At 39.9% G+C, this 72,089-nt stretch overlaps 2 protein-coding genes across 10 annotated transcripts in view; one reads left to right on the top strand and one right to left on the bottom strand.

Moving 5' to 3' along the window:
* KLHL7 (kelch like family member 7) overlaps positions 1-15,660 on the bottom strand; it is a 17,470-nt gene extending 1,810 nt beyond the window's left edge. Inside the window, exons 1-9 of the mRNA XM_053359744.1 lie at positions 15,138-15,660; positions 12,568-12,670; positions 10,622-10,715; positions 10,251-10,375; positions 9,367-9,542; positions 8,014-8,188; positions 4,811-4,953; positions 2,059-2,299; positions 342-543 (exon numbers count right to left, since the gene is read on the bottom strand). Of these exons, the coding sequence (XP_053215719.1) occupies positions 342-543; positions 2,059-2,299; positions 4,811-4,953; positions 8,014-8,188; positions 9,367-9,542; positions 10,251-10,375; positions 10,622-10,715; positions 12,568-12,670; positions 15,138-15,257 (1,379 nt within the window). The 5' untranslated portion in view covers positions 15,258-15,660. The remainder of the gene's footprint in view (positions 1-341; positions 544-2,058; positions 2,300-4,810; positions 4,954-8,013; positions 8,189-9,366; positions 9,543-10,250; positions 10,376-10,621; positions 10,716-12,567; positions 12,671-15,137) is intronic.
* An 8,668-nt stretch (positions 15,661-24,328) lies between these two features.
* Positions 24,329-63,898, top strand: HYCC1 (hyccin PI4KA lipid kinase complex subunit 1). 9 transcript variants are annotated; one of them, XR_008332994.1, is made up of 12 exons: positions 35,170-35,284; positions 47,029-47,108; positions 48,384-48,485; positions 49,090-49,269; positions 50,997-51,077; positions 52,406-52,521; positions 52,736-52,831; positions 53,600-53,716; positions 54,404-54,491; positions 55,796-55,955; positions 57,365-57,530; positions 61,674-61,778. XR_008332994.1 is itself a non-coding variant. In XM_053410441.1 (12 exons), exons 2-11 carry the CDS (start codon positions 47,058-47,060, stop codon positions 61,940-61,942), a joined length of 1,260 nt encoding a protein of 419 aa, XP_053266416.1. In that variant the 5' UTR covers positions 35,170-35,284; positions 47,029-47,057; the 3' UTR covers positions 61,943-61,970; positions 62,840-63,019. The 9 variants fall into 9 exon arrangements, 8 of the variants coding, with proteins under 8 accessions (XP_053266414.1, XP_053266412.1, XP_053266416.1 ...); XM_053410441.1 differs by lacking the exon at positions 57,365-57,530 and adding an exon at positions 62,840-63,019 and having other exon boundaries at positions 61,674-61,970; XM_053410443.1 differs by lacking the exon at positions 61,674-61,778 and adding an exon at positions 62,840-63,019 and having other exon boundaries at positions 57,365-57,440.
* The last annotated feature ends 8,191 nt before the right edge of the window (positions 63,899-72,089 follow it).

Here is a 72,089-nt window from a genome sequence, read left to right as displayed (position 1 = left end):
TGATTTAGTTCCACTATTGCGAAAGCATGCCAGAGGAACTGTCAGTTAAAATGGAGCACAGATCTAAGCTAATTTTGGTTGCTTAAAAGCTCTTGCTCCTTATAAAAATACGTGACATAATAAACGGTAGAACAATATTAACAACAAACAAAATTCACAGCATCTGAAATATCTAAAAGGCTTTAAAACCTGATTTAAAAGTTTTAACTGCCCTCCTAATGCAAGCAGTGAAACAGCCTCACAAATCTGCCAGGGACAGGCACTCCAGAAGAAGTTGCATTTGTGTAATTGGCCTGTAGATGGTTAAACACACAATAAAATTGATTGAAATCAATACATACGTTTCTGTTGCTGGATCATAAACTTCACAGGAATTCAAGACTCTTCCAGAAACATTGTTTCCTAAACTTCCTCCACATACGTATATGAGACCATTTGCCTCTACCATCCCATGACTGCATCGCTGAGTCAGCATACTGGGCTTTGTGTGCCAACTTTCTGTTCTGGTATCATAGCATTCAAACAAATATAATGCAGAGTTTCCTTTAAATAAAGAGACAAGCAAACTGATTTAGAGAATATATGGAGATTCTATGAATTACATGCAACATTGCAATAAGGTCACTGTTGTAATTTGTCTTCTAGTGCAGCAGTTGAATGCTTCACATGACACTTCAAGCTGTACGGTTTTAAGGTTATGTTTTCCAAAACAAGGTACGTGATCCTATATACAAGCAACCTTCCTGTGATACTGATAAGCCTTTTAAAAAAATTCTTTTCTATGCCATCTGCATCCAAAATATATACAATTCAGGAAACAAAGTCTTCCTTTGCAGCAATAGCATAATCCACATGGAACTGCCCATTTGCTGATATCACTACTTGCAGTCCTGCTCTGAATGCCCTGGTATCAGAGATTAAGATAGGTGGATATCTGGTATACTCCTCTCTCAGTGCTGGTGCTCAGACTTTGCAACACCCTTTCCAGAGATGGTGACTTGGCATTCTCTGTCTTATCCTTTCAGCTCCAAGCCAGTTTTTTTCAGGCAAGCACTTAAGGAATGGAAGGAAGAGAATGAAGCAGCTCCTGCTTTACTGTTTAGCAGATGTTAAATCTATGAATGTGTTCTGTTTGGTATTTTAGATTTTGGCTATTCTATTTTTGTTGTTTGAATCTTTGTTACCTGCTCTGGCTTTCTTAGATAGAAAGACGCCACATAACAGAGCACTGGTGTTTTCCGTTTTGAACGTGAATAAATACCAAAAAGGTTGGAGACCTTCTCTCACAATCCTCTCAACATGGCAGCAAAGATAGAACCACAGAAGGAAGACAAACTCCCCATAGTGAGTGCAAACTGGCAAAACCATTAGGAAAGGTGGACTGAGCTTCACTTGCTGCAACAGTCCAATAGATCTGTACTAGAGATACACGTTATGAAGCAAGTTTGCCTCACAAAGCTAATGTGGGAAATGAATTTGCAGGGGAGAACTAGTGGGTATTTAATCTATCCCACACATGTTCATTATCCCCTGCAAATGCTCACTATCTACGATGTCCCAACTGTAGTATTTTCTGAGCTGTCCCACAAAAATACAAGTGGGAATAGGGTTGCAGCCTGGGGGTGAGGTAAACCATGAACTCTTGCTATCTGTACCAGTTGTACTGTAAGTTACAGATAAATGTCAGATATATACAGTACATTCATTTCCAGATTTAGGAGGCTAAATGAAGCTGATATGACAAATATCCCTTCTAAAAATACACTGTTGTATCCAATACCAGTCATATTAAGACTAGTCCTATTGAAATTCAGGGGCATGACTAACTTAGGTCCATTAATTTCAAAGAGTGTATTCAGAGTAGAACTTAGTTGGATACAGTTCACTGATTTTTTTGTTTTTTGCTCTATGTTTTAAGGCCCACATTGGATAAGATGGCTTCTGAGTTTTGTCAGTGAGTGCCATTTCTTTTCTAAAGTAAAATTCAATGACAACATTAGGGTGCCACACACAACTTCTACTTTACAGACCCACCAGCAGACCCTTCAAGTGTCTTACCTACTTCAGAACCACCAGATGTATATATTTTACCCTCTGCTGCACAAGCTGCAAGGCTATCCCGAGGTGTTGGAGGTCCCAGCTTGGAATACCAGCTGTCTTTCACAACATTGTAACAGTCCATTCGCTTTATAGGAAAAAGTTGGGAGCCGCCCAAAATATAAACCACGTTGTCCCAGAAAACACAAGCTGCATCCCTCCGCTTTTCAAAGGGACATCGGATGTCTGTCCAGCTGTAATCCTGTATGAGAAAAGATAGATGTTTGGGAGAGAATACTGCGCTGTGTAAATTCTTCAGAATTCTGAGACCATTGTTATTTATTTATTTGTCCAATGAAGCTGGTGTGGCATACATGGTTCTTCCCCCTGTCCATTTTACCCTCAAAATTACGTTGTGGGATAATTTAGGCTGACAGATAGTGACTCTCAAAGTCATAGAAGCTTTATAAAGAAGTAAGAACTTCAACTTGCATGCCCCTCGTCTTAGTCCAACACTCAAACCACTATGCTTTTATAAAAATAGACAGTACCTTGATAATAGTAGTACACCACATTTGTACGTTGGGAAGCGATGTGGAGAAGAGCCTGGAAAGCTGTCTGCTATCTAGCTCCTGGTATTCTCCGAGTGGCCTTTCCCAACCGTCACTACAAGGCTGATTCAGGAACCATTTTGCTCTGACAGGAGTTTTAGTTTTCACAATTTTTTTTCTCCCCTTGTAGCATGCCTTTGCTATTTCACTGCATAGCTTTCATTGATTTTAATGTTTTATGCAAACTGCTTTATGATGTCTGCCTGAAAAGTGGTGTACGGTATCTTAAATAAATAAATAAATGTGAGTTTACGGAACGGTGGAAAACTCGTTTGCATGTATTACAGTGGGTGTTGAAAAAAATGGGGCTTAGATCTAATAGGCCACTGTTACAGTCTTTACCACTGTTTTATTATAGGTGGAATCCTGTCTGCAGCGCACACACTGCTCAGACAACATCGTAATTATTGAAAACTTCCTTCACACCCGTTTGCAGAGATTAATTATGTTAATGTGTTATCTTCACATCTTCCTTACATTTGGGGCATCAACAATAATTAACTGGAGGATAGGGGTGGAGAGGAGGGCAAAAGTAACCAACTGAGAATCTGTTTTGAGAAACTCCTGGCTGTTATTAGTTGGCTTGATTTTAAAATTCAATAGATAAATGGAGTCAAGAAAGAGAACAGAACAATACAAAAAAGTGTTTAGAAGAAAATAGCAGATCTTAAGGAATAGAATCAGATAAAATAGAACTGGGGGAAATTTGTTGTCATGGCAACCAAGACTCATTCTCCATGCTACAAATGATATATAATGTACCTTCAATTGGTTTACCTGTAATAAACTACAAATGGTGCTGCAAAAAACACCAGCAGAGTCATCAGTAGGGTTGAAAATGTATACAAACACAGCCAAATTTGAGCAACTGGGATAAATTAATGGAAATTAATGCACATTCCAAGAACCAGATAGTTACAAAAAGCAGCAAAAAGCAGTAAGATCCTAGCTATATCACAGTCAAAGTACAACACAACACTACATTCTTTAAAACTGCTTTTTAATTGTAATTTTTTATTTTTAAAATTGTTTTTAACTGTTTTATGGGGTTATTCAGCTGTTTATGTTTATATTTTGTTTATGTATTTTGTGTTTTTATATTGTAATCTTGTGAACCGTGAGACCTGTGGGTATAGGGCGGTATATAAATTTAATTAATAATCATAATAATATTGCCTGAGCCGGCATACCTGTGTATCCCCTGTTGTATCAAAAACCTCAGGTATAAATAAGATGATCATCTAAACAAGATTCTATTTACCTGCACTATCTCAATGGGATGTTCATTCATGTGCTTTTCTCAATCTGGGTGCAATTAGTCACATGAAAATATATTTTAAAACAACTGATAGAGCATTTATCTGCCAATATGTTGAATTGCAGTGAGTAGGAAAAAACTGACATTTAAAAATATAGTCAATAATCATTATAGCTTTCTAGTCCAGCAACATCTTGCACTAGCAGAGGCTGACAGAACATCTTCAAAAGATAGCAAGCATAAGATGACAATTCAGTAACTCCCACCCCAATAGACATTGCTGAGGCACCACAGCAAGGATTCTGAAAGCCATGAAACAAGTAACTAATGCTCACTTTTAGGTTGTTCAAATAAGGGGGGCCTTCACTCCCACAAAGCATCCTTCTGACAGACTACTCCATTTGCTGAAATGATCACAAGAGGGGGATTTATTGGACTTGGAGGACATACTTCCTCTCAGACCAGTTTCCCCCATTTCCCCATGTGAGTTTTCATAGGATTCAAATTTGTTACTTTAATAATGATCAACTATTTGGGGATTTTAATTTATAAACGACTATACAAAATAGAAATCTATTTCTAGCAACAATGAAAGTCCATACGTAAGTGTAAGAAACATTAAAGTTGCCATAGAAACCTCAAAAACCTCAAAATAGCTCTGCACTACAGAAAGTTCCCTGTATCATCTTGCTATCCCTTATTACATTGTTCCTTACAACCTGTCCTCCCACAATTTAACAACAAAAACACTAGTTTTGTGAAATCTCACAAGTGCAAGAACAAACTAATTTTATATCTATTCTCATATCTATATCTGTAGTGATGAAACTGGTTATATAATGAAAGAGATGGTGATTTTTTTGGCTACACACTATCTGTTGAAATTCTGAAAGATCAGAGCTACCTTTGGATTAAAATACCGACATGACTGTGGCTGTGAACCACCAAACAAGGCAATGCGGTAATCGTGCTTTTTTCTTCGCGGGCGGGTGCCATCCACCAACTCTTCTCTGTCCTCTGGAGAAAGCAGATGGTATCTCATGCCACCTAAACCAGAAGGCATACACAATGATTCCATGTAATTCTAAGAGAAATCTCTGTTTCCAAAGCAAGGATAGACAAAAATTAAAGAGGAGGGGAAAAATAAAAGTCTGTTTTTAACCATTTTTCAAAAATCACATGCAACCTCTGAAATACAGAAAGGCTGCCACAAAAAAAATGATGAAGTGTCTTTAAAACATGTTTCTATAGTCACTGATATATATAAAGTACCTGTACAGTGAGACAAAATGATTACCATGGAATAAACCTATCGGAATATTATGCCACTGAGTATGTCATCAAATACACTGGGAAGAAACATCAACATCCAATATGTTTTAAATAATTAAAGCTTAGTATCTATAAAATATTTCTCACTACACCTAAACAAGAACACAGCTTAAAGGTTTTATACAATCTTTCCTTCTTTTTCTTTGTTTCTACTTAGCATATACTTGAGAAGCAGCCCAGATCTGCATTGAAGACACAGATGGTGGTGCGTAGGTTTACTGTTCTTCAACAGCTGAGAGAAATGTCATTACTCAGGCTATTTTTGTATAGATATTAATGTTCTTACCAATTATATCTGAAGCCTAAGAAATCTGAAACATACGAGCTGGTTTTAAAGGCATACTGATCCTTCCAATAACTATTCTTTTCAGGTATTAAGGTGGCCTTTGGTAATGAATAATCTGGTATCTTCTATTTTGCATCTTAAAGTGGGGCCCAGTTTATTGAAATAAGTTACTTTAGCGAAGAGGAGGGTGGGATGATTTGGTGGGCATGTTTTCCTGGGGTTAGGTGAAAGGTGGATGGATGCTGGCTAGCCACCAACCCATGGCTGCAGTAATCAACAGAAGGAAAGGGGGAAGGAAGATGTTGATTATACTTGTCTTTGTACAGGATTCCCAGGATCATTGCTGCCATCCCCCCACTCATCCAAATAGGACATGCGGGTCACAGAAAAATCCTAGAGCACTTTCTTCAACTTCACAACAACTATCAGACTTTTAGAAGACATTTGAAGGCAGCCCTATTTACGGAAGCTTTTAATGTTTGATGTATTAGAGGATTTTAATATTTTTTTGGAAGCCGCCCAGAGTGGCTGGGGAAGCCCAGCCAGATGGGCGGGGCACAAATAATAATAAATAACAACAACAACAACAACAATAATAATAATAATTATTATTATTACTCCAGCTGGAACAAAAAGTGCGCAAGGGCACAAAGACAAGCAAATGAACTTGAACTTGTAGCTGAGGGAATTCTACAACCAAGGTGCCAACACATAGACGGCCTTCTACTATTATTCAGTGGTTGGGAAAACTAGTCAGACCTTGGGAAATCTAAATTGATATAATGGGGAAAATGTGGTCCTCCAGATTCCCTGGTCCCAGACCATTTAGGGTTTAAAGGGCAAACAAAAGAATTCAATTACGCTCAAAAGCAAACTGAAAGATAGGTGAAGCCCTTTAAACACTGGAGGACTATGTTCACCGTAGTTGTTGGCATCTATCTCAGGAGACAATGGAGGAGTGTGCCCTTAGGGGTGAAGTCAAACCGTTGGAGAGGTACGATGTGTGCTGTGGCTGTAGAGACTGATGCAGGAGAGACATGTTTTGTTGCTGACTGACTGTCTCTGGGTACTCGATCATCTCCAAGGGATTTCCATGCTGGGGGATTGATATTGCCATCATTCATGTCATGTTTGCATACCACTTCATAACACAAGAGTTGGTCTGCCAATGGGCCTGGTGTCTGAAGCCAGCTCCCTGTAGAGCACGTCTTTGGGGATCCTGCCATCTTCCATTCTGTGGACATGACCAAGCCACTGAAGACTTTGAGACAGGAGTGCTGGGAATGTAGGCTTGGGAGAGCACATCCTTGTTTGAGATTCTGTCCTGTCATGTGATGCCCAAAATCTTCCTTATATAGCAAATGTGGAAGGCTTCTGGTGATTGTAAGCTGCCCACGACTCACTTCCATAAAGCAGTGTGCTCAACATGCAAGCTGGGCTGCCTGCTTCAATGGGTGCTTAGAGTTCAGAGTATCACTCGACAAGCACCAGGAAAACTACTGCGCCAGCAGAACTACTGTTATACAAATCAATGGTGCAATTGCACTCAGAAAAGGGCAACCGTGATCAAGGGGATAGAGCAACTCCCCTGGGAGCAGAGGTTGCAGCATTGGGGCCTCTTTAGTTTAGAGAGAAAGCAAGTAAAAGGTGACATAGAAGTGTATAAGATGAACCATGGTATGGGAAAAGTGGATGCAAATAAGTCCGTCCGTCCCCATCTCATAACACAAACTCATGGACAACCAATGAAGCTAAATACTGAGGATTCAGGACAGACAATAGTAGTTCTTTACACAGTACACTGTTATGCTATGGACTTCACTCCCACAGGAGGCAGTGATGGTGACCAATTTGGATGGCTTTAAATGATGGTTATTTATGGAGGATAAGGCTATCACTAACCACAAAGGCTATGGTCTGCCTCCACAATTGGAGGCAGTATGCTACTAGTTGCTGGAAACTGCAGGAGGGGACACTGCTCTTGTGCTCAGCTCCTGCTGTTAGGCTTCCCATAGGCATCTGGTTGGCCACTGTGAGAACAGGATGCTTGACTAGATGGGCAACTGGTCTGATCCAGCAGGCTCTTACAATTTTATGAAACTCTGAAGTGACCCATAACTGCTCGAAGCTGTCCCGTAACGACAAGGCATTTCCTTATTTTGGTATCCACTGTTCAAGGCTGTGACACACAAATGAGATTTTTGAAGGTGGAAGACTCTGAACCATGAAGCTCATATAGTCTGCAATTTATTAGACATAGTTCTAACTGCAGGAAATAGAATGCAGATATTAAGGGCTACTAGTCGGCTTTGATTCAGCTTCCTGGCACAGAGAGAACAGGGTTAATCCTACCTTTCTTTTGTATTTACATGCTAAAATGCATTTAAATGCATTTAAATTTAAAATGCATTTAAATGGATTTAAATTTAAATTTTCTTCTTAAAGAAAAACTTTACAAAGAGTTGAGACAACTTGGAAGATAAACTTACTTATAACCATTTTGAGGCACTCAGGGTTGTCCTGGATAAGTGGCTCAGCTTGTACTGTTTTACTGAGGAAATTCTTTGAAATTAAAGGAAACCTGACTTTAGCAAGAATGTCAACCATGTAAGGCTGACGGTTTGGCTCGTCATACTTCAGCCACCTGACGGCAGCATCATAAACCTAGAAATAAGAAAGAAAAATACATCTGTGTACTTATAGTAGCAGCCATCTATAGAACCAGGAAATTGATAGCTCAGCTGTTACAAAAAGGAAGTCTAACTTAGGATCTTCAAAGGGCTTTTAAAAATAATTACTTGCTATACCTTATATTGCCAGTTAGATGGGTTTAAGTCCCTCATTCAGGAATGGCTAAGAAGAAATCCCAAATTTAAAAGCTGCTTCTGATCTCCTGAGATAAAAAAATTCAAAGCCATGACTATTCAGAGTTGTGAAACAGCTGAACTAAGATAGACCAAGTTATTTTATGATAATTATTAAAAAGTGAACATGCATGTGTAAATTGGGAGTAAAATAACTCAGGGCTGTCACTTACCTGGAAAATAAAATTTTACTTCTAGCATATTTAAACCACTGAAACAATTTTTATGTCCCTGCACACTAAATGGGGATCCACCACACTGAAAGGATCTAACTTTGTTTCAGTGAAAAGTTTACACTTTCTTGAAGCACTTAGATAACGTGGAAAAATCCCAGATATAGTAGTAGCTATGCTATTACCTTTTGGTCCTTCATAGTAACTACTCTTAATGTTTTTAGAAAGAGTCGCTTCAACTGTCAAACATTACACCATGATATCCAAGAATGAGATAGAAAACCAACTACAAAACTGAGAAAACGCCACAAACAGCAAAAAGGAGGAAAAAATACCAGATGCCAGAAAGTCTCAATCTGTTTTGGAACAAATCTTTCCTTGAGGACACTTTTTAAACAGCTTTTCTCATAAAAAATATAGGATACTATAGTGACACCTACTTCAAGCACCTGATGTTCCAGCTTTTTTTCCTGCCAATAATTAATCAAATACTGATCCTTTAGTTTTGATGCAGTTAAACACTCCTATATTTGAGGCCCTTCTGTTTTTCACATGACAACTCCCCATGCCACTTTGAAGGCTACTCCATTACGTCATTTGACTTTGTGGGGAGATGAGACCTGAAAAGCTGGAGAATCTGGTTGGAAACTCATACAGGCACTAAAAGTTCTGCCAGCAATTATTTGCACTCCACTTTTGACAGGAAATGTTTCCACACAGATTGCATATTTACAGCAAGATAGCTAAAAACACAAACCCTTATTTCAGATTCAAGACTAAGATAGCTATGAAACTGGACCCTCACCTGATCTTCTGCTCTTACAGTTAGTGTGTCTTGATTCAGGAGATGTGTTACACGTTTAACATCTAGCTGCAGAAACTCGTCTGTCTTGTAAACCTCTGTGAAATGCTGGTGGATAAAGTCATCTGCAGTAGCCTTGAGCTCTGGGCAGTCAAGACACTCTGCTAACACACTTATACCTAGTGCAAGATAGTAAAAAATTATGAAAAGATGTTTAAAATTCATGAAAAAGCATATTGGTTGGAATTAAACTTTGTGCTCTTACGAATGTTACATCTGCACAAGTATTTCAGCTTGATAGATGGAACGCTCACTCTTGCCCCCGCCCTTTTGCTGTTCTGGGGGTTATCCCAATTCCCTCCAGCCTGTTTCAGGGCGGGTGTGGGAGAAGTAGAGGGGGGAAGCCCCCTTGCGCAGAGTTTCTGTTGACAGAGCAGAATGCTGCTCATTTCTTTTTTATGTGAAATATGTTATTAATAATTTAATATGTTTTTTTTCTCTTCAGTGGCAAAGGTAATGACCCAAATAGTTATCTTGAGAAGTAACATAATTGATGAAATCTATGAATTTGTTATGCACTAAGTACTAGAGAGAAAATGATGTCATGTTAGCAACTTGGAAGAAAGTCTTTAACAGTAGTCACATTCTACAGAAGACAATAGTTCAGTCTGGCTTATCTGAAAGCTAATCAGAGGTGGCAGGCACTGTAGCAGTACTATACGCATGACAAATACATTTTCAAACCATAAAACTTGTTTTCCAATAGAATAATACATGAAATGTATCATTAGCAAGACTGTCCTAAAAATGAAATAATAAGGACCCAAAGTGCCAATTCTGAAAAATATCAAGAGTTCTTAGAAACAATATAGAGTGAGCCATCTTACCAAGACAATTTGAAGCATCAACTTGCTCTTTTAAGAAGTCCACACACATTTTTTTCACAGGTTCAATTTGATATTGATTTGCAGCATCTAACAATGATTGGACATTGTTGCTGTTTACGGAAATTCTGAAAAAAGTAGCAACATTACTATGACCAAAACATTTTCAACAAGAACTGGGAACATGATAATACACATAGCTAGATTAAATTAGGATTTTCAACCACTAGAACAGCAACACAGTATGTTACAGGCAGATACAGTAGTACCTGTTGAACAAATAATTAAAATAGCATTAATTCACTTAACAGCTTTTCTGGGCTTCACATGAAGCTATCTGATGGGCAGATATTAAGAGTTATAAATAAACCTACCTTGCAGTATAAGCAAACTCCACAAGCTGCTCAATAATATCTGGCTCTGCATCTTTTAACTCCACTTCGTAAGACTTTGATTCAATCATATTTGCTGCAATTAGATACATAACACCATCATCTAACCTGAACAACAATTCCACCCCTGCACCCACATCTCAAAGGACCTGCTGCTCTAATTTAAGGGGGGGGGGACAGTTGCAATGGAAGTTGTTAAGCGAACTTCAAGACAATTGCAGAGATCAGTTACAAAATGAGCAACAGAACCTAGAATTGACAAGCTGGTATCTAGATTTAAATGTATTAACAATTGTTTTCCTAATTACGTATTACTTATAGAAATCTTATTTACAGAAAAACAAGTACACTAAGAATAGGTGTATCAAGAACTTCTGGTCTCACAAAACTACATCCCAGTCTTACATACATTTCAACCCAGCTCAAGGTAGGAATGGGAACCTGTGGTCTTCCTGCTGGACAACTCCCATCATCCTTTTTACTATTGGCTGTGCCAGCTGAGGCTGATGGGAGACAGTCCAAGAACATCTGGAGGACTACAGGTTTCCCTATCCTTGATGTAAAAATTAAAAAAGAAAAAACAGACTAATCCTAGTCAAACTTTAGTTGCATTGCACTTAAGTCGCTACCATGGTATTCTCAAAGGAGACCAAGCTGTAGAACTCTACCTCTCTACAGGAAAATTCTCCAAAACATTTAATTAGAAAAGATGAATTAGTGTGGTATGAACGAGTTCTGACCTTAGAAACATTTGCACCTAAAGTCAGATAAAAAGAGGACACCTTTTCCTCTAGAGCCCATTTTTAAAGACATTTAAATATTAAGCTTGGAGGTCACAAATATGCCAGTCTCTCTGAAGCAGGTGTGTTTTTGGCAAGTCTTATTATATACTGACTGCAGGTGAGAAAGAGTTTTAGGAAGACAAGTGGAAAATCAGTGGCTCCACTGGTTCACAGGTAAGACATGGTAAGTCAGTGTGTGGCCTACTGTGACCACACATACATACTGGCTCCCACCAAGACCATGGGTGCTTTACTCCTCCCTAGACATTTTAGGTCAGTGCGGTGGCAGCTAAGCCATGTTCTTGCTAAGTGTGTTGTCTGATTCTGGGGCTGTTGTTAGCACCTGTCCTCAACCATCATGCGTGGTCAAAGCTTGTCCTTTGGCTACAAGTCATGATTGAGGAGAGACCTGAACTATGATCCAGGGGTTGGATGACACACTAAGCCAAATCTTGGTTTAGCTGCTGTACCAACATAAAAAGCCTAGGAAGAAGCAAAGTGGCTGCAATCGTCTTCTTGGGAGACAGTATATTCATGCTAAGCCATGGTTTGGCTTAAAGCTGTTCTCCTGCATGGTGCTACTAAACTGCACTTGGGCTGACAGTTGGTCCAGCAACAGAGATGAAAGACAAGGAAGAAATATCACTGTAAAGATAACTGGACAAGATTCAAGAGTTTCTACTTATATGTTATTAAACCAAATCTGCCTTTCTTTGCAGGCCTGCAATGTTATCAACTCAGTACATAAGCTTGTTGCCAAATGGTACCTTGAATCTACTGCAGGTTGCCGTTACCACAATGGAATGTCTTATCTGCCATGGGGTTGGACTAAATGACCCTCGGGGTCCCTTCCAACACTACAGTTCTATGATTTCAACTAATTGCTTGGCTGTAGCTTGCTCTTACAACAATACACTTGTCCCAGTATGCAAGAAGGAGAAACACACACAGTGGAAATTGTATTAATTATGGACTAAGGTAGAGGTTTTTTAATTGCGGTCGCCAACTTGGAGCCCAGAAATCTCCACATAGTCGCAATTGAACCTGTGCCCATAGCAAAATGCGTCTGGCTAATTTTGAACACTGTGGGTCAGTAGATGATGATGATGATTTAAACCAGTAGAAGTTCAGTAGCTGAAGACTTACTGGTAAACATCAAGTTAAAGAAGTGACTTGCTGAAGCAAGTACAACACGATGAGCTGGGATCTTCCTTTCCTGGACCATGAGAATGACATCACAGAGTGTTTTCTAGCACAAAAAAAGTCAAAATGATGACAAAACATGTAATATTTCACAATTTCAGAGAAATGTGTAGAAAGTCTTATTTTTTTGCTAAATTAGTTACCTACAGAAATGTACAACAAACACTATGGAAGACAAAATCACCATTTTTCAAAGGAGCTCAAGGCAGTGTATGCGATTCTTCCTCTCCTCATTTAATCCTCACAACAACCCTGTGAAGTAGGTGAGGCTGAGAGGCAATGACTGGCCCAAGTTCATCCATTGAGCTTCATAGTGGCGGGAATTCAAACTCTGGTCTTGTAACTGAATTACATTTACAATATGAACAATTACAATTTTGCTGCTCTTCAGCTCCAAGTATGTGAGATTTTTGCATACAGTTTGGCAAACCCTACATTGTAAAGCTATGCCTATCTACTCAGAAATAATTCTTAGTTAGTTTAATAGGGCTTACTTACAGGTAAGCATGTAGAAGATTGCAGGCTTAATACTGTAGCCAGCAACACATACTTAAAATAGCATTCGTTGTCCCAAATGCTTATGGGAGGTCTAAATAGAAACAACTTGAACATTTGCTTCTTTCTTTATTGTCATTTCCACAATAGACCAAAATAGCAGAGTGACTAATGTGTTAGTTAAGTAGCTTTTAAATGAGACCAGGTTCCTAAAAAGTACTCTCTGCGTATACTTTAATGGATGCACTCATTATTCTGTCCTAATTTAAAAGCTGCTGAACTAATTTCTAAAGGTAGAAAAAGTAGAAAAAGAAAGGCATTGACAATTATTTTTCTCTGTTGTGGAAATGATAATGAAGGAAACTTAATATTTTCCAGTTGTCTCCATTTAGACCTCCAACTATTTTGGAGAAAGACTACCATTTAAGTGTTTATAGTTGCTAGAATATTAGCCAATGTGTGTAGCATTTTTAACTCAAAATATAGATAAGCACCTCAAGGTGACTGAACAAGAGCAAAGCTGTTACTGAGCTAAAATATGTTAATGATTTTAAAATTGGTACAGTGGCAGTTCTAGCAAGTAATGACAATACAAATCATCACTAAAGCAGATTATGAAGAAAATTGGTTGCATTCAACTCAGTTTAGACCCATTGAAATTAATGTCCATTACTTAGGATTAATTGTAATAGGTCTACTCTGAGCAAAAGGTGAATACAAGCCACAGGTTAGCAAGGCAAATATTAAGCCTCATAGATCAGTAGACTGGTACTACCCAAACACATCTGTTAAGTACACGATTGAACTAGCAGTTTTCACCCCAGTTTCATAAGTCATACACTAGTCATCTTCACTGAGCACACGACTAACTTGTACCTTCTGGAAGGGGGCTGATGGTGAAGGTGTTACCTCCAACCACTATTTCCACTACAGCTTGCCAGCTGCAACCCCTACAGCCTGTTAACAATTGTTCTGGTAATAGCTTTCCTGCACAAAAAGATAGCTATTAACTCCTATGCCAGGCATAGGCAAACTCGGCCCTCCAGATGTTTTGGGACTACAACTCCCATCATCCCTGGCCACTGGTCCTGTTAGCTAGGGATGATGGGAGTTGTAGTCCCAAAACATCTGGAGGGTTGAGTTTGCCTATGCCTGTCCTATGCTGTGGTGATCACCTTTCTGTATCTCTAGAATACTATCCACTTGGGTGACATATGCTAGAGATAAAGGAAGATGAATCTGAATTAGGTTTACACATTTGCCAGGGAACAGAAGTTGGGAATATTCTCATTTTTCCCCAGTGCATCCTTGTGGGTGGAACAACAAAGAATTACACCAGATAAATGAGCAAAGAATGCAACCAGATGGTCTTGGCTTCACATCAACTCCTCTGTGTACCAGAGATCCATTGCAGCATGGTAGTGCCCAAATATAAGGGACTGCACTACAAAACCCGATGCTGCTCGTTCAAATCTTGCCTCTGACAGGAACTCATCAAGTAGTCAAGTTACAAGAAAGGAGATTCTTTCTAAACACACGGGAAAACTTTCCCGAGAGTAAGATCTGTCAGTGAAAGTCTCCCTCTGGAGGTTGTGGGCTTTCCTTGGAGAGGCTGGATGCCCATCTGTAACAGATGCTTTAGCTGAGATTCCTGCATTGCAGGGGGTGGGAGTAGATGATCCTTGGGGTCCCTTCCAACTCTACAATTCTAATTCTTAGGCAAGGCGTCATCCGTGAGCCTCGTCAGCCATCCCCCACCTGCAATATGGGAGTCCTTACTGGCCTACTTTACAGGGCTGTAGTAAATAGCAACAAAACAATGCCAAGCACTTTGTGTTAGCCGTGTGCCCCCTGCCATGGGTTTCTTCTCCTACAACAACTCCGGGTTCACAAATGCCCAGGTGCCAGGCTCGTGGTCAACACCATGGGGGGGGGGGGGGAGAGATAGAAACATGTTCCTATTGGACCCCACAGGTCAAGGAGCCCTAGGAGGCCGGTCACCCCACACCCCGCCTTACTTGCTTCCTCATGGTGTTCATGACCCCCATGAAGCTGGCCAGCAATTTGGCTTCTTCCCGGGCGGCGAGTTTCTTCTCCGTCTTCTTCTTGTTGCTCTTCTCCGACGCCGAGGCCGCCATGCTACCTTCCCCTTCCCTCGCCTCCCTCTCGCCGGCGACGAACCGAAGGCTTCCCCAACCGACGCCCGGTCATAAACGGCAGTCAGCCAGGCTCCAACGGCCAACGCGAAGCGGCAGCCCCGGCCTCGCTCTGCGGGAAAAAAAAGGGTCTCCCTCCGCCCAGCAGTTGCAGGCCCTCTTCCTACACCCCCAAATATAGGCTCCCCTGGCCAATCAGGAGGCAGCTCGCGGACTCGCTGTCCGCCAACACAAGTCCGCCCCTTCTCGGGAGCCGGCGAAGATTCAGCGGGTGGGAGAGGTAAACAAAGAAGGAGCCGGCGCGCCGTGACGTCACGCCGAAGCGCACGACCTGCCCGAGACAATGAGAGCGGGGGACGTGAGGAGGTGGAGAGTTGTGGGTAGGCGCCAGGTGCGCATGTGTGGATGTGGGCAGGTTGGTCCCTGAATCGTGTCAAAGCAGCTCGAGTCTTCCCGAGGAGGGTGGGTGGCTCAGTCGCCCGGTATAGAAACAGGATTGTAGAGATACGCCTCTTTCGTAAAGGAGGTGGCTCGGCAGAACACAGGAAAAGCACTGGCCCGTCTGTGGTGTGCGCTGCCTGCCTCAGGCTCCGCTCCGTTGTCCCCGTAGATGGTGCTGTGGGTTAAACCACAGAGCCTAGGACTTGCAGATCAGAAGGTCGGCAGTTCGAATCCCCGTGATGGGGTGAGCTCCCGTTGTTCGGTCCCTGCTCCTGCCAACCTAGCAGTTCGAAAGCACGTCAAAGTGCAAGTAGATAAATAGGTACCGCTCTGGCGGGAAGGTAAGTAGCGTTTCCGTGTGCTGCTCTGGTTCGCCAGAAGCGGCTTAGTCATGCTGGCCACATGACCCGGAAGCTGTATGCCGGCTCCCTTGGTCAATAAAGCGAGATGCGTGCCGCAACCCCAGAGTCAGCCACGACTGGACCTAATCGTCAGGGATCCCTTTACCTTTGCCTTAGATGGGAATGGCAGGGGTTGGAACCAGGACCATCTTCTTCAGCATGAGAAGTATGTGCAGATCATCTGAACGCATACAGTGATCCAGAAGTGGAGGAGGAGGAGGAAGGGCAACATCTATCCCCAGTAGGGGCTGAGCTGGGAGCAGAGGTTTAAAACTCCAACCACCCCAGCACCCTACTTTTATTCTTGGAGGGAGCAGGTGGCACTGTGGTCTAAACCACTGAGCCTCTTGGGCTTACCGATCAGATGGTCGGCGGTTTGAATCCACTTGACGGTGGTGACCTCCTGTTGCTCTGTCCCAGCTCCTGCCAACCTAGCAGTTTTAAAGCATGCCAGTGCAAGTAGATAAATAGGAACCACTGTGGCGGGAAGGTAAACGGCATTTCCGTGTGCTCTGGTTTCCGTCACGGTGTTCCATTGCGCCAGAAGCGGTTTAGTCATGCTGGCCACATGATCCGGAAAGCTGTCTGTGGAAAGCTCCCTTGACCTGAAGCAAGATGAGCGCTGCACCCCATAGTTGCCTTTGACTGGACTTAACTGTCCAGGGGTCTTTTATCTACAGTGGTACCTCAGGATGCGAACGGGATGCATTCAGGAGCCCCGTTCGCATACCGAACGGGATCCGTTCCAGAGCCCCGTTTGCATCCCGAATGGAACGCAAGACGCGACGGTGCGTCTGTGCGTGCGGCATTTCGCTGCTTCCGCACATGCACGTGACGTCATTTTGAGCGCATGCGTGAGCGGCGAAAACCGGAAGTAACATGCTCTGTTACTTCCAGGTTGCCGCAGAGCGCAACCTCGAATGCGCTCAACCCGAAGCACATTCAACTCGAGGTATGACTGCATTTTTATTCTTCCTTCTTTCTGCTGCTGCTGCCAAAACCAGTGGGGTCTTGGGCCCCTCAGAAAAATATTGTTACAGCCAGTGCTATTTTTCTAGAAAAAGAGGTGCCAGAACTTACCACGAACACCTCCCTTGTTCTCTTATAATGGCAATGGTTCCCACCTGAGAGGTAGGTGCAGGAACTGAGTTCAAGTGAGTTTTGGCCGCAGAAAAGCCCTGGTTAAAGCCACCCCAATCTCCAGCCAGTGGTGCAAGATTCCATGGATTGCAGGTGCGCTTACCAGCATCTGTGTTCCCTTTTGGGACAATGGGGCACAATAGAGATGTGGTCCCTTTATCACATACACAGGCCAACAAGACCAATTCTCCCCCCCCCCCGCCCAACAACATACGAATCAATCTGGCTAACTTAACTCAATTCCTTGGGCCCTCTGATCTCTCGCTCCGCCATAAAAATAAAAAAAAAACACCACACCAGTCATGCCAACTTGGATTACATAGTTGGTATAGAGTCAGAGATAGGTGGGACTAGTGGCCCGTTTGTTCTGGTTGATACGGATACCTTTTAGCTTCTACAACTTGAAAATATGGACTAGATGTTACGAAAAAGGAGCAATGCAGAAGCGAGCTCCAGGTGGCTGGAATGCAAAACAGGATGTTGATGTTATGGGACTGTACCATGGGAACAAGGGACAGTCTATTCAGTGCACTGAGCACCGGATGTTAGCTCAGAGTGTCACATGACCCTGTACTGGAAGTACATGGGTGGAGTTATTCTCTCTCTGCAGTTGGTGATGAGAGTGTACAGACATGATTTCTCTGTACTGCTGGAAAGACAGGAATAAAAGCATGTAAATATATTTATGTCTGTCTTTTTCCCCTCCCTGGCAATGGGAGGGGGAGAAGTGGTGTGTTCTTCTCACGTTAGAGGAGGATCGCCGATTGAAGACCTCCCCTGGTCTTGCCGGGAGTCGCTGACAGGGAGGTCAACAAGAATTCAAGCCGGGCACCTGGAGGGTGGCCAATTCCTCTGAACTTCGCTGGCTTGAATTCAACATCTGGTAGCATTGCCCATGCAGTTCTTCCTGGGTGCTTGTGCATCTTGGCTGGTGATGTCTGCCCGAGCTGGGCTGGGTATGTGATCTCAGAAGTCCTCCTGGATCTCTCAGAGGCTTTCAATATCATAGATTCTGAATCAGCTGACTGGGTTGGGCCACAGGTTCTGCTACGATTTGGAGTCTTCTGTCACGGAGCCAGATCTGATTGCTACTCCAAGACATTCAACAGATGGCTTGGCATCAGTGCTAGGAACTCACCCACCCTCTCTACGAGGGACGCAGCCATTGCTATTGAAGCTGCTGTGCCGGAAAATACCACCTGCCCATGGGCATAGCCAGGGAGGGGCACCTGCCCCCCTAAATCAATAAAAATACATAGCAAACTAAGGTTATTCTGCCCCCAACAAAAGGCCTGCCACCCCTAACAAAAATCCTGGCTATGCCCATGCACCTGCCCCATGCAAAACGGTTGTGTAAAGTACTTGATTGGAGTACACCTTGGAGAGCTGACCACATCTTCCTAGCACACCTGCACAGAGCTGTAGTAGTAATCAGCTTGAAGGGATTTTGGGATGTTGTTTTACCTGTTGTGTGATACAAATCTCTGCTTGCATCATAAAAGCTAAACTTAGAGCTGATGGTATCATTAAACAAAATTTATCTCTTTGAGATCTTCTCCAGTGGCATCTTTTACAAGGTTGAATGCACAGTTACTCCTCAGATGGCTGCAAGGTATTTATTTAATATATTTCTACCTCTCTTTTAGGGTGACCATCACACGGTGATTTTTTAAAAATGTTAAAAACAAAACAATTGAACAAGATTCAGACAGTAGAGGATCAGGAGCATGCAAGAGGATCAATAGAATGCTGGGTGAATTTATAGTTTAAAAAAAGTATTCTAGGACTGCATAAAGACCACAAGAGAAAGGGTCCAGGCAAAGAGAGCCAAGTGGAGTTGCATAAACTACTGTTCCAGTTATAGAAAGGTAGCCGTGTTGGTCTGCCATAGTCAAAACAAAAAAATTTTTTCCTTCCAGTAGCACCTTAAAGACCAACTAAGTTAGTTCTTGGTATGAGCTTTCGTGTGCATGCACACTTCTTCAGATACCCATTATCTGAAGAAGTGTGCATGCACACGAAAGCTCATACCAAGAACTAACTTAGTTGATCTTTAAGGTGCTACTGGAAGGAATTTTTTTTTTTGTATAAACTACTGTGTGTACACATTGCTAGCAGTAAAAGGCAGGGTGGTTTTTCCCTCATCTGAAGTCAAAACCTGCTTTCACCAGTAGATGTCATTATAGCAGTGGTAATAGAGATATAACTCTTATACGATAGCCTGGTGAAATAATGAACTTAGCCAAATAAATTAAAAAACCAAAAAAGTTTTTGTTACAAACCTGTTGCTGGATTAATTGAGATCACTCTTTTTTTTAATTGAGCAAAACATTTGTACTCAGATAGGCTAACAAATTAATCGACCAAATGTTGCAGCCCTGATTCTTTATATGAGTGTTGTACATGCAAACTGTTCAGTGGCACAACGGGTCAGTGTGCCTGGCTGTTAACCAGAAGGTTGGTGGTTCGAGCCCACCGAGGGACAGCTGGATTCCTGCATTGCAGGGAACTGGCCTGGATGACCCTCGGGGTCCCTTCCAACTCTACAGTTCTATAATTCTGTGCAAGACTCCATTCCCTGCACTAGTGTGTGACAGGTAAAGGACTGGAGGAGGTGCTGGTAAATTGACTTATCTCCTGGAATTCTACCAACACACAAAGAGCAACACAAGGCCTTTGGAGAAGCCAGTAAGGCAGGTGTGAGGAACTTTTGAGCATCTAGATGTTGCTGAACTACAACTCCCATCACCCCTGACCATTGGCCATGCTTGCTGGGTCCTGTGAGGAGTTGTAGTTCAGTAAGTAACACCTGGAGAGCCAAGGTTTCACCACACCTGCAGTAAGGCAGCAACTACAATGCAACAGCACTATGACAATTTTGTAATAAGCTTGTTTGTCTCCACTCCATAAGCCCTTACATTTGATCTATCCATTACCCCGCCCACCGCGAGAATCCATAATAATAAAGGACTCCTGGATGGTTAAGTCCAGTCAAAGGTGACTATGGGGCTGTGACGCTCCTCTTGCTTTCAGGCTGAGGGAGCTGGCGTTTGTCCACAGGCAGCTTCCCAGGACTAAACTGCTTCTGGTGCAACAGAACAATGAAACCAGAGCACATGGAAACGCCGTTTACCTTCCCACCGCAGCAGTACCTATTTATCTACTTGCACTGGCATGCTTTCGAACTGCTTGGTTGGCAGGAGATCCACGGTGCAACAGTGGACAACTGATGTGTGCAATCAGACCATTTGATTGCAATCTTAAGTAGTTTCAGGCGGGAATAAATCCCATTAATGACAGTGAGGATGTATTTCTGAGTAAATTTCATAGTATGTAACTGCACACACCCACACACTCTGTTGTAAATCTCATTTGTGTTAGCATGTGTATTGTTTTCCCAAGGTGCCCTTCTATGTTCTGTCGTGTAAGACTCCATTTGAAAACGCTGAGGAAATCCTCCTACCATTGTCTCTTCATAAACAAGCTCCCACACCCTCTTTTCATCTGAATTGATGAGTCACATTAATCAGAATTGAGGGAGCATTTTTACTATGATTATTAAGTGTTACCTGCAGCTTTGGCACTGTAAAGCTGTTCAGTAATCACCTTAATGCATTAAGTGAAGAGAAAATCTGTAGAGAACATCAGTAAAGCAGCAGGTTAGCTGGTATATATAGGCAACACAAGCATTGACATTTGGATGCCCACAGGGATTTATTTTGTAACACAGAAGTATTTCAAAATAAGCCATGGCTATCTAGCTGTTGTAAGACAGAATGGATGATAACCTGATCTTCTCTGCAACTGATGTCTAACATAGATTCAGTATGATTTCTACTCACCCTCCTCATCTTCAAAAGCTGCATCTAATGTTTTTCAATATTAGGATTACACTTTTAACAGTGTACTCTTGTCTATATTTACTTGGAAGTAAATCCCACTGTGTGCAGTAGGACTTGCTCTTAGGTGCATGTACGTAATCATAGCCCATAGTCGAATGTTTAGGTCAAAAAAGCAGAGCATTTAAAGTTAAAGGCATTTTACTCTGGAAACAGACCCCCATTCAATTGTTTGTTTTATCAATAACCACTGCTTTTTTCTGGGGGGACGAAGGGTTCGCATACCCCTAAACATTTTGTAAATCTTTGTACTTTTGTCCATTTACTGTATTTATTTCCCCCGATTTGAACTATAAAACGGTGATTTTATTGAGTCAAAATGGGAGTACCCCTAAACATTTTTTTAGAAAAAAGCACTAACAAATCACAAACACGCATATACCAATGACCAGGGTAATGCCTTTGGATGGAAATTAGTTGGCAGCTCTCTCCTCTTGGCTCTGTTCAGTCTCAAGCTGGTCACACAGGCCTTCACACATGTGCAAGGTCTTAGAGACAAATATTCTTCAAGCTAAAAATAGTGAGGGAGAAAAGGTTGGGGCAGGATTGCCCTTCAATAAGCAGCACAGGGCCGATGGTGGTGGGGAAAATAGTATTCTGACAAAAGTGGCTAGATTCTGTAAGAAGGAAATAATGGAGATAGCTCTGTGATTATACCATACATTTAAAGCACTCATACACCGCTTCAACTGTCATGAATGGCTTCCCCCAAAGAAACATGGGATATGATAAGGGTACTGACCTCACAGAGCTACAACCACTAGTACCTTTAGTAAACAAACTATACGACTGGAAGAAATTTAAGGACTATCTTAAGAAACATTGCAAAATTAATGAATGTTAGTATGACGCTGGTTTAGTACTTATGTGGTTTTCAGCTGTAACGGATAAGTAAAAAGAAAAGAAAGCTAAAAAATTAATTGAAACTTAGGGAAAGGATTTGCTGAATTAACAAATTGGAAATTGGAATACAGAAAGGGGAGGTATGAGGAAGTCGGGGAAGTAAGTTATAAGAAAATAAGGGATAGAAAGTATACTTGTTTTATTTTTGTGTTTTCGACTTTATCTTTGTCTGTTTCTATTTTTGTATTTTTGTATTTTTGTTTTGTTATGTTTTTATATAATTTTTGAAATTTTAATAAAAAGTTTTATTAAAAAAAAAAAGTAAACAAACTATACTTCTCAGGACCTCCAAGTGATATAAAACGATTTCATATGTATAGCGCGAATGAGACCTTTATCACTACATTAGTTAATCATTAGCATATAGTGGCTAAATTGAATCATTAGTTAGTCACTATCGTATGGTGGCTGTGTTCAGGGATTTCCCTGAATGTAAGATGTGGGAAACCCAGAATTGAGGCAGCGGCGTGCATGCAACCCTCACTCCCAGTGTCCCTGGGTACAAATAGTGTGAAGGACTGAAGAGGGTTTTTATGCGCATTCGACGTGCTTTTTAAAACCCTTCAGATCTTCATGCTAATGACGCAAAGCACTGAAGAACAGATGTTTGAGGCATCGCTTGCTTGTATGCCCCTAGATTCATCCCCAGTCTTCCACGTCCTGAAATAAGTTGCGTTCAGTAAAGCTTACACCCAGGGGTAGGACAATTGATACAGGACATGCATTTATGATTAGCTTAGAGCTGATCTATATACACACAACAGATCATATAGTAAATCTGGGGAGAGAGCACTGCTTGTTGAAATTTTTCATTCTGGGGGCAGTCCTCAAAGTGTTGGTTAGGACCTTTAAAGCACTAAATGATCCAGGATAGTTTAAGGACTTCATCCTTTCATAGGAACTCTGCTCTTCCTCTGGTCTTCAGCTGAATTTCTGTTTCCTGAACATTAGAGTTTAAGATGAGTTTGCCCAGACAGGGTTTTTATATGTCTGGGTTTTTATATCACCTCTAGGTTTCAGAAGCATGTCTGTTCTCTTGTTCCTTGCCTTCCAACTCTGAAGAAATGCTTGTGTTCTGGAAGGGATTTTTGCCGGGGCTCCCAATGCTGCCCTGTTTTCTCTTTGCGCTTTTAGTTGATTTTATTGCTGACATTCCACTGCTTGTTTAAATCATTTCACCTGTTTTATTACTTGGTGTTATGTACAAGTTGTTGTGAAGGGATTCTGATAGATGCTGGCACTCCCCACTTGATGCAACATGTTGACAGATAAGGAAGCTTCGGGAGATGAAAGGTTAGCGTCTGAGAGCATTCTTGCTGGGTCCCAGCAGGAAGGAGGAGGAGGGATAATGGAGCTACCAAGGAGAAATACAAAGGATGCCAGAGTGTTTCAGAGACTAAGGGGATAGATTTATACAGGGAGGAGAAAGTAAGGGAAAAGAGGTGAGCTGCAAAACGAAATCTGGGCTGGCTCAGCAGGGGCAAGAAGAGGAGAAAGAGTCTATCTAGGGTTGTCATCCCTAGTGGTGAGTCAGAGAGAGAGGTGGAAAAGCAGGCAGGAGAGGACACAGTACCAAAAGAGCCAGGATAGGAACTGAGTAAGAGAAGGCAGGACAGAATACAGTGCATAAAAACCGAAGCAGAGTGGAGTGCTGTGACAATGGCGCTCTTTGAGTCAGTTCCCCACCAGAGGGTGCTCTGAGTACAAGAGACCACCTGGGATCCTGAGCGTTCCTAGAACCAGAAGTGGGACCAGAAGCCGAGCTGACAATTATTTATATCTTTGTTAACCATTTTCAGCATAAGGCAAAACAGAAAGGCAGAATGTAAGCAACTTTTGAATTCTGCTCCTGCTTCCTAGTGTTCTGTGGTGATCAACTGAGGATGAAGGGGTTTTGTGGCTTTCTTCTCTCTTGTGGTACACTGGGTGTAGAGGGTTAAACTTTCTCACCCAACACACTGCAAGGGGTGAAGGTCAGGCCCTCCCGCCTCCTCAGCTGTTCTGTGCACATCATCGGAGGACCGGGAAGGGTGTGGCTGGGTGTGTGTGGCTTTGGCAAGGACTGAGGGACAGACCAGAGGCCAAGGAATCGGCCAGATTAGGCCTATGGGAGTTCCTCATGCCTGGTTTTGGTAAACATTGTCTGTATTTTTATTCAACAAATGAATTCTTTATTTCCTTTGAGGTGCAGTTGTTTCTTTCATTGAGTTTCAAAAACACAGGAAGATTTGGAAAACCAACAATTCAAGGGTCAGACTGGAACAGGAATGAATGTTGTGTAATGCTCATGTAGGTAGGAGATGTATTAATTTATTCATAGGCATGGAAATGACAGAATGGAATAATCCTGTGCCTTTCAAGTGTTAGTTGCACATCTTAGGTTAGAACTATGTGTTGCATTAAATGCGCTGCTGTCACCAGCAATGGCAAGTGTGCATATAATTTTCTCCTCTGTAATATTTAGGGTGGCTTACTGGATACTTCTGGTGGCGAATGGAGAAATATAAAATGCCCTGTTCAGGTAAATTAGGAGGGAGATAGAAAGAAGTAAGAAAACCAGGAGTCTAAACAAACACACAGCAAAGCGAGGGCTTCAGACTGTCAGTATTGTATGGGAGGGATCTGGGCACATACTGGGAACTGTAGGTTTGCACAGTTAAAGTGGATTAAATCACAGTCGCCCTGGTACAGCAAATCCACTTTTAAGTGGCCTGGAAACACACTGAAAAGTGTGGAATGAACAAATGCTTAACAGTAAGTCATATAAACAGCCTGCTAGTGAATCAGGATGAACACTCATTGTTGCATAACCTGGCTGCAAATAAATCTCAATGAATGCTCAATAAAGACCAGATATAATCTAACCTCTGTGTAAGTTTTGTGCAAGCAAATCAGGATGAACGCTCAATAAATAACAAGCTTATCTGGATAAGCCCTGTATAAAAAATCTGGGACACTAAGACAAGTGTGAACAAACCTGACTTGGTCCATTGCATTATAAAGTCCAGCTCTTCCCCCCACAAACTCTCCCTCCCTCATCTGAAAGAAACAGAATTGCCAAACATCTCATGCAACAATGCTAACATGCCTCCGATGCTATCATGTATATGCAACACCATAACTGAAATCTTCTACCTAAATTGAAAGTGGCCAAGTGATTGCCTGTAGATTGCTTGTTTCCCGCTTCCATTTTCTCTAACATTCTCTGCCCATTCTTTGCACCGAGTAGGATATGCAAAGTGCTGCTTCTTGCAAAACCTCCTGAACAGGAAGTGGGAAGCAAGGATGCCATCCAACTGAAACATGGCATTCCTGCTATGCTTTTGGCCAACCCTGCACTGCAGTACTGGGTTACCCAAAAGGAGCACATATGAGTCAGTCTCTATTTCTCCTCTAGCTCCACAGGGACCCCAACCAATCTGCAGATATCACCATAGCTTTTTTTTCAGTGCTTCCCCCCTGGGGGTACTCAAGGGTACGCAGTATCGGCACCTTTTTTTTCTAGAAGAAAACCACTGGTTACAGTCAACAAAAAAGAAGCACAACTGTAAACAACAACTAAAGATGGGTGTTTGCAGGCTTTTTCAATGGTGTTTCAAATATACTCACTTAAACGTGCAGTGTTTTGGAACGTAACCCACGGATAAATTGGGAGTTGCCTGTATACATCTTGGCAAAGTACCAGTTTCTATGCCACACCCTGCTCATCTATTGCAAGAAACATAATAGGTAGTTCTCAGGTTCAAGTTAAGGGATATTTACCATTTACTATGTATTGTGAATTCCAAAAAGATGGTGGTGCAAGCACTTGCTGCCTGCCTGTAGTGTTTGTGCATGCAATAAAGTTCTGCCATATTCCATTTTAAAATGTCTGGTATAATCTTTGCTTCTTTTTTTAAAAAGATTTTCTTGATTTATGAAAGTGTGTGCAATGTCTCTCTCTTGTATATTTTTTCCCATGTAACATATTTAGAAGTCAGTTTCATTTGTTGAGACATTGGGAAGAAAAGGGGGAGAGAGGTGGAGGGGGGAAAAGATGAGTCGGGGTGGGGTCGGGTGGCGATGTTTCTATTTTACTTACTATATGTAGGGTTTGGTGTCAGTGTTGCATCATCTTTGCTTTTGAAGCTAGATGTCCTGTACCTGTGTCTTCCTTTATACAACTATTTCTTCCTGTTGTTGACCCGGCTTTGTAAAAGTATTTGCTTTTGAGCAACGCTTTGACACAGTTATATTCAGTTTCATGGTGTATTTTTTCACTTGCCATATAATATTAGAGCAGTAACATTTATAGCACTGGAATAAATAGACTTTGCTAGTATCAGATGCCTTGCAGCAGATTTCCTACAACGTTCCATTAATCTGAGGACAGCTATTGTTTCTGTTCTCTAGTGTTGCAAACATTATCCTTTAATTATATAAGATTCTGGCATAGGTTTGGTTTTTGGGGTTTTATTTTAAAGTGTCGTTTAAATTACCCTGCCAGATTTGACTTGATCATAAATTTGAGGTTTTGCAAAGCAGAATTTGGCAAACATCCAGGCTGATAGTTATTTCAGAATTTTTGTTTGTCTGTCTTGTTAGGTTCAATGAACTAATACAGTATAAACATATAAGCATGTTTTAAATAGCTGGCAACGTAAGTGGCATTGTGACATCCCATGAGACCTGCCAATGTAAACCAATTAGAAATATATGCAAGCTAACTGTTAGGATATAAATGTAATAATAACTAAATAAACTACCTGTCCTCCAAGGAGCTCAAGGTGGCACAAGTGAGTCTCCCCTTCCCCATTTTATCCTCACAACAACCCTGTAAATAAGTAGGTTAGGCTGAAATATAGTGACTGGCCCAAAGTCTTTGGTCAGTTTCGTAAATGACTGGGGATTTAAACCCTGATAGCCCAGGTCCTAGTCCAACACACAAACCATATACAGTATACTACATCACTGGCATGATGTTAAAGATCTCAGTATTTGTTATGATAATTTTTCCATAAGCTTTGATGACATGTTTTCTGTAAACTAGCCATGATATGTGCTGCTTGTTTTGATCTTCCTTTTTATATTGTAGTGTTTTGCTGCTTTTATTGTACTGTGTTTTGCTGGGTTGGTGGGTATGTGATTCAGTTGTGAATTGCCTTGGAATTTAGAAAGTGATGGGTAGTCTATAAATATTTGCAGTAAAATAAAATGTGTGGTACAATCCTGCTTTGGATGTATCATTCAAACCATGGTTTGCTGATCTGGACATCAGGTAAAATGATGGCTTGACAAACTAGGAAGCGTTGTATAAAACCACGGAATGAGGAGTGTGTCATGTGGACACTATTACACAATATTGCATGTATGAGCAGCAAGGTGAATCCACAATAAACTGCTATATGGACATATGCCCCCCTATGTCGGAATATGGGGAGATATGGCAACCTATGGGGAGGTTATTTTGCACAAAAGCTCAACAACTTTGGGCAAAACTAAAAAAAAATTGCTCCCCCCCAAAAAAGCATGCATATTATGGAAGCATGCATAGAACTTACAACACAGTACTATGCATGCTTACTCTGAAGTACATTCCTCTCTGTTCATGAGACTTACTCCTAGGTACACATGTTTAGGATTGCAGTCTTAGTCCCTATCCTACACCAGCTCTCATTGCCAGCTGTTTTTAAAAGGGCAAAATTCCATCTTCACAGCCAGAAAAACAGCTTAACAGTGGACTGAAACTACAAGAAGAAACTAGATCTTCCAACCCTTTCCATCTATTGTTCAACTAACCTTAAAATACTTGTAAATGCTTCGGAAGGAACTGGTTGGACTGCTTTCCTTTTCTGGAATACTAAATCCATTGATATCTTAATCAGCATTGTTGGCTAGTGGAATACTGTAAAGTAAACATTGCCCCTCTTCTGGAAATCTGAATCAACCCTCATAAGCATAGATGGACGCATCATGTACTACAGTAAGCACCTCTGATTTGCTCTTAACTGTGGCCGGCCAAGGCTGTGTACCAGATATGTACACCACACATTTAAAGCACATTATTTCCCCTCAAGGATTCCAGGAACTGTAGTTTTCCCCTCACAGAGCTACAATTCCCAACATCCTTAACAAACTACAGTTCCCATGATTCTTTAGGGGAAGTCATGAATGGCATTCAGTTGCCTTTACTTGGAGTAAATCCTTTGAAATTAGTGGACCTAATTTAGTGGTGTTAACTGATTTCAGCGGGTCTACTTTGAGTAAAAAAAAATAGTTGAAAACCTCCCTGTGTGTTTTAACTGTATGGTGTGTATGCAGCCTATGTCTCTGACTGACTCCGAAGCACTTGCTGTTTGGGTTCATGCACTGCTTGCAGACTTTCCCTAGCTCTCTCTAAGTTTTTGAGCTCACCTAATCACTGAGGGATCGCCATTATGCTTTGACATGTTGAATTTTTGGCTTTGCCTTGCTGGTTCTTGGATCCTTGTGTTACTTTCTGTTGCTTTTCAGATTGTTTATTTGAATTCTCTTCTTTTTTTTTACATATTTTTGTTCAAAGGTCATTGAAGTTGCTTGATAACTCTCAGGTGGATATCACCTGGAACTAGTGATCTGTTAATTTTTAATTCGTCAGTAATATCCATAGGATAACTTCACTTTAATTTCCTGTGTAAACTCTCAACTTGTGGATGGCAAATAATGCTGGTAGGTTTCTTGGGTTGTGAGAAGGGACTGGAAGGTCTTCCCACTGAGTCTAGTTTTGCTGGATCCAAATTTGCAGCTCAATAACACAGGAAGAGGAACAGTTTGAAGATGAAAGTGAAATTTAAAAGAGTTTCTATATATATGATAGCAGGGGTGTAGCTACCAACTGTTTTACTTAAACAAATAATTAGCAAATTGTTTATCAGATTGGGCCTTACTGCTATATAAATTTTTAAAAGGTAATTACTATACTACTATGGAAGTTTTAATTGACAGAAAATCAACTACCAGGAAAATATATGCATTGACAAATGTTGTCCCTGAATTAATCAAAACACTTTGTAATAAATGTTGCAAAAACTAAACAAACAGCTCCATCTTGATTCCCCAAACCTGCTCCTAGCAGAGCAGGCTGCAGAATGCCTTAAAACATATATTTCAACATTTCTGCGATGAAAAACAGGGACGTCCTAAGGAAAAGCGGGACATTCCAGGGTCAAATCAGAAATCGGTACGGCTTCTGTAAATCAGGGACGTCCCTAGAAAATAGGGACACTTGGAGGGTCTGCCAGGGGTGCCAGCCACAAAATGGCTGCCCTGGAGCCATGGCATAACAGAAAATGGCTGCCATGTTTAAAAGCACAGAAAGAGACACCAACACAAAATGGCATGGGCATGCCTATTATATTCTCCTATCCTCTGTTTGGAAGGTAGGGTGGGTGTTGAATAAAATGTGACTGTGTTTAAGGGATCATTGTTCAACACAGGAAAAGCCAGGAATTGAAGAGGAAAAGCCGTCTCCTGTCCATTGCAGGTTTTTGAGGAGATATCTGCTGAGCATAATAGGAGGTACCAGTGGGTGTACTGGTGCCTAGTACTTCATTTCTTAATCACCCCAGACTCTCAGAGGGGAACCAGAGAACATTATTAGAAATTTAAATGGTGGCTTGACACTGAGTAAAGAGTGCTTGAAAGGGTCCATCGTGGACCTGGTTGAAGCACCGCCAACTGCCTGAGGGCGTTAACAGCATCTTGGAGGAGGGATCTTAAATTAGGGAAATAGTGCAAGGGGAAAGGATAAATGTGATTTTTATTCTTTGGTTTGTTTTGCGTATAGCAGTATAGTATAGTCTGAGCCAGATTTTTCTGTTGCTTAGAAGGTAGTTCATCAGCAGTACTTGAAAATTGATGGCATTCTCTTTGCACGACAAAGAAAAGAGGGAGCAGAGAAATCTGCTAGATGTGTTCCAAAATTATCTCTTTCCCAGTGTTCTTTCATTAAATATAACTCTGTACTTCTTGACCCTGGCTGGCTTCTGAAATTATTCACTATGAAGGTCTGGTTCTTTTTGCGATGGAAAAGCACTGAAGTTTTTTGCATCCTGTGTTGAAAAGCCCCAGCTGTTATGACTGGAAAATTAAATAAGCAAGAGCAAGACTATATTACATAATTATCCAGTAGTGCATACACTAACACTAAACTGTTGCATTGAAACCTTTATTGCCAAATAAAAACGTTAGTTAAGCAGAAGTTTATGAAAGTTTGCACCTTTAGATACTGTACTGAAATTCTATGGAGGCTGTTGTAAGATGATAAACTGCTGTATAGATAAGGAGAGGTGAGTAATGAATGTTTTAAAAATAAACTACAGAAAACTGGCAGTAGAAATGTGTATGGTTTGTTTTTTTTTGCAAAAAATGCACATTACATGTATTCTATGGAAAATGAATAATTCCCCTTAATTTCTGTGTGTGTGTGTGTGTGTGTGTGTGTGTGTTAGAGAGGGGGGGTAGGTAGGTAGGGAGAGAGAGGTAGGGAGAGAGAGAGAAAGAGAGAGAGAGAGAAATGAGTTCCAAGAAGGAGACACCCAGGTCAGGAGAAAACTTACAGGCAAGTTGCAACTTTTCTGCTCCTGTGTCATATATTAAATTGAACCAGTAATGACTCATCCAATCCTTGCTAATCCTCCCTACTGCAAGATAGGTGCATGTAGAAAATTAATGAATAATCTTTTAAATCTTTAGGGCATTTTTGTGTAAGATCAGTTATATAAAAACTCTTTTAGGTTAATATACCCTTGGTTATAATATATGACAAGTTTTAAAAAGTTCATATTGTACCAAAAGATTTAAATTAAAAATTGACTTTATTTTTTTTAAAGGCCACCCACCTTTCAGGGGGTTTTTTTGTATGAAAAACCAAAATCACTATCATTATGTGTTAAAGAAATCCATGATGGGAGATGCCAGATGGTTCTTCTTGATGATTGATTTAGTAAGCCTATAATCATCTATTTTTTCCCCATTTTGAAAGATCCTAAGAAGAGATTTCATACATACAACTGTCAGCTGGTAGGGGGAGGGCCCCTGAGTGGCCAAAACCAAGCATACAAAAAGATCAAAGGAAGGATGATTAATCACATGACTTTCCTGTTAATTATTTTTTTTTTTAGTAAACATTCAAAAGTCTGGCACGGTTTCCATTGCTAGGAACAAGATGATCCTAAGAGTGTTCAGCAACACCATTGCTACTGAACAATTATATGCTTTCAATTCAATTTTTAAGTACTCTTACAGCCATGTTCTACATACTGTTACAGCTCTGGGGTTACAGAGTTTGGGGGTGCAAAGGCACTCATAAGTGCTAGAATTAATGAATGGTATAATTTAGATAATATTTGCAGTATTGAAGGGAAGATACCAGGGCCTCACCTGGGATGGAAGTTGTTAAGAAGGACAAAGGGTACTGGAAGCAAGCTATTAATTAGCACATCATGATTTGCATATTATGTTTGTGCTTGTAGCTGAAATCTTAAATGAGCTTGAAATCCCTTTCCAGTTCCTCTGCAACTTGTTTTCTTAATACCTTGTGAGGTCAAGTGGTTCTCTTCTGTCCATTTACCATTGGTTTGGTCCCAAACCTGGAATAAGAATTAGTACTGCCAACTGAACTTCCTCCTCTTGCTTTCTCTTAAGGCACTTTGCATATATTATGGGAGCCAAATGCCTGTCCAATTACCGGCTTCCTGACATGTGCATGTTAGTTGCTGTTTATTTTATTGCATTTATATCTTACCTTTCTTCCAAGGAACTCAAGGAAGCATAGAGTGGAAACTGTTGGCTCTTAAAATCAAAAAGTTGGCAGAACACCTTTTAAAGTGATCCCAAATGAGAACGAAAAGGAGCACAACTTTGGCAAGGGAAGGCAAGCAGACAATAAGGAATTCAAAAAACGGCTCAGAGAACATATGGATGAAAACATTACGACCAACAATAACAATCCTTTAAATATATTACAGTGGTACCTCGGGTTACATACGCTTCAGGTTACAGACTCCGCTAACCCAGAAATAGTACCTCGGGTTAAGAACTTTGCTTCAGGATGAGAACAGAAATCGTGCTCCAGCGTCGCGGCAGCAGCAGGAGGCCCCATTAGCTAAAGTGGTGCTTCAGGTTAAGAACAGTTTCAGGTTAAGAACGGAGCTCCCGAACGAATTAAGTACTTAACCCGAGGTACCACTGTATTAGTAGGAGTCCAGCAGCAGAGGCAGTTGGATGGCAGTAGAATTAAAAGTGTGCTAAAGGAAGAAAAGGAGATTGCAGATAAATAGAATTATTTGCATTTGTTTTCATTGTGGAAAACGGCAGAAGCCTGTGCCTGAACTGATGTATCTGGAAGGAAATCTGAAAGACTTAGGCAAATAGTGGTGAAGAGAGATGCCTTATTGATAACTCAAAACAAACAATTCACCAGGTCTAGATGGTATCTACCCAACAGTTCTTAAATAACTCAGATGTAAAACTTTCGATCTTCTAACCAATATATATATAACTTGTTCCTGAGGTTGACATCCATACTTGAATATTAGAAAGTGGTCAATGTAACACAAATGCTTCAAAAGAGATCTGGGAGAGGGGTCGGAATTCAGGAAATCACAGGCTACTTACATTAACAAGTGTTCTGGGGAAACTGGTTGGAACCATGATTAAATATAAAAATTGCCAAGCCTATAGAAGAACAAGTATTGCCGAAGAACAGTGGAATGTCCTGTGTTCATGTCCTTGTGGGCTTTCAGTAGGGATCTGGTTTGCCTCCATGATAACAGGAGGACTAGATAGGCTGACCCAATAGGGTTCTTCTTAGGTTCTTATGCATATGATAATCCCCTCTCTACTTTGTCCTCACACAAATCCTTTAGGTTAGGGTAAGGCTGAGGGATGGTGACAGGCACAAGGTCACCAGCAAGCTTGATGGCTGAGTGTGAATTTGAACCTGGGTTTCTGCAGCCCTGGTGCGACATTGTAACTACTGTATGACTTGTGTGTCTTCTTGGAGGTTCGCCTTGATCCGTCATTGCCACTGAAGGTCCAGGTGGCTTTGGTGGCTAGGAACATCTACCAGCTACCGGCTGATCAGCTACAGTTGTTCCTGGGCAGGGATAATTTCCCTGCAGTGATTGACATGCTGGTAATCTGAATTGATTAATGAGCCAGTTTGATTACTATGAATATTATGGCAAAGAGGGTCCAGGAGCCCCAACTTGTGCAGAATGCAGCTACTTGGTTACTGAGTGGATTCGATTATCAAGACAGTCCTGAAAGTGCTGCATTGGCTGCCAGTGTTCCACTAGGTGTTTGTGATGGCTTATAAAGCTAGAAATAGTTTGCATCTATAGATACTTAGAGACCTTCTTCCATACCAACCAGCCTCTTGAGTTAAGATAATGAGGAAGGCTTGTTAGTGGCTCCATATGGGAATGGCATCTGTTGTGCAGTAACCAGTGAAAGGGTCTTCTCTGCCATGGTACCATGGTACCCCAATTGTAGAATACCACCCTATTCCAACTGGTTTTACATCTACACTGTTAGGCTTCCCCCAGCAGCCTGAAACATAACTCTTAACCCAGGCACTCTGTATTTGGTTTTCTGTGGATTTGTTATTTGCTATCCTAGTTTCTATAATTTCTGCCCTGTGTGCATTTGTATTGTGGCAAAATATGCATACATATACACACACACATACATATATGTGTGTGTTTCATTGTGTCCCATTCCAAAATATTTGGGAGAAGGGTATGTTAGAAACACAAATGGATTGCTTGTAATTGACCAGTAAGGGTCAATTTAAGAAATCTCTGATCAGTCTCTTTCCTTCAATGATTTGTCTTCAGATTTTTCCTAGAGAGTTGCTGGCATGGTTAAAATGACACGCAGTGTATTCCGAGTCTTCTTGAACCTTAACAGTTTCAGATGTTGAGCAAGTCATATGTGCTAGATACCCTCATGCCATCAAGCCGAAATGGAATGAGTGGACAATATAGCTTTTGTTATCAAAGTGCCAACAACCCTAAATCTGCATGCAGTTACAATTGTATGAGGATGGTGTGTGCAGTCCATAACTTGATATGATAGTGCTGAGCTCTTGCATTTCAGAAATGAAAGAACAAGCCTTTGAGAAATATAATTTACATTGGGAAAGGCTAGGGGATTGCCTTTCCCACACATTTCAGACAACATGTCTTCACAGAATCATAGAATTGTAGAGATGGAAGGGATGAGGGCCATCTACTCTGCTCCCCTGCATTGCAAGAATCTTTTGACCAAATGTGGAGCTCAAACCCACAACCCTGAGATTAAGAGTCTACAGGCTTGCCTGTATCTTTGGGGTGACACTGCTTCTTTACCAAATAGCTGTATGTTGAAATCTGAAATTGTATTTACCCCTTTTGCTACCTGTTTGGGAAAGTGTGCTGTAGTGATCATTGGGGTTGAAAGCTCATTTCTTTGCCCATCGCATGGTGGCTGGGCTGGCAAATTGCTCTCTCTGAGAGGCAAACTGCATGTCGTGGAGTTAGGCGGTGCCGAATTTGTATAAAGTGGGGACATTGTTTCTGTTGCTGGGTCCCTGGAATTATCCGATGTATTCCAGTAATCCGGACTGAGCCTCATTATTCTGTGAAACGTGGGGCTGCGGACAGGGCACGGATGAGATTCGTCACTTGCATAGGCATCCCGACCGGCGGGCACAAAGCCTCAGGCGATCGAAAGGACGGAGACCTTCACCTCCTCTGACCTCCGAGGAACTCGATTGTAGTCTTTATTGTCAATCAGACGATGACGGCACCAACGAAATCCCGCCCCTCGAGCTTTATCTCGGACCGCGCGCCTGTCATCTCACACCTCAGCTCTCTTCGGCGCGGGGTTGCGCCACCCCTTTGGGAAAGGACTAAAAAGGCGGGACTTGTTGCATTCCCCGCCCTCCCGAAGAGCGTCTATTGGCGTCGTAGATGGCTGCGGCGTCGCGATTGGTTTTGCTTGTCGAGCCACTCAGAAATCGGATTCGCTGGGCGGTGCGGGCATCTGCCGTGCTCTGTGCCCCCCTCCGCGTCAAGGCAGCCAGCTAGTCAGTCAGTCTTTCTTTCTCCTTCCTGCACTTTTGATGGTCCTCCAAAGCGAGTAGCGTTTTGAGCGGCGAAGCGGGGCATCGCTCCCGCGAGGGGTGAGCGGCGTCGGAGAGGCGCTTGAGGGTGGACGACGGGTGAGCCTGGGCAGCGGGCGCTCGCTCGCGCTGAGGGAACTTTTGGTTTCCCCTCTTTCTTTCCTTCCCTTCTTCCCTTGTCCCCCGCCCTCGCCACGAAAAGAGGAAAGAAAAGAATTTGAACGTCGACTGGTTCTTTTTCCGTTGGAAAAGGAGCGTTGGAACGGTTGGAAGGAGCGGGCAGTTCAGTTAACGGCTCGTCGGCATGGAGTGCGGGGGGCTTCCTTTCTCCTCGCGAGGTCGCAGGTTTGAACCACTCCCCCCTCCTTCTCGAGGCAGACCCCCGCCCGCCCTCTTCGTCTCCTCTCCTTTCCCCTTTCTGTTTTTGGGAAAGGCAGGCAGGAGCGCGAGGGAGCTGGCCGCCGCCCTCGGGTCTCGACCTGAGGGGACAACGGGGGAAGCGCCGGCAACGGAGTGGGCGGCGGCGGGTCGCTGTGAGAAACGAGGGGGAGGCCGCTTGGCATCTGGCGCCCCTCGATCTTGCTCGGGACTGTGGGAGGCGGCAGATATCCGTCCCGTGGCGGGGCGCCCGCTGGCTGCGGTCAAGGGGGGGGGGGTCGGCTGGGGATAGTTGGCTCTTCGCGCCTCCGGGGCTGTCCTCGGAGCTCTGCCTGCAATCCGCTCCTTTAATGACTCGAGAGGGAGCCCTATTAATACCAACGGGGCTGATCTCCGCGTAAACAAGCCGAGGATGGCGGGGCATCCCAGGGTCAACGTGCAGCTCCGCCGCCGCCGCCTCCTTTTGCTCTGCACATTCCAGAGGGTGTTAGCTGTGCTCGGGCGAGAACAAAAAGGATTCTCGTGGCGCCTTGGAAGGCTGCCGGATAAAGTGGGGCTTTAGACCACGAGCACTTTGCACCGAAACACACTCTTTAAGGTGCCAGCCACAATACAGTACTCTTTTGTTGCTGTTGTTGCTGCTGCTGTCTTTTTTTGGCCGTTTCCACGCAGAGGCAACTAGGGGGAAAAAAACAGGGTCCTCAGAACTTCCAGAGCGGGTGGCTGAGTTAGTCTGTTGCAGCAAAAAACAATAACCCCAAACCCGACAGTCTTGTGGCACTTTGAAGACGGGCACATTTATTGTAGAATAAGCTTTTGCGGAAGAGAGCCCACTTCCTCTACTGCTTGAAGGGTTATCCTTAGCTGGCATATCTAAATGGGGTTGCAGAAGAAGAAGGGTGTGATCATCGAGGTAGTTTTACAGTGCTTTGCCCTCACAGAATCCATGCAGCCCCAAAGTAATGAGGTGGGTGTAGATTTGGTTGATGGTATCTTTGGTTATTAAGGGAAAAAATGGAAGAGTTTTAGTATATAGGCAGTGAAAGCTAGCTGGCACTGAGGACATCTTCATTCGAAAGTTAAATTGTCTGCAACTTGCTGTTTTGCCAAGGAGGCCTAACAAAAACTGTGGAAATAACCGCAAGGGTATTTTTCAAAGCCCAATTATTAATAAAGTGGATAACTGTATATGCATGCTGTAGAAATACGTTCTATCTACCTTGTAATGGAACAGCATTCAGTAACAGTAAGACACAAGTTGCACTGCTGCCATACCATCTATTTCATCACCATTAACAGACATTCTTGCTCTGACTGTCCCTATTGTTTTCACTAATATATTTGCTTTCATCTTATTTTGCTTTTAGGGGTAACTGTCGTGCATCTCAAAATCTTGCTCTAAAAAGGAAAGTGTTTCCTGTCAGAACTTGACTTCTCAAATACTATTGGAAATTGTGCTCAAGAACTCTTATTTTTATTTAAGTACTTAAAACTTTACATGCTTTTTGAAGATCATAACTTAAAATCTGGTGTTGCTGTCTTCTGATTAGATAGGCTACCTTCCTGTAATCCTTTTATTACATTTAAATCTGCTTAAGTCTGTTGTGATTGAAGGTAGCTGCGGAGTTGAGATCATTTGTCTCAGTAGATTTTTTTTCAATCTGCTTAACAGGTTCAGGCACATATTTAGTGTTGCAATTTTTAAACCTCTAACACAAACCTTTAAACCTCTGATGCAGAAATTAGTGTTCTTTTTTGTCTCCTTGTGCAATCTTGAAAATACGAATGCTTGCCCTGTGAATGCATTGTAGGGAATTTACACATCAAAAATGCAAATTGTTAATGCAGGCATGGGGGTTTCTGCATTAAAATTTATATTGACTATGCAGATGAAATATATTTTGACACTCATTAAAAGGGTAGAGTGGACAGACAGAATATAGTTATTTTAATGGCTGCTTGTTTTGGCACCCAAACTGCATATTCACTTGACATGCAGTCCAGTCACACACAGAATATGAAACAGCATTTATGGAGTACATTTCATTGAAGTAGATTTCACTATGATGTTGGCTATTTGCCTAATAGTTACTGATCATGGTAGCCCTCTTATATACAAGGGGTTACTATAAATGGACCCTTTGAAGTTATTATTTTTTTCACTGCCAGTGCAGTATTCCTTACAGAGAATAAGCTTATATAGAATAAGCTTGACTATATTTTACAGTTACATGGGTAGCTCCTGCTTATCTGTTGCCTCTGGTACATATATTCCCACTGTGCAGTGGAGGAATTACTAATTACATTCCACCTTTTTTCCAAAGTGCTCGGGAGTGATGTGCATCAGGGATTGCCAGCATGGTGCCCACAGGCACCAATATGCCTATCCATCAGTGCCCCCCAATATACATAGTTATCCCTCTCCCATTTTGTCCATCAAGTTTAGTGGGAGAGAATTATTTCTTGTAGCTTTGTTGATGAGCCATTGTTTAAAGCTGGGTCTGTCTCCCTGTCCTTACCATGGCACCCACATTATTGTACCATGCAATTTAAAAATAATAATAAACAACACTTGAGAGAATGCCCTCAGAGTCTTTGGGAATGGAATGCCTTTACAGTCCTCATAGTAACCAAGTATGTTTTTAAAGATCATGGCACAATGTAAGGTAGGTCATATGAGACACCCCAGGGAATAAATATCCCCCAATCCTGATGTAATTACTAAAATTACTGATGTAATTACTAAAATTAAAACCTTTTTTTTAGTGGCAAAAGGACCTATAGAGTCTCCAATTGCCACCAGCTGCAAAGTCAAAAGCACCAAAACTATTCTAGAAACAAAATATTGTATAGATGCATCTACAAATGTGCCCATAGTATCACTGGAAACTCCAACACCACCACTCATCATCACATAATTGCACAGATGTAATGCCCAACATTAGTAGCACCCATCAGCATAGGGTGCTTGTTGTACAAATGCTATTATAATTGTGCCTTGCCAAGTCCACTTGGTCTCATGCACAGCGCACAAACATACTGTCTGGAAGTGTCCAGATTGCCTCCCTTGTCAGAAGCCACCATGGTTTAATGGGCAGGTGGGCAGCAACTGACCTTTGTAGTTACCAAGTCCTAGAAATTTAATAAATAACAACAACAACAACAACTGACATTTGTAGTCAACAAGCTTTCTGAGTCATTCGCTCAAACAGGGGTTGAAATTGTCAAATGGAGCCAGCAACAGGAAAGGGTTGCAGCAGCTATAAACAACACCTTTGCCATGGAAAAAGCCACAGCCAGAGAGAAGGAAGGAGCTCCTAACTGCAAGAGATAGCTAGATATGTAGGTCAGTGGGTAGGTGGATTTATGAAAGCTATAGTTCCCTTTCAGAATTCTGCTGTGGGACCAATGATCACAAAGAATGTTTTGCAAAAGAAAAATCATTTGGACTGTATTCAGTTGGAAGGAATAGTATTTTATTGGCTAAATTGTTTTTTTAAACTTTTTTCCTGACTCTATGGCTTGGCAGGGAAAAGTGTGAGAAGAAATTCATAGGCTTTTGCATTGTGTGTGTGTGGCACACTTTCACTTTTTTTCTAGAACTGTAGCCCTATGGGTTTGTTGTACTAAAAGAAATTATTTTCTGTATACAGTACTTATTTGAAAGTCATCCCATGAAACCCAGTAGGGCTTAGTCCTGAATAGACCTGCATAGGATTAGAAATTCTGTCTCCGGCTCCACCCACCACTATCCCTGCCAACAGATTTTCCTAAGGGAATGTTGCTTTTTAAAGAAAAAAATTGCCCATACCTGTGAAACACCATCAAGGGCTGGTGCTAGAGAAGAATCCCTAGGGAGCTTAGCATCCCTCTTAAAATTTATGTTCCCCTACCAGTGTGCCCCTGTTCTGCCTTCTCTTTTCCCTCTATCTCTTGTCTGTTCCCAGCAGCCTCTTCCAGAGCAAGGATGTTGCTACTGTAGTGGTCATTTTGATTATTCTAGTTGGTGTAGGATTTGAGAGTGATCCTATCTTTGCCCAATAGGCATAACACAGTCCTGTAATCTCTTTATTCATTGTAGTATGTGAAGACAGTTCTTAATGCATCCCCAAAACCCATTAGTGTCCCATGTGTTTCACTGGAGAGTGTTTAAATAGTTTGTAATGTTTATTGCTGCAAACTTTATGATGCCACACAAGAGACCCAAGTTAAACAATATTTGTACAACTCTTGCAACTCTTACTATAGCTGATCTTGAAATAGCTACTGTCCTACTGTTTCTGTTCTCTGTCCTCCAGAGTTACCTTCCTACTGACACCAGCTCACGGAGGATGGGGCCTGCTATCATTTTACTGCTTGTAAAACTAACAATATACGTTAAAGCAGTGACTTTGGCTGTATTTATACAGATTATTTTGTTTGTTTTGAACACAGTTTGATTTCTTTTATTGGTACTGAAAGTTGACTCTTTAAAAGAAACATTTGACAATGGCGTATATAATATATGTGGTTTATTTTCCTTCTCTGTGTTTTTGTGGGTTAAAACAAAATAAAATTGCTTTCAGGAAGACTCACCAGGGAGGTTTAAATACCGCACAGGAGAACTTCGCAGGGTTGCTTTTGGAAAACAGACCATAATGTTGCTGTAATTAGTTTGCTTGGCTCTACATTCATACCTCAGGTTGAAGTAGCTTCAGGTTGAGCATTTTCAGGTTGTGCTCCGCAGCGACCCGGAAGTAATGGAGCGCGTTACTTCCGGGTTTCGCTGCTTGTGCATGCGCAGATGCTCAAAATGACGTCACGTTCATGTGCGGAAGCGGCAAATTGTGACCCGCAGACGTGGGTTGTGTTCGTTTCAGGATGCGAACGGGGCTCCGAAACGGATCCTGTTCGCATTCAGAGGTTCTACTGTATATTGCAGTCTTCAGTCATGCTTTGATCCTGCACTGAATTTTTATTCTTCATGAAAAGAACATACAGGTTTTGCTAATTCAGTATAGTCTTAAATACACAACCAGAATATTACATGCAAGTTTTTTGCTCTATATTATCTTAAAGCTTTAATCGGCTATTGTATTTAGTATTTTACATGCATGCCACAAATAATCCTTTAGTTATCAGTGACATTTTTTTTCTATGTAAGACTCAAAATGATGTCATTTTTGGAGTTTGTATTCAAGAATTTTATTATGCATAGATCTCATAATTACTACTGGGAAGATCAGAATTAAAGGAACAAACTTTAAATATTATAATTAAATTAACACTAAAGTCAGTTGTCAAACATTTGCTCTGCTAGAAGTAATCTACATTCTGTTCAAAGCAGGAATGTAAATAAAACTATATAAACATTATAAAGCTGTGTAAGAACATTTAATCTCTTTAGTGCATTGCAGCACATTTTATTGATATTTTAAATATTTAATGTGGACAAAAACAGATTTGACATACATGATTCTGGTACCATATATTTGTGAGCTTTTGCTTTCACATAATATTGTATTCCTGGTGGCTCAGTTAAATGCTAGGGTTTGCTTTGCCAATTACATTTGCATAGTTGTTTCTGTACTACTTCTCTTAAGTATATACTAGTAAGGTCTTGTACAAGCATACACGTATGCGTGAAGGTTTCCTCAATGATGCCAAACTACACTGTGAGCCATGTGTATATATTAATGTAATGTTCACTGGTGTTGGTGTACTATCCATAACTCATTTTAAAATTGTGGACGAAGAGCTGATGTAATAACGATTTCCTTAAGTTCTTGTAATGCATTATAGCTTTCAAAAGCATGTGATGCATATTTTTATTGTTTTTCTGTAGGAGGCTAATGTTTAATACCCTATTTAAAATTAAAAGTTTCTTTAAAAGTGCCTATGTTGATGCATTTCTATTTGTGGAGGACTAGACCAATCCTATTTTCCCCTCCTGTAGCTGTTGAAGCTTAAGTTGGAGTGCATCCTGTGTGGTTGACCTGAGAGAAACTACTCTGCCCGATTACCTTTAAAAGCCAGAAGCAAGCTTCTTGCATTTTCTAGCTGGCATAGGGCTGTGTTGCAGAAACCTTGAGTATGGCGCAAGCTGACTGCCCTGTCATTTCTTTCCACTTCTTTGCACGGCATTCCTGTGTTCTGTATAAGGATTTCCCTCCTGTGTTGAAATAGAAGCACTGATAGCACTAGGACCAATCAGGGCCGGATTTAGGTTTGATGAGGCCCTAAGCTACTGAAGGTAATGGGGCCTATATGTCCAGCTGTCCTTTGTCAACAACAAATTGTCACTGTTTTTTGTGTTGAATATATGCTATATGGTAATTTATGGACCTAGTAGGTAACCAAGGCCATTTCAAAGTAATTGTTGGACTGAAACACAATTGGAAATGTACATCCAGCTTGTTTTTTCCTTTAAATTTTTTGGGGGCCCCAAGAGAGTGGGGCTCTAAGCTATAGCTTGTTTAGCTTATACGTAAATCCAGCACTGGGACCAATCTGAGTGCATGGGAAAATGAGGTATTTGGCCTTATAAATCCTGAGCTCAGTTCTGTTCTGTTATTTCTTCATGACAAGTTTGTAAGTGACTGACAAACGTATGATGAATGTTATTGTCTTGCAAATGATCAAGTAGAGAATATTTCCATTTTACTTTCAGATTCACAAATGATGAAAGTTACAATTCGGTACACGTGTATTTGGATGTAAACCCCATTTAACTCAGTAGGTCTTTTAAGTTGACATGTATAGGTTTGCACTGGAGCACAGCTACATTTGGCCAAGTAGTTTACTAAGACTTTTTCTGGGTGAATAAGTTGTGAATCTGGATGGTTCAATTTACTTCTAATTTCTCTCATGGATAATTTGCCTTTCCTAAGCCATGTTCCTCACAAAATATAGTTCTGATCTTTGCCTAATTGCCTAATGGTGCTTCAGAGTCCATTAGGAATACAGATAGTTATAGTCATAAGTGAAAATTGAATCAATAGAAAAACCTTTCAAACTAGAAGTATGAGGGGAAATAGGCTTGATAATTCTTGAATGTATGCTGTAAATTGTACAAAATGACAGAGTGCTGACCACACCCAACTTCTGCTTTTTGTTCTTGAATCAGCATTCTTAGGAGCTGTTTTATAAACAAGCCCTTTGTATGCCTCTGAAATGTGGTAACATTTAGATTATAAGGTTATTTTGCAAGCATATGAAGCAGTTGGCTTTCATATGTTTTCTTTGACTGTCAGTCACTATTTTAATGACAATAAAATGATAATTCTTGTGCTCTGTGATGTGCAGTTTGTGAGAGCACTGTAGAGTATTAAATCAGGGTGGAGTTGGAATAGGTTTTCTGAAACTGTTACATGTTTGCTCATAGTTCAAGAATGTATGTGGTAAGATTCAAATCTCCAAAAAATGTCTCTTCAGTTTTGTGTTGCACCCTTTGAAAATTAGCAGTTTTTACTTTTTATACTAGTCATATTGTTTTTCTTACAATATTCAACAGTTGGTGAGAATCTTTACATAATTTCATAGTAATATTTAATATGTAAAACAGTGCTTCAAGATGAAGGTGAAAAGCTTTTCTCCCCTGCAGTATTCACTATCCTTATTACATTTAGCAAACTTCTAACCTAGTTAGGAGAATTATTGCCTATTTGCTGGCCAGTTTGAAACAATAGAACTGTTTTGGGAACTAAGCAGAGGTTATATGTCTCTTTCTTTTTCTTAAACCCTTCTTTTTCCACTGTTGCACCTCATTATCACCTATGTAGTCTTCTGTAAGACTGTTGGTGATTTACTCCTCCCAAGAATCATGGAAGACTGCAAGTGGTCTTAAATTACTCTTTCGAAATAAACTTTACTATAAAGATTCAAATGACTGAAACATTCACGCAGCGCTTAAACTATAGAACTTGCTGCTACAGGAGGCAGTGATGGCCACCAACTTAGATGGCTTTAAAAGAGTGTTGGACAAGTTCATGGAGAAAACCATCAATGGCTTCTAGCCATGATGGCAATGCTATGCCCCCACAGCTTGAGGCAGTAACATTTCCAAATACCAGGTACTGGAGACTGCAGGAGGGAAGAATACCCTTGTGCTCAGACTCTGCTTGAAAGTTGCCCTTAGGCATCTGGTTGGCAAGTGTGAAAACAGGATGCTGGAGTAGATGGACTATTTAGAAATTATTTCCTAAGTGTATAAAGATGTCTGGAATAAACTCTAGGAGCATAAAAGCAGTAGTCTCAGTAGGCTAAGGCTCCTGTCGTCTTGTTGTTTTTGAATAATAAATGGGTGGTAATTATTACTATAGATTTATTCTGTGTTCCAAATATTAATATGGTATAGTCAGCTTAGTGTGAGAAAACAGCCAAACATTAACTGAAACTGTGACAAGAAAACAGATTAACTGTCTACTAGCAAATACAGCATAAAGTTGTTTGATATAGGCTTAGGTAGATAAAATAAGCTATCACATATCACTATGTTTTTTAAATTTAAAAAGTTGACCTTTTCAATAAAAATATCACTTGGTTTCAATCTGCATGTAGTAGTCTGACTTGAAGCAACTAAAACCATGCTGTTTTGTAACTTCCTGCTGTTGGCACTGAATGGATGTTTGCTTCTGCACTGTATGAACTTCATTTTAATTGTGGATTGTTCATAAATAATTCATCTGATAAAATTAATAGTGCAATTTAACATTATAATGAAAGACAAGGCCTTTCACTTTATCTTGTTATATGTCTTGCATCGGTACCAAATTAATGTAACATTATTTCAAAGTAAGTATTTTTTTAAAAAAATATGTATCTCAGATAAATTTCAGTGGAGTTATATTGGAGAGTCTCAGCTTGATCTTTTATCAATATTTGTTAATCTGTTAACATTTGTTACAGTTTCTGCTATTAAGCAAACCAAACTTCTTTGATATAGAATAATCAGTTTGCTATTGTTAGCATTTCTGAGGAACCAAGAATGTTTGCCTTCAAATTTGGTTGGCTTGTCTTCAGTTTCACAGCAGAGCCTATAGAGTGCTGTGGAACTATTTTTTGTGTATGTCTACTTTATATATTTCAAAAACAGTGCAATGGAGTGGATTTGATTTGGCTTGACTTTATAAGGAAGGATAAATGTGGAAAAGAAAAGTATTTTGGCTGACACAGAGCTGTTACAATTGTAAATTGATAGATGACAAATCATATAATATAAATGAACATGCAAATGATTTTTTTCAGCATGATTCCATGCATGAGATTATATATATATCATTATTTAACATGGTGCTGCATTGGTCTAGTTTAAATAAATAATAGGAAAAGCTATGGAGTAATTCAGAAAAAATAGTACCATAAATACAATAAAACTTTAGTATTGCCGAGCATATCAGCAGGGATAAGCAATTTCCTGTTCACATTCAGGACTTCCTATGGAGGTAAAGTCTGCGTGACTACCTAATAACATGTACATGAAAATTGATTAGTTCTATTTTTCTCTCCTAATTGCTATAGATCTGAACTTGTGAAATTGACCAAAAGTAGTATGTTGACATCACAATTGCACAACAAAAGCATTCTGCTTTAAATAATACTCTGTTATTTTCTTGAAAAGGTCTTGGTTGGATGACTCATACTCTTTATAAACCACATTATAATGAGCTACTTGGAGAGAGACATTTTCTCTTTCCTTCATCTTTTGACAAAGGGATGTGCATTATGGCTTTTTAAGTTGCTTTGAGCCTTTGTAACTATATACCAGAAGAAGAGTAGGGAATGTATAGAACATTCCAAGAAGCTACTAGATAAGGCTGAAATAGTTTCAGTTCTCATATTTATTAAACACCATTTTCCATGATAGAAAAAGCATTCTAAAGAGTATTTAGTGTTCCTGAATGAGTCACATTTCTCTGCAGTTATAAATATACTCCAGACGAGAGTTCTTGGTTTCTTGTGCTTTCCTGAACAACTCAGAGCTAATGCATCTTAGGCTTCTGGAAATACATGCTGTCATTTCTCCTTTCCCCCCTCCCTCCCCCGACTCTGCAACTAGAATAATTTGAACAAATGGACCCCGATTAGTTAGATACTTCTGTTGTTTGTTGCTATTTGGTGCTATGAATTTTATATTTTTCATGAACTAGGGTTGGGACTTATGGGAAAAGTTAAGAAAGCAGCCTGTAAAGTATCAGGCATGACTCTGGGGTCAGCTGATGTCCATGTCCAGATCTACTACAAAGTTGATTCTGAGTCTGGTTTTATTTATTTCTTCAGTATTCCTAAAGCTCACATTTTCATTTACTGTCTAAGATATTATCGGTGTTTGTACAAAGTAAAAAGACCTTGATCAAGTGGCCTTCATTGCTCTTTACGTGCGTCTCCACTGAACCTAACAACCTGATGTCAAGGTTTCCTATGCAACCAAAGACAGCAAAGAGGAAAGTGTTAGGTTGTTTCTTCAGACAAATTCTATTGCTGTGGCTGTCTTCAGTTCCAAGGGAAACAATTTATATTCCACCTTCCAGATTTCATTACATGTCTTCATGAAAATAAAGTTAGCCAAGAAGTAGTACTTAGATGAATGATTTTGCTTATACTCCATATGTTTTAAGTATATTCCCTCACCAAAAAGTCGTAAGAACTGTAGTTTACCTCACAGGGAGCTACAATTCCCAGCACCCATAACAAGCTATAGTTCCCAAGTTTCTTGTGGGGGACAGTGCTTTAAATATATGGAGTGTGTTGTACCTTAAACTCAGCACTAAAATGATTGGTTGAACTGGGTTCCAAAAGCTTTAACAGAGGTAATTGTTTGGTAATTGTACTTTACACTATACATCTTCTTCGAATCTTATGGGCTTCCCCCCACTACCAGTAATTTCTGTTAAGTAATTTCATACATGTGGACATTATATGGCTATAAATCTGTGTTTTTCTCATGTAACCAGTGATACTGAGAATCCTAGCTTGTCCTTTTGTGGATAGAAATAAAAAAATGGTGGCAGTCTTCCTTATCTGTCAACATAATTGAAAATGTATTGTGTGAAATCTGGTGTGCTGATACTTGGCTACTCTTGCCAGTTTGAGGGGCAGAGTTGATGGTGTCTCATGACTCCCCTTCCAAAAAAAGATTCTGGAAAAGTATTGAAATGAAAATATTACACCACTAATTCTACTTCAGCAGACTTACATTTGAGAGGAATATATTCATTTCCATATCTTAGCATATAGAAGTTGAGACATGCTTTCATATACATCCAAAGGTTTCAGAGAAGATGTGTATAGTCTGAACATCTGCTGGTCTTCAGTAAAATATAGGTTTCCCCCTCTTCTTAACACTCCAGCATTTAAGATAAAAAAGGAGTTGCATAGCTATGGAAACGGTTGCATCATAAGGCTATATATCTACTCCTTAGTGGTTCCACTTTTGCAGAAAACAAGTGTACTGCATAATAGTTAAACTTTTTGCTCCAAATCTTAAGGCTGAAGATTTCAGAACAGATGTTGGAAGATGTTGGCGGTGGACAAAGGGATCGTAGAAGAATGGTTATCGGAATACAAGGTAATATATTTTCAAGAATTAAATGCTAGCAATTATCCATAGTAGTAGAGCCAGTATAGTGTAGAGCAGAGACCCCAAACCTTTTGGATATTGTGGACACATTAGCTATTTTGAAAGTCTTATAGAATCCTTCACAGAATGGCATCATGGGGGTCATACCTATCAGAAACCCAAGACCTTGTCAGCACTTAATACCTATGCTCAGAGATCTTTACAGGTTGTCAATCTGGGTACAGGGCCAGGTTCAAGATGTTACTCATAGTACAGTATATAATGCCCTTAACAACTTCAGACTAGTTACTTACAATATCATCTTACCCCATATATGTCCACTCGACTACTTCGACTTGCGGAACTGGCACTGTTATAGGTGCCACATAATACCCGTTCTGCATTCATAAGAAGTCAATCTTTTAATGTGGCAGCACTTACATTTTGGATCTCCTAGCCTATTGATACCAGGCAGGCACCCTCACCGTACTCTTTTTAGCTCCTGCTAAAAATATTTTTTGTTTAGACAAGCCTACCCAGATAATGTGGCATGTTTATGTGTGGTTTGATTGTTTTTAGTTTATTGCTGATTCCCCCCCCCCATTTTTTCCAAATGTTTATATAATAGTTTTAACTTCTTTCTACCAATACTTTTGCTGTTTTATTCTCTTTGTAGACCACTTTTGTACCTCAATCAAGTGGCATATAAAGTTTCTGAAACAGATAAATAAAATCTCTCCTATCTAATTTACGCTTCTTTGCAGCATTACCATTCATACTTTCTTTTTGTCCCATATCACCACCAAAAGGCATACATGCACCCTTTCTTGCAAGAACATTGTCCTTCAAACACTCCCTCTATTCCCCATTTTCTACTTTCCCCTTTTTTCTATGTATATGAATGGCTAGAATATACCTTTACATAAGTTTAGGTGCCAGGCAAAACGTTTCTCTTTAACCAGGTCTTTGGCTTGGACTGATTAAAATTCTGTGTCCTTTTAAATGAGTTTGTGGGAGGGAGGTTATTGGTCTGTTTGTTTTATTACCGGTATATATTTTGTGTCCTCATTTTGTATTTTCATGTTGTGAACTGCCCTATGATCTTCAGCTGAAGGGTGGTATACAAATTTAATAATAATTTTTTTATGAGGTAGATTTGCCCCCAAGAAAAATACAGCCTGAAAAAATAGGATGAATACTTCATATGAAGAAGGGGAAATAAATATCTTAATTGCAAATAAACTTATATATTGGCTTACTGTGTCATAAAATGTTTTGTGTTAGACAGTGCCAGAAGCATCTATACCAAGCTATGCTAAAAATCTGAAAGACAAGAGTTCTCTGGTTTCATCTCTTTATAAAGTTATTCAGGATCCACAAAGTGAGGTAGGTAAATGTGTACAGAATTATAATAGGGGTTGGGAGAACAGTTGAGAATAAATGGTGCATGCTGTTTCACTGCAGCACTAAGTTCTTAAGAAGTGGGCAGGGTGAGCAGAAGCAAGAACAACACAGAGCACTAAACATTGTCCTCTTCTTTATGAGACCCTACTTTAAACCTCTTGTTTTGACTTTCTGTAGATACTACCTTTGTATATTTCAACTTTTCTATGGCGCTGCTAAGACTGGAAATCTGATTTTAAAGAGTACCCTTTTCAGCTGAGAGCCAAACTAGATGTGAAATAAAATGTATCAATAATTAGATAATTATTGGAATTTTGGGAGAGAGTTTTAACTGTTTTCTTTCCCTGCTGCATTTCTGATCAAAGACAGAAATTCACAATGTGCCTATTTCTCTCTTCTGTGGTGATGAAAGAGCAGCTCCGATTGAATATGGCATAAGGGGAGAATGGGGCATACTAATTTGACATTTACAATACAATACTGTTTCTTTTAAGAATTGATAAATTTTGCTTCTTTAAAAAGTGTAGAAATGCTTACTGATGTGTTAATCCACTAACAAAATATTTAATGTTTGGTTTTGTTTCAGCTGCTAGAACCAGTCTGTCATCAGCTGTTTGAGTTTTATCGTAGTGGTGAGGAACTTCTGCTTCAGTTCACACTGCAGTTTCTTCCAGAACTAATATGGTGCTATCTTGCTGTTTCTGCCAGTAAGGACCTACAAAGCAGTGGCTGCATAGAAGCACTTCTCTTAGGAGTTTATAACTTGGTTTGTATTCACACTTGAGAAATTAATTATTCTCTCTTGGGGAAAAAGTGCAAATTACAGTGTGATGTCCCGGGGGCCTCTTAACCAGTTAGATCTAAATCTCTGTGACATACTGCTATTAGCAGAAATGATCATGTGGTTTTGTCAGAAAACAAGCAAAAAATCTGGAATATTAACTTGCTCTGGTTTGGTATTCTCTGTATCGACATTAGTTGGATTTAGCAATTGTATTCTGTAGCTTTAGCACAGTGGGATGAAGGAAGCTGTTTTAAAACAGTTGAGCTATGCGGCATTCATCAGTAGGCATTCTTCATATCACATGTTTACCTTCTAAGCTCATTGTGATAGTAGTAGGATAACTCCTCCCTGGAGCGTCCCTCCGACTAAATATTTGGGAGAGTTGCATGATAAAATGGGCTGTGTATTATTCTAAAAGGAAAACAGGGTTGGAAGTAGGTTCCCTGCTTCCTTCTATAGTCTCTCTCCACCCACCCCTCAGTATCTCCTGATGTGGTATGTGAGATATTGGTGGGGAAATGAGTGGGGGGTTGCTGCAGCAGGAAGCAATCCAAAGTACATCTGATATTGGAGTGGGGGAAGAAAGTATGTGGAGTATCTGCTCTTTGCTGTAGAATTCCCAACACCCTTTTCTTCTGCTTGAAAGTGAAAGACATTGGGAGGAAGGGCAAAGTGGGTGGGTGAGAGAGACTACAAGGCATTATCTTGCTTTCTGTTACAATATAATGGAGCAATAGATTAACAATGTGCCTTTCCTAAACTTTCCTTGGCTCTACTCTGTGTCTTTGGAGGGAGTGGGAGAGGCAAACATGGTCTGTATTCTGGGAAGGCATTTCCATTTCTGTACTCTGGTTAATATGCATAAGCATACTAATGAAAAGAATGTGATTAGCTGATACAGTTAATGGCTATCTACCTGAATTTATAACCATGGTAATTACTTTTTCTGTATTAAGCTCAGAATTGGCGTTTAAATGTGGAATGTCTTGATTTTGATGGAGGCTTAAAGGAAACTCATTTCTCAGTTTTCTATCTGTACTTAAAGCAGTAGTCTCATATAATAATAAACAGAGTCTACTTTGCAAAATGCATTGTGTTCATCTTGTGGGTCAGTTTATATACCTTGAGGACAGAGAGATCAGAATAATCAAGGGTCTGTCAAGGGAGCCCCCAAAGTCAAACAATTTAAGAGACGGCTGAGTCATGGTGCTATGTAAAGCACAAGTGACTTTCAGAACCTATAAAAATGAGTGTGACTATCAGCCATTAATGATAAATAGTTTTCTTTCTCTGTTCATTGTGATAGAAATCTCTGCTGGATCAAGAGAACTTTCCATTAACTGGTGTATGCCATTACCCATAAGATTTAATCAGGACTCTAAAGAAGCAAACATATTGAGCAAGATTAGACTTGATTAGTAAATATTTCCACATGAGTAAAACTTCTAATATGTCAGCTGTCAGATGCTTTTTGATTAGGACATCCTAGAGGTTAAGAAAAAGAAGATGCTGGATTTCCGCATTCATCATCTTGTAAATTCAAGTGTTCACATGTGCATCCATTTAGTAGCGTTGGGCATAATTAAAGAGCTAATGAGGGATGGGAAGTTCATGCCCTACTCTGTTGCAGTTGCTCAAGCGATTTCTAATCTAAACAAACTTCCATATGTTTTTCATTATATGACATAACTTTCTTTTATACCTTACAGGAAATAGTTGACAAAGAGGGGCACAGTAGGGTATTAAGTTTTACAATTCCATCCTTATCCAAACCTTCCATATATCATGAAGTAAGTTTAATAGACACTTCTGTTTCCATATGTGTGTGTAGTTTTGTTGTAGCCTCCCTTGCATGAATGTCATCTGGCCTTGATTTTGTCATCTTAAGGATAAATATTTTTGTTTTAAAAGTCTGCTGGTAGTGCAACTAATTGCTGTTTCTTGCAAAGGCACAAGTGATTAGGGCAAGGATGAACACGAGAGTACCTGGGTTTTGCATGCTGATTAATTTATTGTCCTATGCCCTCCAGGTGTTTAAATTGTCTCCCATCAGCCCCAGGGGGAAATGGCCAGTGGTCAGGGATGATAAGAGCTCTACTACAAAGCATTGGGGGTGGGGATCAGTTTGGGAAAGACTGTTCTAAAAGTATCCTTAATATGAAATATTTGAAGTAAAATATGATGGGTTTCAGTGTTCTAGAATATATAATGTTGCATTTAAATTATCTGTGAAGTATTGTCATGGCTAAAGTTCTAATGAGTTTCAAGTGTAACTATGTAGAACAGGCATAGGCAAACTCGGCCCTCCATATGTTTTGAGACTACACTTCCCATCATCCCTGACCATTGGTCCTGTTAGCTATGGATGATGGGAGTTGTAGTCCCAAAACAGCTGGAGGGCCGAGTTTGCCTATGCCTGATGTTGAACCTAACTTATTTAAAATTATGAAATATTTTACATTAGATTGGTCAGTGGAATAATAAAGCTGAAGATAAAATGAGAATAAAATGTCTGTTGTTGGTTAGAGTTTAAGTGGATGAAAACTGTGATAACCAAAAAAATTGGATGTGTTTCAGCGAAACGTTTAGCACTGAAGTATAAGGACACATGATAGCAACAGACCCTCTTGCAAAGTTAGGTCTGTTGCCAAATCCCTAGCCGCAAGGGAAATTGGAAACATAGCACAAGTTGGGCTGAAGGCAGGAGCTGAGCCTACCCCGCCCCCATGTTTTAGCTGGTTTTCTCCTGATGAGGCTCCAATATCAGAGGAAACTCCTGTTAAGAGGTCATTAGCTCTTTTTAAAAATAGTTTCACTTGGAATTGCACAGGGAAGAGTTCAGCTCCCCTTTTTAACCCACCTGTGTCAGTAAACTGATCTTGTTACCACTCAAGTTACTATTGAAGTGGCACAATGAATCTTCTGTACTATATTTTAGTGGCCTTTCCCCATTTTACTTATGAGTGTACTGCTTACCATGCAACATTCAGTTAAATTTTATACTTTTATGTTTGTCAACAATCAGCTGTCTATTTTAGTTTCTTTGTGCTTTTTTAAAAAAAATATATATTCAGTACTGCTGTTCTTAGTGATGTATTCAAGTATCTGTTTTTCTTAGCCTTCCAGTATTGGGTCAATGGCTCTTACTGAGGGTGCTCTATCTCAGCATGGCTTATCCAGGGTTGTGTATAGCGGACCTCATTTGCAGAGAGAGATGTTAACAGCACAAAACAGGTAAAAATGCATGCTGTTGCTTTCAGTCTTAGACAAAAAAACCACACTTGGCCACTTATCAACTAGTCTTCTATGTTTTCTTCATATCCCACACTTAACATAACTTTCAATAGTATAGTTTATATGTTAGTGGTATGTTCTTGATAGCAGTTCATAATGTGTATCAAGCCGTGTGTATTTTTTCAATGAATCAGAATTCTTTATTTGTTCATAGGTTTGAAGTATTGTCATTCCTTTTGTTGCGTTACAATGCTGCCTTAAGCTATATGCCTGCAGTTTCTCTTCAATCTTTATGTCAAATCTGCTCAAGGTAAGTTTTCTTTCTTGGTTGAACTGAGAATAGTATTTTTAAATTGTAATCCTATGGTGTCTGTTCCAATCTGTAGAGCTTGGTACAAGTTAAAACTCCAGTGGGTGATTTCTCATTTCTGGAAATGCATAAGCCAGCTGTTATGCAGGTTTGTCACCATTCTTAGGTGAAACACACAGGTTCCTTGGTACATGGAAAACAGTAATCTAAAAGAGGAGGGCAGGTGCTTCAAACAGTACTTTTGGATCCCACCCCTAAACAGGATCACTGTCTCTCCACATTTGGCCAGTGTAAAAGAAGAATGGGTATGCAAGAGAGCTCCCTGTAGGGGAAGTCATATTCTTGAGAGGTAGGCGACCCTGCTCATCACATTTAGTCCATAAGGCTAATCCTAATAAGGATCTGCCCCATGGAGTCCAAACAATTCCCCACCCTGAATCAGTCAGATGTACACTCAAATTCCTAAGTTTAATTAATTGGTTTGTCAGACTATTGTATCCAAGGCAAAGCTCTTCAGGAATCCTGCTGGAATCTTTTATGAGCTGGATTGCTAATTAATAGATAAGAGCAAAGTTTTGGTTTGTAGGAGACAACTCTGAAAAGATGGAATTGGCTAGTTAGATGCACTCTTATTTGACCTAAAAAAAGAACATGCATTTCAGGATTCTTTTATACTTTTCAACATAAACTGCACACATTATTTCCTCTTTTTAACACACAATCAAGCAATCTAAAATAACAATACTAATACTAATTATATTCTTTTAGGATCTGTGTTTGCGGATATCCTCGTCAACAAGTAAGGAAATACAAAGGCATAAACAGCAGGATTCCAATTTCCTCTGAATTCATGGTGCAGATGTTAACTGGGATTTATTATGCTTTGTAAGTTCAGGAAATGTTATGTCCTATATTTAAAAACTAATAGTACATCACTGGTTGGACAGTGTACATAGTGCATAATGCTCATTTACATGACAGAGTCCAGTGATCCTACGGGTGCTGTCACAAAAGATTTTGGTTTCTGAAAGTTGTATCTTACCTTTCTGTAAAACATAATGATTGACTCTATAGGAACCTTAAGACATATGTCATTGTGTCTAGAACTGTCTTTCCCAGGAAGGGGTGCAGCTTGGAACTGTTCTGCTCCAGTTCTGCTTGCGGAGCTTCCCATGGGCATCTGATCGGCCACTGATCTGATCCAGCAGGGCTATTCTGATGTTCTCATGGAGCACCAGCCATGTTTGAGTAAAGTTACCATCTGGGCATACAGAAGCAGTGGCAGACCAAGCAGCACTTTAGATGTGCTCCTTTACACCAGGTTTATCCAATTCCAGGTCCTCCCATTATCTCTGACCATTGGCCATGCTGGCTGGGGATCACCAGACAGAGTTAATGACTAGAAAATATCATTGTAAATATCAGTGTTTCCAAATAGCTTCTATTATTTATTGAATACATATTGTTGTGCATTTTATTTCTATTATGATAAATGATTCATCCAGATGGATGATGTTGAAATGAATAATCATTATAATCAGTTCTGATTTTGTGTCTCTGCTAACTTTCTAGTTATAATGGAGAATGGGATCCAGCTCGTAAAGCAATGGATGATATTTTATACAGAGCACAACTGGAGTTGTATCCAGAACCACTGTTGGTAAGCATCTTGTGTTAAATTCTTCTATAGCATTTGTACATTTTATTTAAAACATTTATATCCTCATTTCCCAGCTCATATGAACTTACCAAAGTAATGTAAGCTAAAATATTAAAAACAATCTTCCGTAACAATTAAAAAGCAAATCATAGGCAATGAGCTAATAAAACCTTCCAGAAAAAGAGAAAATATTGGAGAAGAAAACAAATTGGACACTAATCTGGCCATGTATTTGCTAAAAACACAGGCAGAGTAGGAGCCAGATGGATATCCTCAGAGAGAGAGCTCCATAACCTGGGAACTACTGTGGTAAAGGCAATCTCCCTCATTACCACCCTCCATACCTCTAATAGCAACAGGAGATACCAAAGTATCTTCTCCAGTGATCCAAGTGGATGGGTAGCTTTATGTAGGAGGAGGTTGTTCTTTAAATAGCCTGGTTCTTGGATATATAGGGTTCAAAAACTTATGAGTAGCTTTTTAAATTAGGACTGGAAATTGATTAGAAGCTCTAGATGTAAACTAGGACATGCATAATCAAGGGCAGACATGCATTCTCCAGGAATATGTACAGTTGGCCTAATCTATACAAACACACTCCTGGCCATGGCTGCCTAGCCTTTCAAGGGCAAAGCTGCCTCTAAAACAGGACGGTCCAACTCCATTTCTTTGGGCCTGGGAGTACATTTGGAAATCTAAAACTGTCGTTGGCACCACAAAATTCTCATTTCACAAGACATTCTGGTGATGCTCAGAGCCCTTCCCAATAAAAGCACCTGGACACCCCTCCAAAAATACAATACAGAGACCAAAAAGCAATCACCATCTCCTACATCAACCAAAAAAAGGGCCAAAAACTATGTTAAGAACATTAGCAAATTGAGAGGGACAAGGGTCCTTGGTGGATGCCAATGAGGTGCTGTAGTGTCCATGGATACAATATTGGGAACCCAAAGCCTAAGGCATAATAGTCTCTCAATTTTTAAGAGCACGCAGTAAATAGTCAGAAACAAGGACTTCTGTACACTTGGAATGACAGTGGATAGTTAAAAGATAGCCAGGAGGGGGAAACATGATTATAAATGGACTTCTGCAACAGCTTTTAAGGCAAGTGTTCTCAGTCTGAATTGTTTACTAATCTTCTAAAGCCATAACTGAACAGATGGAAGTCAAACTGTTTTTTGTTTTGACTTTCATCATATCTATATTGATGCTTTCCTTGGTACATATGAAATGTTGTTGCTTTAATTCAAAATCTGGTGTTAATGTTGAAAATTTATCACACTTTTTTGTTGATTTCTTAGGTTGCTAATGCAATAAAAGCTTCATTGCCTCAGGGTGCCATAAAATCTAATAAAGAAGGTACAAAATGTATTCAGGTTGAAATTACACCTACTGCATCTAGAATATCAAGAAATGCAGTGACCAGCATGTCTATTCGGGGCCATAGATGGAAAAGGCATGGTAAGAAATGCAGTTAATGAAACTACAATTTATTAACTAAATTCTAGAAGTCAAGGCTTCCAGAATGTCATTAAATTGGCTGATGAATTAATTGTGTTATTTAATTTCTTTTATATAAAGAGATACTATGACTTCCTCTATCAGTACTCTGATGCATAAATAACTCCATGCTTATTCAGTTTACCATTCATTATTCCAAAATTTTAATATGTACACTGCAAAATTAGTGTGGGTGTGCCCCTCAGCTGCCTCTATCCAGAATTTGATCGTAACTGGAATTTTCATCTCAAGTTGAAAGCTTCTGTATATAATTTCGTTAAGCGGCAAAATAATAGATTGAATTCCCAAGAGTAAATTAAACTGTGTAAATTAAGATAACTAGAACTTCATTATTTCAAACAGTGAAGTTTATCAAATCAGTGATTTTTATTATAGTTATTTAGCTCTTAAGTGTCCATGTAGGTTTTGTGTTAAGAATATGTTGCAAAGCAGTAGCATCCCCATGTACAAGGCCTTCTGCTTTCATTTGTTTATGGGATAGTTACTATGAAATTATTTAATCACAACTTTTGATCATTAGAATGGATCTTGAATGTACCCTTCTCCCCAGTTGGGTGATCTGAGGCTTATTTCATCCTGCAGAAAACAACACATTCTATTGAGAGAGAGCAATTAGGCATACTTTGTATAAAACAAGACAACATCTATAATCTACAACATATTGAGGGGCAGTATCAAGTTTTACTGGGATTTATCACTCACATAATGGATTTATATCCATTATGGATCAAAAAGTAGATTGATAAGCTTATCCTACCACTTCAACAACCTTTGGACTGGGAACCTTATTCCAATTTTATCTACGGATATAAAGTCACTGGAGAACCTATTAATAGTCCCAGTGATGTTTTCTGACTATCTTGGAGATTAGTAGAGTATTTCACTTTAGTCCTATGGTTTAAAGCTCAATTTGTACAGGTTAGTGGTATCTGTTGTGATGAATCTGATCATACAGAGATGTTGCTGTCTTCTAAATGAACTGCAGCAGAATGCTTTTTTAAAAAAGCAAAACAAAAACCCTACTACTAAGAAGTACATTTGATTACTGATTTGGCTAGCTGCTGCTTCTGTTTTGTCTACTCCTTGTTAAGAAACTGTTAAGAAAGATTTGGAGTGTTGCCCAAATTTCACTTATTTATTTGTTTAAGGCATTTCTATGCTCTTTAAACCTTAGCATTCCTAAATTCAGTAACTTGTAGAATAATGGTCCAAGGACACATAGCACTGCTTCCTTCTAACTAATACAATTTTGTATCTTTTTATGAAACTAAATATATTGATAGTCCAGAAAAGTTAATACCTTGCACTTTTTAGAAACCAAACCATTCTTTAATATTGCCTTCCTGCAGGAGTCATACTTGATGATACAGGTGCTGAAGTTCACGAGTCAATGGTTAGGACAAGTGTTTGCTGCAGCAGATAACAGTAAGGAAAGAGGCTTGATAGTATTAGTAAAGCAACTGACTCCAATAAAGATGAACAGTTACTTTGTTAAGAAGAACAATTATTTGCCAGGTATGCAAGTGTTGCTGCAGACTCCTAAGAGTTAGTAAATTGCGAGCTTTCAATTCAGGAAGGTGATGTCATGATATTGTGTAAAATGGGGGGAAAGTTCTTTGTCTCCTGGAAGAGAACTTTTATAACTTAACTGTGTTTAAAAATAATCTAGAAGAAAAGATTGGGGGTTTCCAGGCATTGACCTTCTTACCACAAAGGAAAACAGTGTTTTGCCTCAAAGCTTTGATTCAGAGTAGAAACGAGGCATTTCCCTGTTCCACTGCAGTCATCTCCAATTAACTACCTCCTTTGCTACTTTGTGTCATTAACCAGTGTGCATGTAGGTGGCATCACTAATCCTGCTACACCAACCTATTGCAATTGCCTAGAAGAACATAAACCCTACTGCTGCAACCTGACCACTTCACACAGGTGTGGGGCAACATGATTTAGCAAAACATGTACTGTGGGCATTAAAACAGGAACTCCCATATTATCAGAAGTCCAGATCAATGTCATAAACTCTCTATATGGAAAGCATGCCGCTAAGTGGGAGATATTTTCAGTGTTAGTAGAGGCATGGAATTTAGTTCCATGTGTTTCTGTAGAGAACACTTCAGATAGTTTTTAACTCAAAGATGGTAAACTTAGTTGGTCATTCATCAGGTTGCAATTTTAGAATGTGAAAGATTTGGACTTGGATTCTTCTCTCTCTGTGTGTGTATATTTTACAACAATAGCATTATTCTCATTTCCTATTAAGTTAATTTGCATAAAAAAGTACAGCTCTAGTGAGTTCTTAATTTCTTGAGCCTGAGCTTGGGAAGCTATGCTCCATACTTAGTAAAGGTAAAGGTACCCCTCACCGTTAGGTCCAGGCGCGGACGACTCTGGGGTTGCGTGCTCATCTCGTTCTATAGGCCGAGGGAGCTGGTGTTTGTCCACAGACAGCTTCTGGGTCATGTGGCCAGCATGACTAAGCCACTTCTGGCGAACCAGAGCAGCGCACGGAAATGCCGTTTACCTTTCCGCCAGAGCGGTACCTATTTATTTACTTGCACTTGACGTGCTTTTGAACTGCTAGGTAGGCAGGAGCTGGGACCGAGCAACGGGAGCTCACCCCATCGCGGGGATTCAAACTGCTGACCTTCCAATCGGCAAGCCCTAGGCTCTGTGGTTTAGACCACAGCGCCACCCGCGTCCATACTTAGTAGCTTGAGATAAATCAAATCATATATTGGCGAGAGCAACATAGAACATGAATGCTTAGAAAATCTTGTCATTCCCGTAAACGATGGTATAATGACACAAAGTGTATATGTGGATGCCAAAAAGGTGTTTAACTTTTAGCCAAGCCAATTTTATTGCTGAATTGGCATGCTTTGGAGATCTCAAGTTCTGTATAAGAATGAAGAACTGGGACTTGGAACAAAATATTGGGGGTATATTCCCCAGCCCTAAAAGAACAGCAAGCAGCCTGAAACAGGAGCCTAGTAGTCCTGTTCAGTCCTTGCAGGAGTGGGGCAAAGGAAAAGGACTCCTTTTTGTATTCTTTGCTTCTTTTTCCTCCTTCCCACACCTTTCCCTGCTCTGTTGAGAAGGGGCTTCTAGCCTGCAACCTGAGCATTCTAGAGATATATGGCAAGGATTTCTGATGAGCAACAAAATGTATTGTTTTTCCTAAAACATCCCTATGTAGTACCATGGAGGCAGAGTTTTTAAAAATCTTTGAGTTCATATTTCCCCAAACTAATCCCACTTCACTGTGAGCTGTTAGGGGTTTGAGCAGGATGGTGTCCTCTCGTTCCTTACCTTCCATGTTCCACACAATCTGCCAGACATCTGGTTCCTTTTATACCCCCCTTTCTCCCCATGTAAGCTCAATTGTCCTCAACATTTTGGGGAGTTCTGAATCTCCAGTGGTGTGCATTTGGGTTACTCTTGGAGTTTTACAATTTTTCATTTATTTTAATATAGGATTCTCCTAGTATATAGAAACCATACATTTATTTTTGATTGCCCTGTTTCGCTTTGAAACTGATAGGCACTTGATTCCCTGCATTTGCTATAAAATGGAATGATTATAATTTTTATTTTTAATCAATTGACCTCAAAACTACTTGGCTCCCAGCTCTTCCAATATTTTCAATCCTCTGTCTTCCTAAAAACACTTGCTGACTTGTAATAGTATTATCTAAGCCAGAAATCATCTGTACAACTCTAACATAAAAATACAGTGTCTTTCTTTTATATTTATTGTTCTAACTGCTTGATTTTAGAAAAGGAAAAATATATTCTGAGACTGTAAATACATTATGGGTGATTTGGAGAGTAGACTCATTGAAATAATGGACTTCACTGGGTCTACTCTGAGTATGACTTAGTGCCATAGGGTGATAGCCAGCTATTTTAATCTCTGAAGTTAAGATTCCAGTTAATCAGAGTCAAAATGCTGTAGAAGGACAAAATGTAATTCTGTGTTTCTTTTCTTTAGTGTGCCAGTTCAGCTTTTTAAATGTGTTATTAAAGTAAAAAACCCCTATGAATTACTGAATACTGTGACTAATGTTGCAAAGATGTGTTAAGCCTCTGTTTTTCTATATGGTTTTCAGGGTGCTTAACTTGTAAAAATGCAGTTGATGATGCAGCTCTTTCCAGTGCTGCCCATCTCCCTTCCATTGATTGAACTTTCAAAATCTGATTGGACAGTGTCTATGTATTTTTGTAGTCTGTTCATTTTCCATTTAGACTGAGCATTCCATTTTGTTGCAAAGCTCATGACCTCCTTATGACCTTTAGATATTCAGGCCCTGTTTTGTTCCAAATTTGGTTGGATCTATTGCCCTCATTTTTTTTCCTTTTAATGAAGCTGATTCTATTAGTCACGTTGGCCCCTAATAATCATTCAACACTTTTAAAAAACTCTTTAGCTTTTGTCTGTCCAACAACCAGCAGAACCTCTTAGTTATTTTAAGTTGCTCAGCAACACAAAGGGCCAGTAAGTTTTGCATGCTAATATAGTAAAGTTCAACATTTCAGTTGCACTACAAGTGTACTATGGTGCTGGTATTTGTTACTGCTTTCCCCTTAGAAGTGATGTAAATGGCAACAGAAAACTTCCAAAATGTGTGATAGAAGTTGTGCAGATCAAGTGTTAAATGTGCATAAGGAAGCCTTCATAGATTAAGGCAATCATGACAGCAGTGCATCTAACTGTTTCTTCCTCAGTTTAATACCATATTCTTCCTATAACAAATCAAGGTTGGCAGCGTGAAGATCCACAACACAAAGGACTTGTAATATTTGGCTGAAATATCACTTATTGGCAATTTTTAGGATTCATTTTTTACTGATGTTTTATAGTTTTCTTTGTAACATTATTTATCGTTTCGTTAAGCTGCCATGAGTGTTTCATAATAAAGGTGTGATACAAATGTTAGAAATTATTTTACTAACATTGGGGAAGATTCACAGCCTTTTTATGATCTTTTATACAGTCTGAATGCTCATGTACCTACCCAAAGAAACAGGGCTCAAATAGGGATCAGTCCACAACGGGATGGGCCATATGTTGAAGCCCAGAGGGAGACAAAGGGGAGATGTCACATTTGCCTGGCTTCAGAAAGGTTCAAAATATTTTCTGTAAAAACATTTAGCATAGTGAATCTCCATATGTAGGATAAATGTCAATTTTATGTAATGTAAAATTAATACAGAAATAATGTTGATTACAATACAACTTTGTCAGTCAGATAATTTCCAATATATTACGGTGAAACCTACAAGGAAATTACTTTATTATGCTGTTTCTGGATTTATTATAGTTTACTTTTACATGATAACTTTAGAGTGAATGTATTTATTTACATATTTACTACAGTAGCAGCAGCTGACAGGTAAGACATGGGCTATAAATGAAATGTCTAGAGTTTCATTTTTAAATGTTCTAGTGGCAGCAGAATCACTTTACTCTCAGAAATAATGTATGCCCTTCCTACTAATATTGCTAAATAATAGGACAGTAAGCAAAACATCTGACTTCACAACATTCAGCCTTCTAGTTTTGTCAGATTTGTCTTTTTCGTCTTTTTTTTTCTTTTGTCTCCATGTTTTTGTTTCAGCCATTTTTTTTGTTTTGTCTTATCCATTTTTTAATTCTAGAACAACCAGATAATGCTAATGACACTACTGAATCGGGCAACTTTGTCATACCCGAGATTAGTGTTACAAATGTGACTGGAGAGAGAACCGGGAATGGGGAAAAAAGCAGAGCACCAACAGAGAATGATGCTCAGCATATACAGGGTGTGCAGGAAGCACCTACAGATCCTAGAGTTGACAGCAAAGGCATGCCAGAGATCAGGAGGCAAAAATCTGTAAGAAAAATTATGGAGGATGGAATAAGCTCACCTGGCAGAGTGCAGTTTTAGCAGAGCACTTTGTAGCTACACTCAGAAGGTATCGATTGAAAGGGTCACTGCTGCATGTTTGGAAGATTACAGTATACAATAAATATATTTGCATGTTACCTTGAATAAAACACAATTGCATGCTTTGCACATAGAACGGATCTTTGTGCTGAATACATTGTTAGCATGCTGGTAGTTCTTAAGTTTTAGCTTGGGAAACCACACTGAGAGACTTCAAATTGGCGGGCAATTGAGTTATTTTTAGATCAGTACTAATCTTTTAGCTATACAAAGTCACTTAAGGAAAAATTTCTTCGAAATGTACATAAACCATGTCAGTTCATCCTATTTTTTATTTTTATCATTTTAAATCTTTGCAGCCATGAGAGCTAATACTCCAGTGTGTAAGGTTTCTAGACTTCTCATTAAAACAACTTTGTACTGCAGAATGTGACCTTTCAGTCCTTGAAATATAAGCACTGTTGGGTTTGCTAAAATTTGAGAACCTGCAGGTGATGCCGTATTGGCTTTTATGGTGCCCTGATTATCTAGCGCCATGATTAATTCGCTATGCAGATAGTATGTAGATGCCTTTGCACATATTTGGAATAAATCTATTTCTACCTTTCTGTAATATATCTAACATCTTTCTAATCTTTTGCATGAATAATGAGTGCTTTTTAAAATTGCTACAAAATGAGATTATAAGCATGCTTCTAATAAATTTACTTTACTATTCTGATATAAATTCTACTGTACACTTTTTGTCAATTTGAGATAATTGGTAAGTTTTCTATCTTCTCCTTAATCTTTTGCTTTGTGCTAAGAAATGCCAAAATCTTAACAGTACTGGATGCAATCACTTGCAAAATGTGGTTGAGTAAATTCATATGTTAATTGTCATCTTTTTCTATGCAGGTAGTGAACTAGGCATTCCAGAAGAAGAACTGATTGAAGTGTCTGAAGTTGATGAGGGTTTTTACTCTAGGGCTCCTTCTACCACAAATCATTCTGCTTTCAGCAGCAACACCAGTAACAAGACTCAGCTAAGCAAGAGTCAGAGAAGGTCTGGAGGAAGCAAGGTTGGAGGAAAAGAAAAAGAAACTGTTGGTGAAGCCTACAAAGATCATCTGTCTCGTAAACAAAACCAGCGAGCAATGAGTGAGAATTTAGAGCTTCTGTCTTTAAAGAGACTGACCCTGACTAGCAGCCAATCTCTGCCTAAGCCAGGCAGTCATAGTTTGGCTAGAACTAGCACTACTCTTTTTAGCAAATCCTTTGAGCAGGTCAGTGGTGGTGTAGTCCCAAATAATCACCACAGTGGCACAGAAGCAAACAGATTTTCAGTCTGTAGTCTGCAAGAGGAGAATCTGATTTTTGGAGCCGACAGAATAGAACTTCCTATTTCAAGCAAACAGCCAAATCAGCAACGACCACCTACCATCAGCATAACTTTGTCAGCAGACTAAGGAGCACCTGACTAATTTGTCAGTATAAAAGAGATTCAGTTGCTAGTACTATAGCCCTGGTGCCCTTTTAAAAAAAAATCTTTTGAGATATCTTTAAAGATTTTCTTGTTGAAAATAATGTCTAAATTGCAAGTTTTAAGGATTGCAGTGTTTAAAAAGAATAGGGTAGACAATTCTAAGTATTTTATAATAATGATGTCACAGTCTTTGAGATTCTTAATTTGAGGATTGACATTTGTAATGGTACTACAATAAAGTTTGTACTGAAAATCTAATACATGATGAACCTGTACCAGGGAAATTTTAAAAATATGGGTTGTGCTGCTTGTGCAAGCTTCAGTTACATGTTTTTGGTGAACAATGGGTTGCAATCCAGAATATATGTGCCATTTTACTACAAGAGGATGCTACTTTTTTATATTCATCAAAGCAATTTTAGGAGTCCACTCAATGCAGTAGCTTGTAATGGGAAAAAATATTTGGAAATAAATCAGAATTCTGGATAGAGGTCATTGTGTTAAGTTTGAAACATTGAAATCTCTGTTTTCTGGTTTCTGAAGTCACCTGCAACAAACATTTTTCAAAATATAGTGTGTATCTCTGATCCATAGAGGCGGAAATGAAGCTTTGTATCCTTTTAGGCACACTAGCCCTATTCTTGTATTTAAAACACAGGCAAAGATCCAAGATTTGTGCTGAGCTGCCCTCTGGTGTGTTTGACCCAGCTGCTATTCACCTGTTGAATGCCACATATGTATGCGGACTTAAATACATGGAGCTCAATTCTTGTATTGTCCTATCTGTACACCTTGATTGTGGTGGTACACAGATCAGTATATTGTGCATGTACATCTCTACGTAAGCTTGAAATGCAGTGCACAAGCAAGCATGAAGCAGGATGGTGTGACCCTAATTCTTCCCATTTCATGTCCATTTCAAACATCAGCACAGGGCAGCTTTTTTTCCAGGGCAGCTTTTTTACATGACAGGTGAATTCATAAAGCGACATACTTTCCTTCCCTATTCAGAGCCTGCAAATCAACACAAGAAACATTGGTTTCCGATTTCTACTGAGTTGTTAGGTTTGAACAAAATCATGCATCTTGAAGGTTTCAGAAGCTTTAATATTTCAATTAAACTAAAGTATGGAAGTAGATTAGCTGTTTATATCGTCACTCATTTCTTGCATTAAGCCAGTCTTATGAGTTGCATCTCATTAAAATGGTGAGCCTTATTTATATGGGTAGTGGGCTGTGTTGGAACAGATGTACCCATTAAATATTTTGGAAGAGCAAATTAAGATTTGTTTCTGTTTACCTGAAAGTATAAAACGACAAACCTGATATTGGTACAATGATTTTTTTAAATGATCTTGTTACAGACTTCAAGGCCATTTCCATGGGCTTCTGTGAAAGGTGTTTCTGTTCATGGGGGTATGTTGTGAAGCCTCCCACTTCTGCACTCCCCCAAAAACTAGATTCAAACAGACTTTTTGGAGATTGTTGGTTGGATGTGAGAGTGGGGAGAAGGGAGGAATCAATGGCACACCAGAGTGTAAGCTGGAGTGCCTTGTGTTTGTTTATGGAATCTGGCTCCAAGGTGTAATCTCCAAGTGTAACAATAGCTGTACCTATGTGTCCTCCCATCCTCTCTAGTTAGTATTAAATTTCAGCTAAAGTACATTTCAACTCAGAACTGCATAATAGTATATAATTTGGTTCTCTTGTGCTTCATTAGCTTTATGCTTTAAGTCACAAGCAGCTGAAAACCTTGTGAACATAAGGGCTGGATATAAAGTAAGAATATTAGTTAGATCAAACTTAAGTAAGTTCCATTGATTTCAACGGGTATCGTCAGAAACTGTACCATCAATTCAAAGGGATTGTCTTCTCTTAATTTCTAGAAATCTAAATTCTCTAACCAAAATTAGCAGCTTTTATCTGACTGAACTAGACAGTTTCAAAAAAATCTTTTCCCCCCTCAACAGAATGAAATTTAAAAACTCGTGGGCCTATATTTTGTTTAATCATTGATTTACTTATTATAACAGTATTATTTTTTTTAAATGATATTTATTAAGAAATTTGGAGTTACAAAAAGGAAACAAAAACAAAACAAAACAAAACAAAACAATACAGGAAAAACAAGCCACCATCAAGCAATACAGATTAATAAAAATCAGAATCAAAAAATAACACATCACGATCAAAAGACAAAAATGTGCCACAAACATTTTAAAACAAATCCAATGTTCTCAAATCCTTAATTATCATTACCTTCTTTCTTTGACCTCCTCACCCCTCCCTTTTTTTGTATCCTAGTTATTAATTATCGCAGCAAATCCTTTCCATATTTCATAATATTCTGTCATTACATTACCTTAATCTATTATAATCTTATCTTACTATTAAAAAACACCTTAAAATTTAAAACTCAAATCTTATTTATACCAATTTCTCATATCCATAATATTCTTACATACTTCTTTAAACATTTTTGCTAAAGCCAAATAATTTCATTCCAACATTTTTCTAACATTCATCAATTCTATTAAAACAATCCTGATAATTTTGTGTTTTTTTCCCAATCTTCATCCAGCGTCTCCTTCTCCTGGTCCCGGGTTTGTCAGTCCTTTCTATCTCATCAATCTAGCGCATTAACCTGGTAATCTTATGTCCGAGGCCCTTAAGTCCCTTCCATGTCCCTTCCGCGGCTCTTCTTCATATTTATACCTGTACTTTACTTTGTCTCCTGCTCCTTTCACTCGTGGGAACTCCAACTTAACAATGTTTTTGACCCTTCTCGACAAATCAGCCCCTTTTCCATAGTCCACACTGAACCCCATGTGGTATTTAAAAACATATTTCAAAGTCCCTCCAAAATTAAGAGCCCCCACAACCCTAAACATTTCACGACTCATTGCCAGACTTGAAAAGTCCAAACATCTCTGCATAGGGGGGTCTATCCAACCCCCCATTTCCAAACCAAACCAAACTTTATCTTTCCAAATCTGGCTTTTTCCAAGTTCATTTGTCAAATCCAAGAACTCATGTTCCTGCTGGGCCACAACTCCCTCCATCTCTGGCGCCCAAGGTTCAGCAACATCCTCGCTCATCTGTTCTGTCAGAGCACACTCCTGATTTGAATCCTGGGTGGGCTCTATATAATTTCCCACTACCTGTCCAAAGTTTCTGATCGCATCAGTCATCAAGTCCGTCTTCTCATGTAGCTGTTCCAGTAGGGCACTTATTTTACAGAAAGCACACAGCAGAGCTTCTGAATACATTATTCTGCAAGGTCAGAAGGCTATTCCCACGTTCGTAATCTGTAGCAGCTGCAAGCTCCCCGATTCAGAATTTGAAACTGTTTCACAGGCTCCCTCTAGGGGAAGAACTTCTTTTTGTTCTTTTCTTTTAGAGGCAGATCTGACAACAAAGTTTCCTTTTTCAGATATTTTGTCAATATTTGTTCCTTTAAAATGCGAAAAGGAACAGTGGAACCACTATGTTTCTCTTCTTTTAGCTATCTGTCAAAAGCGTTTGTCTCTGGTCAATGAGCTTCCCAAAGGACATCAGTCCTGATACCCCGCTCCAGGATCAAGACGGTGGAAAGTTACTTTACTTTACACTCTCTTCTGCAGGTTTAAACAGTCCGGAAAAAATCCCCCCTCTTCTCCTGCTTCCAAAGGGGGTTCAACAATTTTAAATGATGGAAGTTAATCCTTACAAGCGATTTTCTGAACTCTAGTTTGCCATGTCTTTGCTTTGATCTGTCTACAAAAAAGGGGAAGGCTGACTTCCTGTTTAGACCTTCCCGTTTCAGTGCCAAATTAAAATAAATTTTTAAGTCCAATTTTCCTTTCTACTCACAAATCATTATTTAGAGTCCAATTGTCCGAGCTTTAAATACTCACGGGTGATTATTTTAAAAGCCAAATTGTCCCAGGAAAAAGGCAGCGCTCTCCGGCAACGGCTGTGCAGCTTCGCTCCACGGAAGAAGCAGTTGACTCTCAGCACCGCGCCACTTCCCCCTCTTCGCTCCGGAGCCCGTTAGTGGGTTCCTTTGCGGGTTGGGGGGGCGCTAAAGGTGCCCGCCGAGTCCCATGGTCACAGGCTTCATCTGCCTGTGATTTTTGAAAGGGTCCCCGCTTCGCCGTAGCAGGAAAGACCCGTTTCCCATGGAGCTGGTCCCTCCAGATCAGAGGGAGTCCGCCATTACCGATGGCGCCACCCCAGAAGTCCTAACAGTATTATACTTGACCTTTTACAAGCAAAGCATCTACAGTTTTCACCATATTTTACTGGCTTTTAATATTTGATCTAGTATAGGCAGAAGAGAATAACTTTTATACAGGAATATATAGCCATTGTAAATTAAAGTGAGCTAAACCCAACTCCGCAGTTGGCAGAGAAAACTACACTCTTTCATCTTCTCACATAAAAAACCAAGAATAAGCCCCAAATACCTGCACCTCCCCACCTCAGAAGGAGGATGGGGAATCCCCAACATAGAAGCATATTACATTGCCAACCAAATACGCCATATAATCCCATACATACTAGAAGATGAGACAAAACAATGGGTACACCTAGAGAGGGACACAATTGAAAATACCTGCACCACAACATACCCACTCCTCCCAAACAAACTAAAGAAAATTCCCACAACACTTAACAGGTACACACAGACCATGCTCAAAGCATGGAAAACACAAATAGGCAAACTATCCCCAACCCCATCCCCACTAATCCCCCTGGCGTACCACCCATTATTCCACCATGCAGCACAAAACCTCCAGATAAAAACCTGGCGAACCAAAGGCTTATATCGCCTAATAGACTTTTATAAAAATAACAAACCCTTGTCAACACAAGAAATACAAGACAAACTAGAAGACACCCAAATGCCCTGGTTAACACAACACCAACTACATGCCCTCTTAAACAACCCAACAGTAAAATCAGCAGCAACTAGACCCCTGACAACCTTTGAAAACCTCCTCCTAACAACAAAGGGAAACGGTAAAGGGGCGGTATCCGCAATATACAAAATACTACTCCAAAACCCCGCAAATCCCCTAGACGCAATCAAAAAACAATGGGAGAATGACATAGGCTATGAGATTAACCCCACTCAATGGACCAGAATGTGGTCTAAACCCCCCTTTAAATCCATATCAACGAAAAGAAAAGAACTCACACTGAAACTCACCTACAGGTGGTACCTAACACCAAGGAAACTAGCGCTAATACACCCAGGAACCTCACCAAAATGCTGGAGAGGGTGCACCTCCACAGGCACATACCTCCACATGTGGTGGGAGTGTCCCAAAATCCAACTATTCTGGACAATAGCCATACAAGAAATATGTAAAATAACTAAACAAGTATTAGACGTCACCCCAGAATTGGCCCTACTAAACATCTTCCAAGACAACAATGCCCATTTACACCACAAAGAACTCATAACCCACCTACTTTCAGCAGCCAGAAACACCATAACCAGACACTGGAGAGACCTGTCAGGAGTAAGCATGGACCAATGGTACCAAATAGTATGGGAAACAGCCCTACTAGAAAAATTAACTAATAAACTGAAACTGACACGGGGACAAACAGAAGAAGACACCTTCACCCCGGTATGGCTCCCCTTTATCACATACACAGCCCAACAGGACAACGACAATAATCCACCAACAGCATACAAATCAATATGGCTAACCTGATCCAAAACACCCACCCACCTCACTCACACACGAAAACAAAGATCACCACAGCCAATCACAAACAAACAATCACACCCTAGGCCAACCCCAACCTCTCTCACCACCAAAGGAACACAAGTGAACAACACAAGCACGCTGACACCAAACTCTACATACATTAAGCATAACAGAAACACCGCTACCCGACCCCACCCCCATCCATCTCCCCTCCCTCCACCCCCTTTCCTTTTTTTTTCTTTTTTCTTTTCTTCTCTCCCTAATGCCTCATCAAATGAAACAGATTTGTAAAATTGTTACATGGAAGAAAAAAAAAATACGAGGCATTACACTTACACTGTAAAACAAGAAAACCCTTAATAAAATATTTAAAAAAAAAAAAAAAAGTGAGCTAAACTTCTTTCTATGACTATTTAAAATGCCATGATACAATATTACGTTTTTAAAAAAAGTTTACAGTGATGTAGTTTTGGAATAGTAGTTGATACTTTTGTTTTAATGAAAATGTTGGGGGTTTTTTTGCACATTTAAGTAATCTTGTTCTAGAATTACTTACTTACTTATTCAAACCTTTATTAGGCATTATACAAATAAAACGATAAAAGAGAAAGTAACATATAAAATCCTTGAGATATATACAGAAAGGCAGCAGTTGGCTACATACATATATATATATATACATATAAAATCAGTGGTTTTCCTTGCTAACCCGCTCCTTGGAGGGCTACTACCAAAAACTCGGCTACCCCCGCCGTTACCCTTTGGTCAACGTCGGATAGGCAGAATCCCACACATTCACCTTGTTGGGGCTCCAGACCACCCAAAAGAGGGGACAGCACGCGTTGACGGAGCGTACTGTACAATGGGCACTGAAAGAGAATGTGCTCTACCGTGTCCGGGACATTCATAAAACATCTGCAGAATCTCTTGTTTCTGGGGATGTTTTGATATCTTCCCCTGACAAATGCTGAGGGAAAAACATTCAAACGGGCCAGCATAAAGGCCCTACGTTGGGCTGGAATTATTAATTTGGTGACGTAATTGGCTCTGCTATCTAAGATATTTAAATCATAGAATATGGGCGAACAAATTTTGTTTACAGCTGCCATAATATTTTGCCTCTCGACATCCTTTAGTCTAGTTAGGATATTATGGAAAATGTATTGCTCATTAGAATTGTACAGGGGCTCCAGCTCGATGCCTAAAGATTCAATCTTTTTTTCGAGGTACTGATACCATCTTGATTTGTAGGAGTCTTTGAGCAAATCAGCGAGCAGACTTGATGGAGGGCAGCGAAAATGGCAGCGTAACCAGTACTTTATTGAGGTGGACCAGGCCCAATATTCCATTGTGTGTATGCCTATTTCTGCACACATTGTTTCATATTTGATCACAGTTGGGAGTCCAAGAATACGTCTCAGAAAGCTGGAGTGAATCTTTTTTAGATCACTATTATATGCTTGGACCCATAGCGGGATTCCATAGAATATCTGGGATTGCACTTTTGTTTGGAATATCTGATTGGCCGCAGGAATAAATTGATTGCCTTTCTGATAATAAAAACGGGCAACAGCTGATGAGGTGCACTTTGCCTGTTTTATGGCATTTGTGCGATGATTTGCCCACCCTAAATTGCTCTGGAATAAGATTCCCAGATACCTATAGATTTTCACTTGTTGGATTTCCTGCCCTCTTATTTTCCATTTCTCTAATTTCCAACCATTCGAGAAGACCAAAATTTTTGTCTTCTCATAATTTATAGAGAGCTTGTTACATTCGCAGTAAAGGATCAGAGAAGATATAAGACGTTTCAGACCCAAGCTCGTTAATGATAGTAGAACAGCATCGTCTGCGTATAATAACAGAGAAACTGGTTTCTGATTAAGTTTAGGGGCATGTGATTCTATTTTTTGAAGGTGATCTGGCAAGTCTGATAAAAATAAATTAAATAGGAAGGGGGCAAGAATACACCCTTGTTTTACCCCTTTCGAGTTTGGGATGTCTGGTGAGAGGTGACCTTTGGTGTTAAGTTTGACTTGACAGATATTGGAAGAGTATAAATTTTTTATTAGGATCAATAAGCGCTGATCAATTTTTAATTCTGTGAGTTTCCTCCACAGCTTTGGGCGGTCAATTGAATCAAATGCACCACGAAAATCTACAAAAGCAGCATATATCTTAGATTGCCTTTGAGATCTGTATTTTTCAACCAAGTGCATAAGTATAAGGCAGTGGTCTAATGTAGAGCAACCTTTGGAGAAACCTATTTGTTCTTTCCCTGGTAAATTTAGATTTTTCATCCAGGTAAGGAGTTTAGATAAAAGGTGCTTAGCGTAGATTTTCCCTATCACTGATAATAGGCTTATCGGTCTATAATTCCTTGGTTCTTTTGGGTCGCCATTTTTAAAGATTGGGATAATTATTGATCTTAACCATATCTCAGGTATGATCCCATATTTATCTATGAGAGTAAACAATTGAGCTAAGGGTTCTGCCCACCAATCTATATAGGTCTTGAATAATTCTATTGGTAGACCGTCTGGCCCAGGAGATTTCCCCGATTTGAAATTTTTAACTATCTCTCTAATTTCCTCTTCTTCTACCCTTGGCCACTCCTGGAGTTTATTGATTTTATTTTTAGTGGTTTCATTTCCTTTAAGCTCACTGTGTAGATTGTTAAATACCGATGTAAAATATTGGGACCATTTGGATTCTGCAATTGGTGGTAGAGTTAGTTGATTTTCGGCTTTCAATCCTCCGTACACTAGGTTCCAGAACGCTTTGTTATTTTTACTCTGAATTGAGTCGAGTAATTGTAGCCATTTTTGGGTTGCATATTTCTGTTTCTTTTCGGCCAGAATGTAATGATATTTTCTTTTTTCATCAAGATAAGAGGGCTCTAGTTTAGTACGATTATTTTTAAATGTTTGGCGCAGTTTTCTTTTTAGCTGGAAACATTCATCGTCAAACCAAGGGC

The sequence above is a fragment of the Podarcis raffonei genome, chromosome 12 (assembly GCF_027172205.1).
Source record: "Podarcis raffonei isolate rPodRaf1 chromosome 12, rPodRaf1.pri, whole genome shotgun sequence".
Taxonomy (NCBI): domain Eukaryota; kingdom Metazoa; phylum Chordata; class Lepidosauria; order Squamata; family Lacertidae; genus Podarcis; species Podarcis raffonei.
Note: the sequence above shows the minus strand (reverse complement) of the source record. Positions and strands in the feature narration are given on the sequence as shown.

Coding starts and splice junctions, on each gene's coding strand:
- HYCC1 (XM_053410439.1), top strand. CDS start 47,058: ATGTTGGCGGTGGACAAAGGGATCGTAGAAGAATGGTTATCGGAATAC. Junction 49,270..50,996: donor TCTTAGGAGTTTATAACTTG/GTTTGTATTCAC, acceptor TATACCTTACAG/GAAATAGTTGACAAAGAGGG. Junction 52,832..53,599: donor TTATGTCAAATCTGCTCAAG/GTAAGTTTTCTT, acceptor ATATTCTTTTAG/GATCTGTGTTTGCGGATATC.